The sequence below is a fragment of the Arachis hypogaea genome, chromosome 6 (assembly GCF_003086295.3).
Source record: "Arachis hypogaea cultivar Tifrunner chromosome 6, arahy.Tifrunner.gnm2.J5K5, whole genome shotgun sequence".
NCBI classification, from domain to species: domain Eukaryota; kingdom Viridiplantae; phylum Streptophyta; class Magnoliopsida; order Fabales; family Fabaceae; genus Arachis; species Arachis hypogaea.
Window position 1 is genome coordinate 12748060 of NC_092041.1, and position 71380 is coordinate 12819439.

Sequence of the window (71380 nt, forward strand, 5' to 3'; positions counted from 1 at the left end):
GAGGATTGAAGCGAGCTCATCGGCCCATGCGCCTTTCTTGTCGCCGAGTCGCTTTTTGAGGCCCTGTATGATTACCTTATTTACAGATTCGACCTGCCTATTTGTTTGGGGGTGCTCTACTGAAGAGAACTTCTACTTTATACCCAAGCCACTGAGAAATTCTGCGAACTTCTTGTCGGTGAATTGTGTCCCGTTGTCCGAGATAATGACTTCTGGGATCCCGAACCGAGTTATCAATTGCCTCCACATGAACTTCCTGCAATTGGCTGATGATATACTGGCTAGTGCTTCGACCTCTATCCACTTAGTGTAGTAGTCGATGGCAACTATGAGGTATTTAACTTGTCCTGGGTCCACCGGGAAAGGACTGAGGATGTCGATTCCCCATTGGGCAAAAGGTCGGGATGTCGTGAGTAGGCTTAGCTCGGAAGTTGGTGCTCTGTGAAAGTTGGCGTTCTCTTGACACTTAGTGCACTTCTTTACAAACTCCTGAGAGTCTTTCATCATTGACGACCAGTAGTATCCGGCTCGGATCAGCTTCCTTGCTAGGGCTTTACCCCCGATATGGTGGCCGCAGCATCCTTCATGGACCTCCCTGAGTACGTAATCGGTTTGCTCGGGATGTAGGCACTTCAACAAGGGTTGGCTGAGTCCCCTTTTGAATAGTTGCCCCTGTACGATCGTGTACTTGGCTGCCTCCCTTCTTAATGCTTTAGCTGCTTTCTCGTCGTCAGGGAGTCTGCCGTTTTTGATGAACTCGGTGATTGGGTCTAACCAGGAGGGGTTCACCTCCGTCAAATGGAGGGTAACTGCCAGTTCCTTTAACATGCCTTGGATGAGAGATCGGTTGCCTACTCCTGATTTTTTGCTTGCTAACTTGGATAGGAGGTCCACTCGTGTGTTTCTTTCCCTCGGAACGTGTTGGACCGTGATCTCCTCGAAGTGATCACTCAATTCTCTAACTTTCTCCAGGTACTTTTGCAACAGTGAATCCCTGGCCTGGTAGTTCCCATTTACCTGCGAGGTGACAACCTGTGAGTCGCTGCAAACATCGAGCCTCGTTGCCCCGACTTCACGAGCTAGGGTCAGACCTCCCAAAAGTGCTTCGTACTCCGCTTGGTTGTTTGATACTGGGAACTCAAACTTGATCGACTACTCGTATACGACCCCGGTAGGACTTTCCAAGATGACCCCGGCTCCCCCTGACTTTTGGTTGGAGGCTCCGTCAACATGGAGTCTCCACCGTGTGCCCTTCTCCTCGGTGGGGTCCCCTGTTACCTCTACCAAGAAGTCGGCCATTGCTTGTGCCTTGATTGCGTGCCAAGGTTCATATTGTAGGTCGTACTGGGAGAGTTCAATAGCCCAAGTCATCATTCTTCCTGCTAAATCGGGTTTTTGGAGTACTTGGCAGATTCCTTGGTCCGTTCTCACGACTATCCGGTGGCCCTGGAAGTATTGCTTCAGTCTGCGAGAAGAGGTCAGGAATGCTAGTGCTAGTCTTTCCAGCTTACTGTACCTTGCCTCTGCTCCTTGTAGCGCCCTACTCACAAAGTAGATTGGCTGTTGAGCCTTTCCTTCTTCTCGCACTAAGACTACCGCGAGTGCTCCCTCCGTTATGGCCAAGTATAGGTAAAGTGGTTCTCTGACCTTGGGCTTTCCGAGTACGGGGGGTCCCGCCAGGATCTCCTTGAAGTGTTTGAACACTTCCTCGCATGCGGGAGTCCACTCGAATGCTATCCCTTTTCTCATCAAAATGAAAAAGGGTAGAGCTTTTGCCGCCGATGCCCCGAGGAAGCGAGATAGTGCGGTGAGCCGCCCTGTTAGCCTCTGGACGTCTTTGATACAGCCTGGGCTCTTCATTTGTAGTATTGCCTGACATTTTTCAGGGTTGGCTTCTACCCCCCTTTGGGTGATCATGAAACCCAGGAATTTCCCGGCCTCCATGGCGAAGGCACATTTGAGTGGATTGAGCCTCATGCCATTTTTTCGTAGGGATGCGAATACATTTCCCAAGTCTCCCAGGAGATCATCTGGCCGGGTGTTCTTTGCGAGGATGTCATCCACATAGACCTCCACCGTCTTTCCTATGAGATCGTTGAATATCTTATACATCAATCTCTGATATGTAGCTCCTGCATTTTTCAAGCCAAAAGGCATCACCGTGTAACAATAGATTCCTTTTGGGGTTATGAATGCTGTTTTGTCCTCGTCAGGCCGGTGCATCGGTATCTGATTGTAGCCGGAATAGGCGTCCGTGAAGCTAAGGTACCGGTATCCTGCCGCCGCGTCGACGAGCGCGTCAATGTTAGGAAGGGGGTACCTGTCCTTGGGACACGCCTTGTTAAGATCCGAGTAATCCACGCACATTCTCCATTTCCCATTGTGTTTTTTCACTAGGACTACATTCGACAACCAGGTCGAGTAGTCTAGTTCTCGGATAAAACCTGCTTCTAGGAGGGTGGCCGTTTGCCTGGCCACCTCCTCTGCCCTTTCTTGCGACATCTTCCTTCTCCTTTGAGCCACTGGCCGGGCTTCAGGCTTGACAGCCAGGTGGTGCAACATAAGATGTGGGTCTATGTCTGGCATGTCAACCGGCGTCCAGGCGAACAGATCGCCGTTGGCTCTGATCATCTCTACCAAAGGTTCTTTCAATTCATGTGGGAGGTTTCTGTTAATGAATGTGAACTTTTCCTCTGTGTCCCCAACTCTGAACTTCTCTAGGTCCCCCTCTGGTTCAAGTCTGGGGTTGTCGTCGATCCGGGCATCCAAGTCGGCGAGAAACACTCCTGACGCTTCTTTGGATTTTTTCCTCAGGGAGAGACTGGCATTGTCGCAAGCGACCACCGTTTTCAACTCTCCTTTTATGGACCCTACAGATCCGTTGTCCGTGAAAAACTTCATGATGAGCAGTTTTGTGCTGATCACTGCGCCGACCTCATTGATGGTCTTCCTCCCTAAGATGATATTGTAAGCCGTGGAGTCTTGTAGAACTACGAACTCGGCCATAACCGATCTCCGTCCTTGTTCACCTCCTAGGGAAACCGGTAGAGAAATTATGCCATCTAGCTTGATGAAGTGATCGCCTAGCCCGACGACACCGTGTTGGTGAGTCATTAGGTTGGTGTCACGTAGCCCCAACGCATTGAAAACGTTTCGAAACATAATGTTCGAGTCTGCCCCTGTATCTATAAGAATTCGTTTGACGAGGCCGGTTCCCACCCGGGCCGTAATGACCATGGGAGGATTTTCCAGGATCTCGTCGAACCATTGATCTTCTGGTCCGAAGGAAATGGACGGGGCCCTTTTAGAACTTTGTGAGGGTGAAGAGGAGATCGCCAGGACTTTCGTGTCTTTTTTGTGTGCTGATCTTGATCTTGGGGCTGTGTTCTTCGCGGTCACTATGTTTACTATGGTAAGACCTTGGTCCTCGTCCCTTGGCTCTTGCCGCCGCTTCGCTGTTCGGGACTTGTCTTCCCCGTCTTGGTCACGACCACGTCTCCTTGGTTCCCTGATGAGATGGGAGAATTCAGCCAGTTTTTCATCTCTAATTGCTTGTTCAAGCGCATCTTTTAGGTCGAAACAGTCCTGCGTCTTATGTCCGTAGCCTTTATGGTAATCGCAGTACAGGCTTTTGTTACCGCCAGTCCGGTCCTTCAGTGGACGGGGCTTCGGCAAGATTCCCTTCTCAACTATCTATTGGTAGACTTCCATGATGGGGAGAGTGAGGGGGGTATAGTTGGTGAACTTCCCCACATGGGGAAATGGTCTAGGTCTTCTGCTCGGGCCACCGTCTCTGGCGTGCTCCTTCTGTCGTTCTCTGTTGCCATGTTGCCTGGGCTGAGTGTAGGAGGGTTGCCGCTTGTTGGCAGCCACAACTCGGCTGACTTCCTCATTATTAATGTATTTGCGTGCCACCGTTTGGATCTCTTGCATCGTCCAGACTGGCCTAGTGGTGAGATGCTTTCTGAAATCATCGTTGAGAAGTTCATTGGTCAGGCATAAACTCGCCACCGAATCCGTTAACCCCTCTATTTCCAAGCATTCGTCATTGAAGCGATCTAGGTATTTTCTGGTCGTCTCATCGGCTTTCTGAGTGACACCGAGCAGATTGATCGGGTGTTTTGCCTTCGCGATTCTGGTGGTGAATTGTGCTAAGAAGGCGCGGCTGATGTCCGAGAAACCGGCCACGGAGCCCTGCGGGAGGCTATTGAACTACCGTATCGCAGGGCCTGCCAGGGTGACCAGAAAAGCGCGACACCTTACCTCATCTCCCACTCCCTCTAGGTTCATTCGGGTCTTGTATCCCGTCATACCTCATGTCCGCTGGTTTGTCAAAGTGCTTTGGCAACCGGACCTCGAGGATAGAATGGTGGAATGGGGTGGCGCCCATGATGACGGGTAGTTGCGTTCTCTCGGACCTCTCCTTTCCATTTTCACGGTCTCCTCTCATGACACACGCTCATTTGCCCCGAGCGTAGATGATTGTATCGTTTCGTCTCCTAGGGCGTTCCTGGTCCTCCCGGCTACTTTTCGATTCTGATCCTGAGACGGGAGTAAGTCGGGAGCGATTGCTTCGGTGGGAGGCTCTGCCTCGACTTTCGGGGGATTGGGAGTAGTCATGGTCGGAGGCCTCTTGTTGACGTTCCTGATCCGCTAATTGGCGTTCCAGGTTCTGCACCCTATGGCGCAGCTCTTGCATTATCCTGGCGCTATCGCTACCTGTTCCCCCGAAGGGGCGTCTTTCACGGACTCTTTAATGTGGCTCGGTTCGTCGTGGAGGGGATCTTAACTGCCCTCGGGGGAGGCGACGAAGGCGGCCCCCTCAAGACCTCCCGAGCGGCCTTGGTCTCCTGGACCTGGAACGATCTCCATTCAGTCGCGTGGTTCCCTACAGACGGCGCCAATGTTCGGTAGGTCGGATACCAGACGGTTTGGAGTGATCCTCGTGTGGATGGTTGGGGCGTGATCTAGAATGGGTCGTGAGGACAAGATGGGGAACCGACGTTCCGAGCTCTCGACGAAGAGGGGGGTGTCACCTGCAATAATACTCCGACGCTCAAGTAAGTCGAATGTGCAGGCGAAAAAGAGGGTAAGGCAGTGTGTGACGTACCTTGGGGGAAGAGCAGGTCCTTCCCCATTTATACCGTGTCAGAGGTGGGCCCTTCAAGGACAGGCCCACTTTCCTCGAAGCTTCCTCACAGCTGCAGTGGAGAGTTTTCAAGGACGCGTGTCTGGGTTGCATAGCGAGCGGTACGTGCCCGACTATTCGGGTCAAGTCATCAGAGGGTCAGGTCGACCCGCGAGTGGCCTGAGCCAAGCCGTAACAATAAATATATTTCTAATCATAATTTTACAAAGCTAAAATATACATGGAATTAGGGGTGTACATGGCCCGGCCCGCCCCGAAGACCCGGCCTGGCCCCGAAGACCCGGCCTGGCCCCAAACACTTTAGGGACTAATTTAGTGTGATTTCATCGGGTCTAGGGTCGGGTAAGGGTCTTAAAGATAGACCCGGTCATTATTTCGGGTCGGATCCGGGGCATAGCTCAGGTCATCTGAATTCGGCCCGATGGCCCGGTCATCATACACAATTAATATTTTATATTGGATGATGACTATTCTTATGTGAAATTTAAATATTGTAAACCTTAATATTTTGTGTTATTAGTCATTTATAAGATTATAAGTTAATGTTTTATGTTTAAAATGCATAAGACTTTACACTAATGCATAATATTGTGTTATTTGTATTGATTTAAATATTTAGTGTTAGACAATATTAGTATTGATTATGGTTATGCTTTAATTTTAGAGAAAAGTTGGTTCTTGTTATATTTTTTTAAGTGAATTTTACTATGTGAATTGTGAAATAAAGGTTGGAGATTAGGTGATTTTTATATGCTAAAGACCCGGTTTTCACCCGATTTTTATCCGGTTTTCACCCGACCCAATGTGCGTAGGTTTCATCGGGTCTAGAATTGGATTAGGGTCCAAACATTAAGGCCGGTCTATATTTCGGGCCGAATATGAATTAAGCCAAACCCAACGAGGCCCGCCCCATATACACCCTTACATGGAATTAATTCATGAACGAAAAAAACCATTAGTATGTATAAGTTGAAATTTATTTCTAATTATTTTAAAGGCGTATGATTTTAACAAGTTATATGTCGTGAATTATGAAAAATTCTTTTTTCTTAATTAATAAGAAAAAAGTGTTTAATACTTTCATATATGGCAATAGTTTCTACAAGCAACTATTACTTACTAATCAATTTTCTCCAAAAAATTTTAATGGCTAATCTCAACTCTCAAGTGAGCCGAGTATGTAGTTTGAGAAATTGGAAAAAAAAAATAAAAAAAGGCTTTGGATGTTGACATAAGTGATTATTCTTCATCTTTGAAAATGAATGGGGAGCATTTAATATTCCAAATTGCATTTTTTGTAGTTTGCTTCCAGTGATAAGATACCATAGCCCAGAGTAGTTCGACGCGCAATAATATAAATATATAATCATTATTTAGTACTTCAAATTTTTGAACAACTTATTTAAATTAAATAAAAAACTAATCCAGACATAAATTTAACAAGTTGAAAACGCGGGGTATTTCATTTTATAAATCTGTTAATCATGTAAATCTCTTTGCTTGTTGATTATCTTACTCTTTGGTCTACGGTACTGCAATTTTTTACACTTTCTATGATTGTGACATGTTATCCTTGTGATTAAGTTCAATGCATCCTAATTTTAATCAAATATAAGCTGACCACAACTATAGTATATATCAATTATAATAATAAAATGTTAAAATCATCTACTAATATAAAATATATATTAAAAAATAAGTTAAATAATATAATTATATAATAATTAATTTTAATAATTGATTTTAATATATAAATAAATTTTTTTGTATGTATATATATATATTAATCATATATAATTTTTATTTATTTTATTAAAAATAATAATAAGTTCTCTGAATAGAAAACCAAAAAATAATTAAAAAAAAAAACTCAGATTGAAAGAATACCTTCCTTGAACAGACTAACAAGGGCAAGATTCTCCCTTCATCCAATATTATAAATTAATGATGTTTTAGATTTTGTTTATTGTTTTTGTTTCTTAAAGAGTATCTTTAATTACCTACAAGATTCAATTAATTAATTGCAATAATTTGATTCGTTAATAATGTCAACTAGCCAAAGAGGCATGAGGGTGCATGGATAATGTTCTATGCCACGAGAAGGAGGTGATGTTCGTTTCAAAATAAGGTCAACGATCTTCATATAATTTAATGCTAAATTTCCAATTAGCGATACGTCCATGATGACAGCAAGAATTAATGCCTGAACTCTAAATTAAACTTGTTGATTGACAGCATGCAAAATCTAAAACCTATGTATAGACTGATGAGGCATATTGGTATATATATATATATTAAGAATAATAGATTAGTAAAATCAATCTCAATATTTTTCGGTTTCAAATCAAGTCGGATCTATAATAGGGGATTATAGATTCTATTATGGGTTGGAATGAATATAAATTTTGAGGAATGTTAAGAACCAGCAATATTTGGGATTTATAGTCATCAAATAGTCATCAATAAGATTTTTAATGGTGTGAGATTAATGTGAGATTTCATCCAATGGCTTATTCTTCTTTGATGGTTACATGCTGGCCAGAATTTGATAAAATTGCTGGTCCCCTAAACTTTTCCATAAATTTTTTATTGGAGAAGAGTACTATTCTACTAAGAGTTAGAATTAACTAACCAACTTTATGAAATTTTACAATTTGTCAAATTAACAAGTGAGAAAGAGGACAGAATAGTATGAAAATTTGATAGATCAGAAATTTATTTACTAATTCATTTGTGCAAGCTTTGCAGGTTGAGACTCTCCCAGAAGACATTACGAGTTATAGTTTCACTAGATCTATATGGAGAGGACTAGTACCACCAAGAGTTGAGCTATTCACCTGGTTTGTGTTAGTTAGCAGGGTCAATGCTAAGAAAAGATTGATTAGATTGGACATTATTGATCACAGAGATATGATTTGTGTTTTATGTAAAAAAAAAAACTGAGAATGATTTCCACTTATTCATTGGCTGTGAGTTCACGTAGCAGGTGTGGTAGTGTGCTTGGTTATACGCCTATAATAAATTTTGGTCTTTTTCAGCAACCATTAAGTAACACTTTAAGAGTTGGACAGGAGCTCCGGTAAAAAAAGTCGAACGTAACAGGTAGCTGGTTAATTTTTTTGCTATCATTTGAAATACGTGGTTAAAAAGGAATGCCAGGATTTTCAATAATCAAAAAACATGCGTTGCGGAAGTTATTACCAAGTCGATTAGGAGTTATAAAGAGTGTGTTAGTTTTATTCCGTCTAGTTGTTAATGGCAATACCAGAGATAACTATAATTTTTTGTTTAATGTTTATATTGTAACTCTAAACTTTCTAAATATTCCACCTTATTGTGTTAAACTTTTTATTTCAAAAAAAATTCTCAATATTTCACTATTTCAAAAAATCTATGCTAACATAAACAAGGTATGACAAGGATCGGAATGGATTTTTTTTATTTTTTTCAATTGTTTAATAAAGGGTTGTTTTTATTATTTAATATTATATATATATGTGTCTTATTTAAAGAGTATAAAGTAAAAAATTATACTTACTAAATAATTTTAAAAAAAAATTAAAAAAATCTATTCTTTGACAAAAATTACTCACCGAAAAAAAATTTATAAGTTAATAGACTAATTAGAAAAGATATAAATAGACAATGAGGATATTAAATAATGTGAACAATAGATATATCGGATGTTTAATTCAATAGGTATGTAAATGATTATGTTGATTTTTAATTAGATGATTATTTCTTTTAATTCAGTTTACTCATACAAAATTAACAATGAATAGATGTTCAATTCACTAAGTATACGAATGATTATCCTAATATTAAGAATTATAAGATAATTTAAGAGTGGAATATTTTTTATTTTATTAGGTCAATTCTAAAATTTATTGTTCACATTATTCACAAAAATTATTATTTACTTAACAAAAGAGGGCTAATTAATCTTAAAACCTAGTTAGTGAGAATTCCTCGATAAACACTCTTTCATCACTAATATTAGCAACATCTTAATTACATTGATATTTTATCTTAAGAGTCCATTAATTTGGGCAAACACTTCTTATGGGAAAAGCAACAAGAATAAGAAGGCCAATTCCCATCCCTTATTTCATTAGATGCCTTGTCTTATTTATTTTGAAGCCAAGTTTTGTTTACATTACTTTAAATCATCGCTATAAATGATTTCTCAGGTAGGATATTAGTTTTGATAAATAACTTAATTAATTTTTTTTAAAATAAAATATAAAAATTTATATTAAAATAATTTTTAAATAAGTTATTTTATATTTAAATTTTTATAATAAAAATATTTATTTTAAAATTATTTTAATAAATAAAAATGATAAAATAATTTTTGAAAAATGAGAAAAGTTAAATCTTTTATTTTTTTCAAAAACTCTTAAATAATTTTTTAAAAAGTTAAAAATGTATTTTTAAAATTATATCAAATAATATTAATATAACTTTTTATAAATTAAAAGTCTATAAAAAATAGTTTTTGAAACTTTTTAAACGCCCTTATTCCTTGACTTTGCTTACAAGGGATGGAAATGAAGTAGAAATTAAACTCATTGATTAATCTACTAAGTTTCTCAAAAGCAAGCTAAACATGGAAATTAAAATGCATGGGCGTTTAGGGTTATGGAAATATAATTTGGACGATGAGTATGTTAGTACATTCACGCTAATTAATAATAATGTTTTTTTTTTCCTCTTCCAAATTTGGTGTGGCCTTTTTACTTTAACATGATTCATTAAATAAAAGAGATAGATCCTTAATTAATTTGAGGGAAGGGAGGCAAATATGGGCATTAAAATTTTTGCAATTTTAAGAATATAGAAAGTGTACTACTAAATAATTATGCAATTGAAATGGGCCCTTGGGGCACCCATGCATTTTTCAGTTTCCAAATATAGTAAATGTGAATGTGATCAGCTGGTTTGGCGGTAGCATTTTCCAAAGCTTTCGGCTTCTTTGTCCACCACATCAAATCACTGTTTTTGGCCACACTTTACCCTTTTCAGAAAGATTTTCTCCATCTACAAAAGAAGTGGTATTCATTAAGGTGAGGTTTGTTTTGAAAGACTCGAAAGATTAAGACTATGTATTATATTTAATAATTAAAGATTGAAATTAAAAATTTTAGTTACAAAATATAAAATTTCAGTTTTTTTAATATTTTGAAAAAATAGAAATAGAAGAGATTAAAATTTTTAAAATTGAAAATCGACCTTCTAACGATAGATTCTCATTTTAAATAAAAGTAGTGAATAAAATTTTTTTATGCTCAAATGGACAGAAATTATTTCTAATATGGAACGAAAAATGGTGTTTTAGTTTAATATTGACATTTAAAGTGTTTTACAGTATTTGTGGATATTGTGCAACACGTCCTCCATATGGTGCAACACACTCCCTGTGTTGGCTAAAATACTGCCACGTGTCCAACACGCCCTCCACGTGTTGGCCAGAATGCTACCATGTGTCCAACACATCCTCCACGTGTTGCAACACGTCCTCACGTGTTGACTTCCCACCTAAAAACTCTACTCATCTGTAATTATACCAAATACTCCCATTTTCAACAAAAATACCAATATTTTTTCCATATAAAAAAAATTAACCCTCAAATGGTTATCCTAATTTTGAAAAGAAACTATTCATGCATTGATATTCTAAATGTAAACTAATAAAATTTTTTTAGAAATATATTTTATTAAAAATAGTGTCCTTAATATGTATTTGTAAATTCCAATAGATTGCTACTACCTTAGTATATTAATAATTAGTAGCTTGACCATGCATCCAGAGGTTGCTTGATTCTGAGTTCTGAACCTGTCACACACACTGACATGTTTCTTTCTAGCTCTCTTGTCTCCAGGTCCAGGATATCATACTCATCATTCCTGATTCTCCAACTTATTATTTTTTATTATTTTATTGCAGATAGAGATAAAAACATTAATTAAAAAATGATCAAATTTAGTAATTTACTATCTGCATTCTGCCATAAAGAGAGAAGAAAAAAAAGCAAGTGTTGGAAACCTGAGCAACATGCCAATCTTACTGAGGAGTTGCAGTTATGACAAACCCTAATTTGACTGGCCATTCATTCATCATCCATTTGGAAACATTGCAGACAGATCAGATCATAGAGTAGTAGAATTTAAATATCCATTGACTACTATTGGAAGACTCAGATTGCTTCAAATTTCTTAGTCATATAGTCCATACTATGTATAAATTTTCGTTTTAATTACTGTAAGTGTTAAATAATGTAACAAGTTAATAATATAGAGACATATAATTAAAACTACTACATAGGTTTTTTATTTTTTATGGAGAATTAACAGTACAAAAATGAGAGAAATTATATATATCTACTTATTATATCTGTACATATTATAATGTGATCAGTTTTTTTTTTAATTCTTTATTATTTTTCATATCTTATATATTATCGTAGTTATTAAATTCGACCAAATTAAAGTTAAATACGAATGAATAAGTTTGATTCAATTAGTTAAACTGGGTCCATGTAAGTTTTTAGAAATAATTTCAAAATAATTATAGTAACTAGTGAAGAATTAAGCTTGATACATATTCAGATTATGAAAGTTGTTTATAGTTGATTTTATATTTTGTATGATATAAAATATATATTTCTAAGTCTGATTGATGCTCTCATCCATGTTTATTTGAGGGAAAAACTGAAGAAATATAATGTGCAATGCAAAAGAGAGATTGCAATAGAGTAGAAGAAACAGAATTGGAATGAATATTGGAAAAGAGTTCCGCTACGGAGATCATGGTTTATTTGTACAATGCTATAATGCTATATGAGTTACAAAATGAATATCCCCATTCTTTTTAGGATAACCATCCGAGTACTAGGGATAATAAACATCTTTTCAAAACTTAAACTGATTTGACTTTTCGGTTCTAGAACTCTAATACCATGTCATGATACCACTCATTTCAAAAACTTTAATTAATGAGAAAAGGTAACACTAATAGTTATATCTCTAATATTTCTTAAACCTTCATTGTACACATTGTACAAATATTTCATTGACTCCTCGTACTTTTCCATTGAAAAATGAATGACTTTAATTAAAAGTGATTATGGATATTAAGACTAGCCCTACACACTCAACAATATAATACTGCTTACATAGCAATCAAGAATAACTCCAAAAATTGATTATAACAGAGCTATACAAAGCACTAACAAATTCTAACAAAAATTGATTAAATCTAGATGCTTGCCATGTATTATTTATCAGGTTTGTTAGGGGATTAAGTTGGTATTGTTATGTCTCAAGATCATTTTTTTATGTCCTGGTTCACTTTCCTAATTTAAACTAGTTTGAGTTTCAGGATGTAGAAGTTCCATGGCATTTACTTGCATCTAATTTGTTTGGTTATTGTAAAACTAAGGGCATAATATGGCGACATTATACAAATTTAGTTATATCGATATGAGATAGAATGCTATCAGAATAAATCGTGAGTGTCAATTTAAAAAAATGACAAAAAGAAAAAAAAAACGTAACAGAACTAGAGTACTGATTTCTCGAGAAACCTTCCACCATTGATCAGTGATTCAATCGTTCTTGGCTTCTCTCTCTCTCCTTTGATGGCACGTGGCTCCCTCTATCAAATCAGTAATCTCAAATTCTTGAATAGCTCAGAACCGTTGATCATTAATAATCCGAAGATTTTTTACTTCTCTTCCTCACTCTCTCTCTTTCATAAAATCATAACTATCGATTTTATTTAAGTCTTATATAACAATTTCTAAGTAAACGGTTATTAATTTTATATTTATACACTCAAGCCGAAATCTTTCCATTTTTTCTAATACTTAAGAGAATAAAGCGTGATCTCTCACTTTTAATTCTAATAATTTTTATGTAAACGGTTATTAATCTTATATTTATATACTCAAACCGGAACCTCTCCATTTTTTCTAACACTTGAGAGAATAAAGCGTAATCTCTCACCTTTAATTCTATAAGTGAGACCAAAATTAAATAGGAGAGAGAACAATAAAAGATGAGATCTTCTATTGAATACCATCCAATTTTTTTTCTATTAGAGAGGATCCATTCCCCACTCAAATCCTTATTTTTTCGTATTACACTTATCTAACTTTTATTTTAAAAATAAAAAGCCTTTACTTGCCATAACAATTTTTTTCACATTAATCAAATTGTCCGGTCCAGATTGAAATTAGATAAAATATTAAAAAAAAACTACAAATATTTTTATAATAAAACAAAAATAAAATAAAAATTTTAAAAAATATTAAACTAAATTTTATATATAATTTATATGTAAAAAATTAAAATTTAAGATAACATTGCCCTTTTCCCACTTCACTATGAGCTGAGGCTCCGCCTCTGGTCCGGTCCATATTATCCATATTGGGACGCATAATTGATTTTGCTATTTCATTAAGAATTCATTCACAATTTGTTTTACTAATAAACAAAATGATTTTTTCTACTTTCTCACAACTTTCAAGTTGTGGTTTTAATTAAAAAATAATTTAAATTCTTTCGCTCTTTGCGAAATCCAATTTCAAAATTTTAAAAAATAAACAATTCTTCTAGTTCTATGCGAGATGCTATTTTGATAAATATTGAAAAAAAACAAAAAATACTTCTCGTCCACTGTGAGACCCAAACTACATCACACTACACGGTTCCATTTCAGGGCATAACTCCAAAAACATTTCATATTAAAAAATAATTGGGTTCACTAGAATAATTAATGTAAGAGTTTAATATTTTGTACATCCATCACTTCTTTCTTTTACATTGTGGCTCTTTTATTTCTCTTTCTTTTCTTTTATTGATGAAACTATCAACATATACGTTATTTTTGGACATAACATATACAAGTTTTATTATAAAAAGGGAAATGGGTTTCAATTAAAAGTAAGAGAATCAGAAGCCCACATAACAAGTTAATCTCAGGGCATATTGGGGTTTTAGTCCACAAGGCCTTGTGCTTAAACCAGTCCACCAAAGCCCACCAATAATGTACAAACACCAAGCCCAAAGACAACCATATGAATAACAGACTCAAAAAAAAATGTTTCCTTAAGGATGTATTATTGTATACACCTTTGAGAATAGAATTCTCACAAGAAGTTCACCGAAAAAAAAAATTCTCACAAGAAACTTTTTTTATGTTTCTCAAAAGAATTTCAAATTCTCACATTAATATTCAAACTAAATCAGACAAAGAAATATATGATTTGCAATTCCATCATTACTACAGATTGAAATATCAAAATTGTCCCTAATAAAAAGATGCAGGCTTCAAACTGGTAACCAAGGAGTGAGTAACAACACTGCAAGTTTTGAACAAATGAGTATTCGGCCAGAAGAGACTCACAACAGCCACCAAACAGAACCAAGAACTTCTCAATTTGTCTACTTTAGCTGCACCCCCAATTCTTCTATGCCAATGGCAATGTTACCTTAATCTTTAGCGTTTCCAATCACTATTATTAGATTTCTTGGCTCAACTACTAAAAATGAGGAGCACCAGTATTTAAAGCTGGAGTTCGTCATAGTTCATTCTTTTCTAGTAGATATGACCTTATCAATTTCAGCAAAATAGAATTTAATCTACCTGCTATTTACTTATTTTACTTTTATATCCAATTTGACTCGACACACACTACAACAAAACCTTATCACACTAACTCCTATCCTATCAGTTCAATATGTGATCTGAAAATAGATTTAATTACGCAGCTCCTCCTAATGTATGTGGCATCCATGACTACCATGATATCAAAGCTAGTCAAGTTATCAATTGCACAAACATGCAGGCAAATGGCTTTTTTGTAATGCGATTGCAACTAACGACTTTCAACAATGAGAGAGGAAGTTCTGATATCAATCCACTAACAAAAATATCGCAATAGAACTTCTTAGGAAATCTGTCAATAACATACAGAATCTCATAACAACCAAGGTGTACTATCTGATCGAAATTCATAACAAATTTTGAAATTTTCAAGTAAAAAATGCTTAAGATGCACTCTTCTTGAGCTTAGCAAGCTCTTGCCTAACAGTTGCTGCCCTCTGCACAAATAATTGAAAAAAAAAATAAAAAGGTGTATTAGATTAGCACAAGAAAATGCATGACCATGCAAAATATGTTAATAAACTAGAGTAACCTTTCGGTGATTGCTTATAATATGCACAATTCAACAATATATGGTGATGCTACAAAAATTGGAAACAAGAAACAGGATATGACGGAAATTGAATCCAAAACTAACCTTGATCTTAGCCAACATAATCTTGAACCTGTCGAAGTCATTGAGGGATGCCCTTCTCTTCTGGACAATGAGTTTCCTCCCCCAAGAGCTCTTCTCCCACTTGTTCTTGACATCTGAACAATAATAACAAGATTTGATAAACAAACGTGTAATGCTTTGTTAATATTAATATACTAACAATTCCTTCATGAAGAATAGTACTAACCAGCTTCCTCCATGGCCTTAATGAGTTCCTTCTTCCTGGGGACCCTCTTAATATCAACCTTAAGGTCAGTGAGCGAGAGCCTCTTGAAATTCACTTGGGATCGGACCATATCAGGGGCGTCAACAAGAGCCTAAAAACCAACAGGTAGATAAAAATTATTCTCCAATGCTCTAAAATCAAATCATCAAAATCTAAAACTATGCACATCCGATTTTTTCCCAAGAAATAGGATATTTGTAATATCTGAAATAAAAACCCAGATTTTCAAAATCATCTTAATGGATGCTAAATATGCATAAATGCAAATGCATAAGTATGAAAATGTTAGCACTAATAACATAAAGCTTCAAAAAATTAAATAGAAGTAACCACCACTAGTTGTGTTTGTTTCCTAGGAGACTGAGACTGAGTATTGTGTTTGGTGACCAGAGACTAGAACTAAAATTTCAATCTCAAGACACAGTTTCAGTCTACCTCTGGAAAGTGGAGACACGAGAGATAAAATTTTAAGAACAGAAATTGAAACTTTAATTACATTTTTTCTCAAAAATACTTACTTAACTTTTCATATTCCAAATCTATCTTCAATCTCCATATTTATCTTAAACTAAATATGATACGGAGACATAACTCAGCCTTGTATAATTTAACACTAAACATAATATAAAGACTTAATTTAGTCTCTATCTAGTCTCTGTCTCTCAGTTTCTCTTCCAAACTCAGCCTAATAAACAATTCCCTTATTTCTTCAGGCCAAAGTTAGAAAAGAATACTTTGAACCGATGAATATAATGAAATGTACAACTGAGTAAATCAAACATCTCCAAAAATTAGAAACAGCAGTGATCCAACAATCTTGCCAACAAAGAACATATTCAAACAGAGCCGAGATTAAATTATAAATAGAAAATATATTTTTTTAATCAATTCCATAAGCAAGCATAAATGGCAAATAGGCGCCAACGAATCTGGTGACAAAGAAAAAAGAAACAAATAATTTTAAAAAAGAAACAGGAAACGAAAAACAAAAAAGGGATACCCTATTCTGGTCGATGACATCAACAATGACTACTAGCCTCCCATGCTCTTTGCCGTAGTTGATCTGAGCAACCCTTCCAATCTCAATGAACCTCTTGAACGGCTGCACCACACAGATCAACAAAAGTAAATGTAATCTTTTTTAGTATCAGAAATCCTAATTGCAGGATCACAGAATAGCTTTTCGAAGATTTTGAGAAGTGAAAATATGGTTAGTTAGTTAGTTAGTTAGAGAGCGTACCATTTTCGGAGGTGAAGTTTTCCTGTGACTGCTGCTGCTGCTGAAGCTCCAAAACCGAATGGAGAAATGATGAAGAGCTAGGGTTTTTGTTGAGGCTGCAATTATTACGCAAGCCAGAAGCCCAGTAGGTTGTCTGTTTTTGGGCTTTCGGGATATCTTTAGGCCCAAAGAAATCACAAATTTCATTATAAGCCTAGTAGGTTGATCTGCATAGCCCTTTATTCAAGATAGTTATAGGATATGCAGTGGAGGCCTAGATCAAGTGGCAATCATATTGCCTCTTAAGCAAGCTGCACCAAGTTCGAACTCCAGCTGAGATTGGAATGAGGTTTGATAAAATCTCAAAATGTGAGTGCGTGGATGTATGTATTGTGATATCTAAAATTGGGGGTTGTTCAATCCATTTGACAAAAAAAAAGATAGTTATAGGATATCGACAAAAAAAAAAGATAGTTCTAGAATGCAGCTAGAATGCAGCTGAGAAGAAATTTTTTAGTCTATGTTTGCTAGAAAGGAAAATAAAAGAAAAGAAAATAAGAAAAATTATTTTTTATTATTTGGTTGAGGAGATAAATTAGAGAGAAAAGAAAACTAATGAAAAAAAATTGGTGGGAGCCACTAATTTTTTTTCTCTCTAACATTAGAAAGAAAATGGAGAAAAAACTAATTTATTTCTCTCTACTTTTAATACTACACCTTTATTCTTTTTAATATATTTTATAATATAAGGATACAATTATCTTTTTATAATATTTTTTTATTTTCTTTCCATTCAAATATATTTAAAAATAAAAATTCACTCAATTTTTTATTTCATTTTTTTCTTTTTTTTTCCTTCTAACCAAACATAGTTTTTAGTTTGGGAGCCACTTAGATAAAGATATCAAAAATGTCTTTTTTTTAATATGTTTTTTAAAAATTAAAATTTAAATGCATATAATCAATTAAATTGTATTATTTTTATTAAAATTAAACCGGACAAATCAGTTTAGCAAAAAAATTAATAAATTAAATTTTGAACCGGTATAAATTAATATTTTTTATAAAAAATTACTACAATATCTCTATTATAAAACACAACTAAAATATCCTTATTATATATATTAATTTTAAAAACTTTAAATTCTAATCCTATAACAATAGAGAAGAAAAAGACTAAAATTTAGGATTCTCAAAATTAATATATATAATAAGAGTATTTTAGTTATTTTATATAATAGGGATATTATAGTCATTTTTTATAAAAAATAATATTAAATTAAACAGATTCAAAATTTGAGTCACTATTTTTCGGTCAAATTAATTTGTCTGACATAATTTTGACAAAAATAACATAATTTAAGTGATTATATATGTTAAATTTTAATTATTAAAAAATATCTTTAAAAAAAAAGACGTTTTCTGCAACTCTATAGAAACATTTTTCTTTTAGTTTTGAGTGGGTGTAACACTTTTCTTTTCTTAAGTTTATTTTTTATTGATATAAAGTTGTCTCATTTTTTTTATTTGTACCATAAAAACGATAAAACTATAAACAATCCGGTAAAATTACATTAATAAACAGTGAATAAACTTCCCATCCTATAATTTTTATGTCATTAGTAATTCATTAATAATAATATATAATTCAAAAGGAGAATCATTAGTGGGTCACAAGGTCCCCAACATTTGCTTTATTTATCACTGGTTTTAGAGTCCTACCAAATTTGCCAGCAGGATCAATAAACAAGTACCCAAAATAGTGTAAGGCTGAAATTCCATCGCCCTCCCATTTCAACTCTTCCAACTTTTATTTGGTTAGCTAGCTTCCCAAGTAGCTTGTTGGTTGAAAGCATGTACTTTTAACCCAAGTGAACTTGGTTTGAAGCTGGCACTGAGGAATCAGAACTTTTATTTGGTTAAAAAGGTAAAATAAAAAAATTTTATGGCATGTTTATTTGGAAACACCAATTTCACGGAAATTATTTTTATTATGAAAAAATCATTGGTATTTTGGAAGAATATTGAAAGGTGGGGTGATTTATCAGGTAGTGGAGAACCCAGTCAACACGCAGGGGCGTGCTGACCCTGCTACGGAGCAACGTGTCCGCACCACGCAGGGGCGAGGTGACGCGGCGAGCATGCACGCTTCTGACACCACGCAGGGGCGAGGTGGAGCTGGCGTCGCGGAGTTTCAATGTTTCTGCACTTCGGGGGCGCGTGCTGCACCTGCTGCCATGCAGGAGACAGGTTCCCCGGTAAACAGTAAGCGTGCCCTCTTCATGCTCTATATAAGGAGCCTTCTCCTCCAACTGCAACACATAAAGAGTTAGTGAGAGGGTTTGAGGGCAACATTCTTAAGAAAGGGTGTTAGTGAGAGGGAAGAAGGGATTGCGAACTCATCAAAGGAGAAGGGTGTTGCTGCTAGTGGAAAGGGTGAAAAAATAATAGACAGTAAAAAAAGAAAAATATTATTTTGTATTTATTTTAAAGAATGGTTCGTAATTATAATGCTCCGAAAGAACATATTATAAATTATTTGGATCATCCCATATATGTAAGTTGGTAAATTATATTTTTATTGTGTATTTTATCTTTTATTTTTTGTTATTTAATATGTTAAAAAATAATTTTTTGTCAATTTTAAATTAATTTTCTAATATAAAATACTAAAATAAAATATATATTATACTATATTATACTATACGATATACTAAATTTTTTTTAAAAAAATATATTTCTCTATGATAAAAATATAAAAATAATACTCTAATAAAATAAAAAATATATATACCGTAAATAAATATGTATGTTGAACATATTCAAAAGTTTAATATATAAATGTTAGTAATAAATAAATATTAAAAAAATATATACTTTGTTATTAATAATATTAAAATATTAGAAAAAATATTTTAACTATAGTAATGCACTACCGGCAGGGGCGGGTGGATCGGCACTGCCAGCACAGGCGGGTGGGTCGGCACTTGGGGAAGAGGCAGGTGGGTCGACCGCTGTAGGTCACCCATATGACCTACGGACGGAACGAAATCCACTTGATAGGTATACTCCGTCAAAGTCAGGTCTGGGCATGATGGGTAAGGCACTGAGCTGATGGGTCGTAAGAAGTGAGTATCGGGTTGGGGTTTTTAGATTTCATACTAGGGTTCAATGTAATACGTATTTAATGTTCTGTATGTTGGTCGATGTTATTCGTAGTTAAAAATTTGTATGTTTGCTTCAGTAAGGCAGTAAATGTTAACATTATCATGGTCTTAAGCATCAATGGATAACCTCAAATTTAAAATTACAAACACGAGTAAGACAAAAAAGAAAATCTATTATAAAAATGCAAATTCAAAAATACAAACACAATGAAAATAAAAGTCATTCCCCCCCCCCCACCACTTGATCCAGCACGCTGAGGACATCGACTCCGACTATGTCCTTGAGCACCACAGAGACGGCATATCCGAGGACCACGCATGTCGCGTGAGTCCATTTCGTTCAAGTATCTGGTCAATTTTGGACGACCTTTCGACGTTCGCCTCAAGGCGGGATTAGCGACCAATGTGGGTCCCTCATACGCAGGCCATGTCTCGGCATCACCTAACGGTGAGAACTCGAATCTATATACCTTACGGACCTCTGTCATCTTGTACACGTCATGCACATACATGTGCCAATCGATTCGCTGGTTAGCACAGCAAGCAATAACATGGCGACATGGTATTCGTTCCACCTGAAAGTGCCCACAGTCACACGTACGTCGTGCAAGATCAACGACTAATACCTTTTCGCTAGTCATTTCGCGCACCTCAAATACCTCATTCCGTCTGTCAAAACGGTGCACAACTATATTCCCAGCCTGCTGCATACTTGCCTCTATTCACTGTTGTGCGAATACGGAATAAGTATATCCAGCACGTTTGTGTTCGTGAGACTCAGCACTCTTCCGCATAAAAAGTTCATTTAACCGGTAATACGTTGCTCGGACTAGCGCCAACACAGGTAGATTACGGGCACCCTTCAACACTGAGTTAATGCACTCGACAAGGTTCGTCGTCATATGGCCCCATCGATGTCCCTCGTCGAATGCCAGTACCCAATGTCTAAGTCCAATGGCATCGCACCACCTGGCATATGCCTCGCCTCACTCTTCCAACCTCTTATAGTTGATGTTATACTCCTCCACCGTTCTTGAATACCCAATATTAACCACAAGCTTTTGCAAGTGAGGGACCTTGAATGCTCGTAGGAAGTTGCTGCCGATGTGCCTTATACAAAACATCCACCATGCTCTTGGAGGTTGCCAGTCAGCTCCAGAACGATTTACTGCTGCTCGAATTGACTCATGCCGGTCCGAGATCATACCCACACCATCTTTTCTTACAACATGCGTTCGCAGATTCCTTAGAAAGAAGTGCCACGCATCAGCTGTCTCCCTTTCCACCAAGGCAAAAGCGATAGGCACAATGTTCTGGTTCCCATCCTGTGCAAAAGCTACCAGAAGTGTACCTTTGTACTTTCCATATAGGTGTGTTCCGTCAACCTGAACTAGGGGCTTGCAATGCCTGAATGCCCTAACGCATGGATTGAAACTCCAGAATACGCGATGAAGTATTTTTACCCCTTGCGCCTCTTCATTCCCATTGTAGAGTGGGCGTGTTTCTATCTGGACAACTGACCCAAGAATCTTCTGAACCATAACTGAGAGCCACCACGGCAAGGCTTGGTAACTCTCCTCCCAATCACCGAAAACTTTCGCTATGGACTTCTGCTTTGCCAACCAAGCCTTTCGGTAACTGATGGTATATTTGAACCTTGACTGGACTTCGGTTATTATAGTTTTCACCTTTATTGACAGGTCAGTCTCGACCAATGGCCTTATAGCCTCAGCAACTGTGTCCGAGTCCAACTTGGAATGATCCTGTGAAATCACTCCCGTTGTGCACGTGTGCTTACCGTTGTATCTGCGTATCTCCCAACAACTTTTTTTCCGTATCAAGCTGGCTCGGATAAGCCAGTCGCACCCGCGCTCATACATCTTGCATTTTGCATAGAACGTCTGTGGCTCAGACTCATACACGTCGTAGTCAACTCCTCTAGCGATAGTGTAACTTCTAATTGCTGCCACGACCGACTTTCTAGAACTGTATTCCATTCCAATACGTAACTCTCCGTCCTCGGGATCAGCAACGCCTACAGAAAGTGCCCATCATCGTTTACTAATCAATCCAAAGTATATATTAAAGAAAACATATTATTCGGTCATCACGTACCTATGTTTGAATATTCCGGAAACTCCGGTGCATGCATGGCGTCGAGATCCAATTCACGCATAAAAGGTGGCACGTTCATCGGTTGACTGATCGATGGGTGAACCACTACATCAGCTGCTGTCTCAACTCCCGCATCACCATCCTGCTCTTCGTCGCCGGCTTCATAAGTGGCTTCGAAGTCCTCTTCGCTGTAACTACTCATTCCCTCGTACACTGCAGCTCTATCATCCTCCATCTCTAAGTCATTTTGAATCCCTTCCGCCTCTACGATTTCAAACTCAACATACAGCTCAATCTGTGGCTGTCACATCTGAGTCTGCCGGTGAATTTGAAACATATTATGCATAGTCACTTCGTCAGTGATTGGCATGGTATCAAACTGTATTAAACCACCAAAAACTATAACCGGATTCTGGTACAGAATTCTGCTCACTCTCATTAATGTACCGTTCTCTATGCTTTGACAGAGACCGTTCTGAAGTTCCATAAACGTCATGGTCCATGGAACCACAAACGAAAACGGATTCTGACACACAAACCTCACTCCCTCATGAGTATTACGTATTATCTCACCGTCGCGATATACTACTAACTTTGCAGTATCCTCCATTACACCAGAAACACACTCAAAGAACACTCACACACTTCCTCAGCATGAAAATGAACCCAACCACAACCTTATATATAGAGTAGCATTCACCGCGAACTCTAATCACGTACTGCCACGTGTCAGGATGCCCCTGCGTGCTGACTCAGCACGCCCCCACTTGATGCCCTCGTGTACCAATCAAGCTTGGCCACGTCCCCATGACGCCCCCACGTACGTCAGCATCACGCCCCCACGTGCTTGGTCAGCACGTCCCCACGTATTGCCTGCGTGGACCATTCAAGCTTCTCCACGTCATCATCACGCCTCCACGTGCTAGGTCAGCATGCCCTCACGTAATGCTACGTGTCCCGCTAAGGCTGTGCCACGTCATTGTCCCCATTTGTCGCACGCAACACACCCCTGCGTTTTGAGCTTGCATCCATCATTGGGTGAAACACACCATTGGTCCATTTTTTGTCAAAACAACTCTTTCCTTTCCATATTGAAATTCTTGAGCCCCAATTTCAAGTTTGTTGATTACAGTACTTTTCTTTTTGTCTAGTTCGTTGAGTAGAGTATGTTAAAAGTATATGCCCAAGAAGATAACTTTAATTTTTTTCAGCAAAATAATCAAATTTTAATAATAAAATTTCATATGTAACAATAAATGGGGAAAAGGGTTATTTGAGAAATAAGTCAAATAACTCATGAAGCCGTAAGTTTTGTATCGTAATTCACAGAGTTGCTCATTTATTAAAGAAATACATGTTTTGAAAACTTACAAAGTATGTATATATTTAAGGAAATGCTAATTTAACAATCAGAAGGAATCTTGTATATAATTAATAACTATAAAGAAAACTGAATTATTTCAACAACTAAAAGGGAAAAGATAATGATACAGGCAATTCATGTGGCGTCTCTTTTTCGTTTTTCCTTTTCTTAATTGTTGATTTTGGCTGTTTTCTACTTGTTAAATTAATATTTTTTCCAAACCTCCCCCGGGGAAAAAAATATCCGTTAAATATTAAATCCTAAAAGAATATGGCACTTTAACCAAATTGGTAAATTGGCAAATTGCTAACCTAGACAAATGGACAAATTAAAAGGTATCATTTATAAAAAAATTGGTTTAATATTTATTTTAGTAATATATATATATATATATATATATATATATATATATATATATATATATATATATATATATATATTCCTTGAACTTTCATTTAATAGGGAATATAAATTCATTCATAAAATGACATTAGAACTATATCTTGTGTTATTATTTCACCAATTATATAATTATTAGTGTACTATATAATATAAGACTTTTAGTATTACTCACTTCAATTTTTAATTTAATAATGTATTCCAAATGACATTATAATTAATTAGAAGTTTTGATTCTATTGTGTTATCAATTGCACAGATTATTAACAAATTAAAAATAATTATAATAATAAGAGTTTAATTTTAATATACTGATAGTGTAAAATATTTTACACAATCATATAATTATATATATATTTTTTATAATCGTCTACATAATTAATGTGAAAGATAATTATATTTATTGATATAATATTACACAATTAAATACAGTGTAAAACTACTCTATACTTTGCATCAAAATTAAATTCTAATAATAAATTCGTCTAAAATGCGGCTGTGAAATTCATTTGGTACTAGAATAAAGGTAAATGGGTGAAGATGGTGAGTTATAATTTATTTTTTTATTATTTTTAATATTTAAATGAGTAAAATTAAAATATATAAACATTTTAAAAATATAAAAAGTAAAAAATTTTAAACTTTATTTATCTTAACTAGGAATATGGGTTAGAGTTTATAATATATTTTTTAGAATAATTTGATTCTTTTTAACTAAAATTGATAAGAAAGTGAGTGTTAAGCCAAAAGAAATGAGGTGGCACACGTGTGAGTGTATTCTGACACGCGTGAGGCGGGTCCACCGGCACTCCTCCACCACCCTGTACAGCAACAGAGGTCCACCAGCACACACCTCTCCTTCTCTTCTCAAAAAGCAGAGAGAGAGAGAGAGAGAAACATAAAGAGAACCCTCCCTCACTCTCACTCACCCCTCATCGTATATTTTGCATAGATTCATCAGATCCTTAGCCCCACTCCACCATCCCCCCACCCCAAAGACAAGAGAGAGGGAAACAAAAAATCAATTAAAAAAACTCAGAAAAATTAAAAGCATAGAGAGACTCACCACTCACCACTTCCTTCTTTCCTTCCTTCAATGCCCTCTTTACTTTTCTTGGGTTAGTGTGTACTCTCTCTCTCTCTCTCTCTCTCTCTCTTCTAACCCTTATCTCTTCACATTCCTTCCATTTCAATCTCCGCTTCCAACTTCCGTTTCTTATTCACAAGTTAATCTCTTCTCATCAAGGTAACTTCCCTCATTGCACAAAAACAACCATAAAAATCCCTTCTGCTTCATCTCCTTCTATTTTGCTTATAATTTCTTACATATTCTTTATTATTTTTCTACTTTTAAGTACCCTTTGCTGATTCAAGGTACCCCATTTGTACAAAATTACCTTTTTTTAATTTTTTATTTTTAAAAAAGTAATCTTGGAAAATCTGTTCGGATTGGAAGGTTACATGTACAGTATAATCCATCAACTTGTGATGCTCTTGGTTAAGCTTTTCTGTGTGTGGATTGTGTAGCATACAAATTACTGAACCAAGGGAAGAAAACAAAACTATAAAAGGGTAATACTTGTTTGGGAAAAAAAAAATGAACTTGGGTTAAAGGGTGTTTGTTATAGGAACGGGGAAAGTGATACTTTGAAGCTTTAATCCTTCATCTTATGCCACATTGTGTTGGCAACAACAACACACCAACATTCCAGGCTTCAGATTGTTTATCTCTTTATGCATGTGGAATCTGATTTTTTTTATTATATTATGTTTATTTTATTATTATTTTTCCGGTGATGTGATTTCGTAATTCTACAGCGTAACAAATCGGATCTAGAGGCTTAGAGTAAATGTTCTTTGTTTTTAATTAAGTTCACTTTTTAAGCATCTTCACTCATGAATATCAGAGATCTGTAATTTGCTTATGCATTAATCACCAATTTTTAGTTTCTTCTGTTGTTGAAGCTCGGATTTATCTCGTGTTGTTTGGTTATTTAAATGTTTCCCGAATATTCAGGGGAACCGATTTGGAAGTCTGCAACGGCTATTTGACTGCTGTGGTTTTTCACCTTTTGTTTTTTCAGGCTCCTAATATCCGTTGTATTTAATTCAAAAACAGTGTTCCCTAGGACCTGGAATATTCTTTGAAATTGTTGTGAACCAGCTTCCATTATTGAAGTTGGTGTTTTGGTGGTGATTTGAACTAAGAAGATGCAGAGACCACCACCTGAGGACTTTTTGCTGAAGGAGACCAAGCCCCACCTTGGAGGTGGTAAGGTCTCCGGTGACAAACTTACTAGCACCTATGACCTTGTTGAGCAAATGCAGTACCTTTATGTGAGGGTTTCAAAGGCGAAGGACTTGCCTGCAAAGGATGTCACTGGCAGTTGTGACCCTTATGTTGAAGTTAGGCTGGGAAATTACAAAGGCACCACTCGACACTTCGAGAAGAAGACTAATCCTGAATGGAATCAGGTCTTTGCGTTCTCGAAAGACCGGATTCAGGCTTCGGTGCTTGAGGTTACTGTAAAAGATAAGGATGTTGTGAAGGATGACTTCATTGGTCGTGTCTGGTTTGACCTGAATGAGATCCCCAAGAGGGTTCCTCCAGATAGCCCTCTGGCGCCACAGTGGTATAGGCTGGAGGACAAAAATGGTAACAAGGCGAAGGGAGAGCTAATGCTGGCAGTTTGGATGGGCACTCAAGCTGATGAAGCATTTCCCGAGGCTTGGCATTCGGATGCGGCGACAGTCAGCGGGACTGATGCTCTTGCAAACATTAGATCAAAGGTGTATCTGTCTCCTAAACTTTGGTATTTGAGGGTTAATTTGATAGAGGCACAAGACTTGCAACCAAGCGACAAGGGTAGATACCCTGATGTTTTTGTGAAGGCAATTCTGGGAAATCAAGCATTGAGGACTAGAATCTCCCAGAGTAGGACAATCAATCCAATGTGGAATGAGGATTTGATGTTTGTGGCTGCGGAACCATTTGAGGAGCCACTGATTTTGAGTGTGGAAGACAGAGTTGCCCCTAACAAAGAGGAAGTATTGGGGAGGTGTATAATTCCATTACAGGCGGTGGACAGGAGACTGGATCACAAACCTGTGAACACTAGGTGGGTTAATCTCGAAAAACATGTTGTAATTATGGAAGGGGACAAGAAGAAGGAAATCAAGTTTGCAAGCAGGCTTCATGTGAGGATTTGCCTAGAAGGTGGTTACCATGTTTTGGATGAATCAACTCACTACAGCAGTGATCTCCGCCCAACAGCGAAACAGCTGTGGAAGTCCAGCATTGGAGTTCTTGAATTGGGGATATTGAATGCACAGGGTTTGATGCCAATGAAAACAAAAGATGGTAGGGGGACAACAGATGCATATTGTGTAGCAAAATATGGGCAAAAGTGGGTGCGCACGAGGACCATCATTGATAGCTTTCAACCAAGGTGGAATGAGCAATATACTTGGGAGGTTTTTGATCCCTGCACTGTCATTACAATTGGCGTCTTTGATAACTGTCATTTGCATGGTGGTGATAAGGGTGGAGGAGGGGCTAGAGATTCAAGGATCGGAAAGGTGAGGATTCGTCTTTCCACCCTTGAGACTGATCGTGTCTACACACATTCCTATCCTCTTCTAGTTCTTCATCCAAATGGGGTGAAGAAAATGGGTGAAATTCACCTGGCTGTTAGGTTTACTTGCTCTTCATTGCTTAACATGATGCACATGTACTCACTACCCTTATTGCCTAAAATGCATTACATTCACCCGTTAACTGTCAGCCAGCTCGACAGTTTGAGGCACCAAGCAACTCAGATTGTATCAATGAGGCTGAGTCGTGCTGAGCCACCCTTGAGAAAGGAGATAGTGGAGTACATGCTGGATGTGGGATCCCACATGTGGAGTATGAGAAGGAGCAAGGCCAACTTTTTCAGGATCATGGGGGTTTTGAGTGGACTGATTGCTGTTGGAAAATGGTTTGATCAGATTTGCAACTGGAAAAACCCGATCACGACGGTTCTGATCCATATCTTGTTTATCATATTGGTCATGTACCCTGAGCTTATCTTACCCACCATATTCCTTTACCTCTTCTTGATTGGAGTTTGGTACTATAGATGGAGGCCAAGGCACCCTCCTCATATGGACACCCGGCTCTCTCATGCTGATTCGGCACACCCTGATGAACTAGATGAAGAATTCGACACATTTCCAACCACCAAGCCTTCTGACATCGTGAGGATGCGATATGATCGACTCAGAAGTATTGCTGGGAGGATACAGACCGTGGTTGGCGACCTAGCGACTCAGGGGGAAAGGCTGCAGTCTTTGCTCAGCTGGAGAGATCCCAGAGCAACGGCGCTTTTTGTGATTTTCTGTCTGGTTGCAGCCATTGTACTCTATGTCACCCCGTTCCAAGTTGTGGCCCTCCTGACAGGAATTTATGTGTTGAGACATCCGAGGTTCCGTCACAAGCTTCCATCGGTGCCACTGAATTTCTTCAGGAGGCTGCCGGCAAGAACTGACTGCATGCTCTAAGTCAAGAGAAGTGCGGATATCAAATGGAGTTTGCTTTGCTTCCATTGTTAAGAACCAGATTTTGGTTTCTGGTTTGATGTTTATGTGGCCCTTGTTTCAAAGGCAAGAGTAGATTTTGTGGATTTGCTGTTCCATTGTGTCATAGGATGTCTTATTTGAACTTTGATGGATTAATGTGTAATTTTGTAGTAGGCTTTGAGGTGAAATTAACTTATGCTTAGTCAAGCTTTCATGTTTAGTTAGATGATGTAGTAATTATTTTCAATTTTCAATGATGATGGAGGTGATTTTCTTCAATGGAAATTGAACCGACTTTTGAAAAACAGGTGAGCAATTTTTATATTTTTCTGCTGGGACAACCGAACCAGCTCAGTTTTTTCATCCTTGTTTTGATTACATGCCTTTTATTCTGCATTTACAATTTTTTTTTAAATTGAATTTAATTTTAATGTATTGCAAATTTAAAATAGTTTTATACGTGTATCTAATTATATAAGAAAAATTAAAATTACAGTTGTAATTATATGACTGTATAAATCATTTTATACTGTGAGATTATTAAAATTAAACTCTTTTGAATTTGATCCTTTGAATTTTCATAACAATATCATAAATGCATGTGGGGGTATCAATATTTCCGGACTGTATGACATTAAAATTACAGAAACTGCCTCTGCATTGTACCTTTCACTATGCTGCTGCAGAGTGCTGCTCACACCTTATCTCATTGTGGATTATGTCCGGTAACAATAATTCTTGCAGGGAGTATTGAATAGTTGACTAAAATTATTGATTAATATAAATTAAAATTGTTGGCCTAAGCAACAATTGGGTTTTCGTTCAATCACCAAACTTTTTATATGCATAAGTTATTCATAAGTTATAACCCGGTTAAACGGTTGAATTTAAATAAGTTAAAGTCATTTAAAATAGTTTATCCTCCTAAATTTTCTTCTAATTATTTTAGCACTAATGTATGTGAATGTGTTTTTTTTGTTTTCTAATTACGAAGTTCTACAATGTTCAGCCTTAGTTATTTTGGGGACCAAATAGTAAATATCTCTGCCGGCAAATTTGGTAGAACCCTCTTTAGAGAGAGTATAAACTAACTGATAGATAAAGCTTAGATTGGGACCTTGTGTCCCACTAATAATGTTTCTCTGAATTATTAGTGACAAAACAATTGGATGGATTGGGAAGAGAAGTTTAGTTTGGTTTAATTTTGCTATATTTTTTTTTCCAATCTATAAAAGTTTAGTTGGATTCGACATAGTAATCTACTAATCTTTTAAAGAAGCGTGAAGTATTATTTTTGTCTCCAATGTTTTGGGCAAATCTTATCTGTATCCTTAACGTTTAAATTGTTCTATTTGTATATCTAACGTTTGTAAAAGTGATTCAATGTTATCCTGACATCAATTATATATCATGAGCGCTTTAGTTTGAATTTTAAAAATCTCTTATTGAAATTAGAATACAAATGTCTATGATAGAATCGATGATATACTTCAAAAAATAGCTCATCAAAAGTTGAAACTAATTCTTACAACATTTACATAATTCACTTTTCTAGAGACATAATTGAATCTAAACACAAATAGTGGATATAATATTAAAATCGAACACATCCAAGTGAGACCTAATTGAGAATAAATACATCCAAGCGAGAATAATTGAAAAATATAATCTGATTTGTTAGTATAACTGATAGTAGAATAACATTGAATCACTTTTATAAATGTTAGGGATATAAATAGGACAATTTAAACGTTAGGGACACAAATATGACTTACCACATACGTTGGGACAAAACGATACTTTACTCTTTAAAAAAAAAAACCATCTCAAACTAAAGAAATGTTTATAAAAGAATTTCAACCATAATCAATTTTTTTCAATTAATATTAGTTAATTTTTTGTTATTTTAAATTCTAAATTTTATATCCTAAATTCTAAATTCTCTAAAAATAAATGTGAAAAAGATAATTTTACAATAAAAAGAAAATGAATGTTGGCTAAGTTGGTATCCTATATTTTTTTATTGTTTTTTAATGTTTATAAAGATCCTAGTTAAAACAAAAAAAAAAGACTTAAATCTCACTATTATAAGATATATTCCAAACTTCCATTAGATGTTTCCATAATGTTGGAACGTAATTTACGTAAAGATTGTTCTCTATTTAATAGTAATGCATTGCAGAAAGATGTGGCTGCAAAGCAGAAAGAGTAAGAGAATGAACCAAGTGTTATGATGAGTTACACATCAATTTAGAATTGAGCACAAAATAATCTGAAAGCTAAGTTTGGTAGAGGATGGAAATTCCCCCAGTAACCAACAATAGGACAGGGTAGTTTGCAAGACATGCCATCAAAACCTTTGACTTCAAGTGCATACATGTTCTACATTTTTATAAATATATCTATCTTCATAACTGATTTTTCATATATCCTTAGCTTTTTGCATAATTGGCAAAACCATTAAATTAAATAATGAGTCTCCAAACCAATTTCTTATCTATTTTGGTTCTCTTGGCTGCAGTTTTTGCATCTTTGCATCTCATAAATCCAAATGAACAGTTCCTCAACATTTTCAAAGACTTCACTATAACGCCCTTCTCATCATCATCATCATATTCATATGCATGTTTGCAACTAACTTATATATGCATCTTCTTCAGAGGCCATCATCATAATCATCATCATAACAAGAAACACCCTGATGATGATGATAGTGGAAATGCTGGTTCCATTTGTGATGATTTTCCACCAGGGATTCCACCTCCAAGCACCAACACCACTTCTTATCTCTGTGTTGATCAAAAAGGTTGCTGCAATTTCACAACAGTACAAGCAGCCGTCAATGCAGTTCCAGATTTAAGCCAAAAAAGAACCATAATTTGGATTAACAAGGGCATATACTAGTAAGTTTGAACCTTTTTCTTTTGTGGTTTCATATAAAAGTGTCTCAAGAAAATAGCCTCATCATGATCATGTTCATCTGATTTCATCTTTGTCAGTGAGAAAGTAATGGTCCCAAGAACCAAAGCCAACATAACATTTCAAGGACAAGGTTACACTTCAACCGCAATTGCATGGAATGACACGGCAAAGTCAGCAAATGGCACATTCTATAGTGGTTCCGTACAAGTTTTTGCATCCAACTTCATTGCCAAGAACATAAGCTTCATGGTAGGTGAAGAAATTTAGATGTTATCACTTATGATAGCTCAATGAAAATAGAAACCTTATGTTACAATTAATCATAACACTAACGTAAATTCAACTTTGTTATATATATATATATATATATATATATACTCTTTGAAACAGAACTTGGCACCAATGCCAAGTCCTGGGGTTGAAGGAGCACAAGCAGTAGCAATCAGAATATCAGGAGATCAAGCTGAATTCAAGGGTTGTGGATTCTTTGGAGCACAAGACACCCTTCATGATGATAAGGGTCGCCATTACTTCAGGGATTGCTATATCCAAGGCTCAATTGATTTCATATTTGGCGATGGAAGGTCCTTTTACGAGGTATTCTCTTAACATATCGAATGTGATTGAATGACTGTATAATCGATTAGCACAAACTTAGTAGTAGTACAACTTAGCCATAAATTGGTGTGTACAGAATTGTGAAATAGTTTCTATAGCGAATCCAGTGCCACAAGGATACAGGAGCATAAATGGTGCAGTGACAGCTCATGGAAGAGTATCCATGGATGATAACACAGGATTTGTGTTTGTGAACAGCACAATAGGAGGGAGTGGGAGAATATGGTTAGGAAGGGCATGGAGACCATACTCACGTGTTGTTTTTGTGTCAACAACAATGTCAGATATCATTGCCCCTGAAGGTTGGAACGATTTCAATGACCCTTCAAGGGATCAGTAAGTAATAATAGTCACTATAGAATGAATTAAAACTACTAAACCGGTGTGATTATTTTAAATAAATGGATGCATGAATGCACGCAGGACCATATTCTATGGAGAGTACAATTGCTCTGGTCCCGGAGCTAGCATGGCAATGAGGGCACCATATGTGCAGAGATTAAACGATACACAAGCTCTTCCATTCCTCAACATAACTTTTATTGACGGTGACCAATGGTTGGAAAATTACACACAATTAATAACCTAATTACCTACTCTCATCTTCCCATTATTATTACTTTTTTTTTTTTTTGTCATTCATTCATACCATGTCAATATAATAAGAACCCAATTTGCTTAAACAACCCATTCATTTGCTTATTATATCATCATATGTATAATGATAAACTCCCAAGAGTTGATTTTACAAGTTCAGTTACGTCGTTGCATACAATTTTATATCAACTTTGAAGTAGCTATATATATACGCTCTTCTCTTTACACGTGCACTGTTCTTGTCTTTATGCTGGGTGACTCACAAAAATAAATAACGTACTTGTCTATAAATCTATGATGAAGCATTCAAAATTTCAAATTGAACTAGAACATAACTCTTTATCTACTGTAGTGCCAAGTAAATAAATAAAAGAGAAAATTTCTCTCTCTTTTTTCCTGTAAGATGCTAAAATGATATTTGTTCTCTTTTATTTTATAAATGTATATTTTCCTCCTTTTTAACTTTTAAAAAATCTTTTTTTTAATCTATTTTAAATTTTTTGTGTTAACTAATATTAACTTTATCTATTTTTAAAAAATAAATAATTTTTTTAAAAAAATATCCATTAACAAAAATTTTATTTTTTATCATTAAATTTTACTTACCAAAATATCTTTTATTAAATTATTTTTTATTGATTAAATTGTATTTTTACCAAAATACTTTTAAAAGATTTAATAATTAAATTATATTTTTCTAAGATACCTACCTTTCAATAATTTTTTAATTATTAAATTGTGATTTTACTAAAATTTTTGTTAACAATTACTTTTATATTTTACTATTAATTTTTCGATATCAATATATATTATTTTAACATTAAATAAAAAATCTTACCACTGTATGTATAATAATTAATATATATTGATATTTGTTTTACTCAAATTTTTGTTAGTGTTTAAAAGAAAATGTAGGTGTCTCAACGTCGCAATTGTAACGTCAAATAAAATTAAAAGGAATAAAAGTAATAAATAAACATATAAATGCAAGGTGCCGGTGGCGAAGTAAATTGCAGAAATTGAAACAAACAGAAATTAGAAAGGAAGATGAAAGGAGAAATATGAACGTAAAAGAGAAGAAGACGTAAAAGTAGAGAAATTTTATTAATAAAAATTGGGAAAAAAACAAAGTACAAGTGTTTGAATTCAGAGAAATTACTTAAGATTCCTAATTTTACTCTGTGGAACTGAGAGCGTTTTGGGTTTCTAAGTGTTTTCCAAGAAAAACTGAACTGCTTACAATGTGTTCCTAAAACTTTATTTATAGACTAACCTAATGTCAGCTGACAGTTACCATTTGTACATCACTTGCAAAAAATTTGAATTTCCCGTAACTGTTCCCGCATTTCTTGTGAATTTCAAAAATCAAATAGATAGCCAACTGTCAAATGATCTAATTTAATTTAAAATAGAGTGAAAAATTTTGTTGTTTATAATAATAAAATAAATATATACAAACGTGTGTTTTATTATTTTTATTTATTTATTTATTTATTTATTTTATATATATGTATATGTCTTTTTTTATATATTATTATATACATATATTTTTATATTGTTTTATTATATATATATATATATATATATATATATATTCTCTTAAAATGTATATAAATAATAACAATACGTGTTGATAAAAATGAAATCTTGAGACATCACTTAGAAAGCACACAGGAGTACTATACTCTTTTTCTTTTCTTTGTTATTTTATTTATTTATTTTTATTTTGGCTAAGCAAAAAGTAAAATAGCTCAGTACTCTTATCTTCTTGTAATACTTGTGAGAGAGAGAATACGTTAGTGTTTAAAGTTTGAACATCAAAAAATTTCTTCTTCAACAATGTGCCTCTCACTCTCCCAAATTTCATCTACTACGATGGACTTTCTCTATTCACAAGGATTTGATTATACCTAATTTTTCTAATATTTCTGGTAAGATTTGACTGCTAGCTCCATCTTTATCTTTCTTTTTTTCATTGTTGATTGAGAAGAACACTAATCCCAAAAATGGCATGCAAAATATCTCTTGTGTTATTCATGATTATGAGTACTAGAGAAGACATTCTCCTTTTTTTCTTTTATATTCTTTGATTTAAATTATGATTTGCCTGTTAAACCCTACTCTTCAAGTCTACTATGTTGTTGTCTTTTTTCTATTTTTAAATACGAAAGAAGAGGTAGAAAAAAAAGAAAAAAAAATATTTTTGTCCATTTTGCTCCCAAAAAATATGATAAAAGGGATAGTTCATTTTCTTGGCACAAACATGTCGAAAGTTCATTTTTTTTGGTAATATATTATTATATCTACAAATATAACCTGATGTTTCCTAATTGAAAATTGTGTGCTGTCCCATAACCTATTCACAATGCGTTGAGGATAAGGTCTTGAGTTTTTTTTTTTTATTTGCTTTCTCCTAGTTCAACTGAAGGAGATGCTTTACCAGACTTCTTTCTAACAGTAAGTGAGCTTGTTTTGGCCCCTTCACTAATATGATCTATTTTAATTTAACTAGATTTTTTCACTGTCAGTAGAAATAATTGCTATCTTGTGACCATATTAATTAGGAATAATTTAGCTTTTGCATCACTTTTGTTATTGGAATTTTTAATTAAGAATGTAATTCTAGGATCCCTGGCAATGCTCTAAAACAACATTACACAAATGCAGTAAAAACAAAGAGATTTGCTTAGATTATATACACATTCTCCTAACTTTCAGCAATGATCAATCTAGTAGATAATGAATTTTTCATGTTTCATTTATGGATTTTTTTTCTTTACAGCTTGTTTGTTAATCGTTGACAATCTCAGCACCCAATACTTGAATTTTTCATGCATTGTTATGGCAACCTCAAGTCACCATCTGTCAACAAGTCTTCCTTCTTTATCTAAAGTGGCCATTTGTAATAAGACTGTTGTCAAAAATGGCAAGAATTTTGCTCCTAAACCAGAGGCCTCAAAATCAAAGATATGGGAATCTCAGGTGCTACTCCCTTTAACCATTGACGGTGTAGATTCAGCTTTTATTGGTCCTATTGTCTCTCTTAAAGTAGCAAACGAGATAAAAAATATTTTTTCTGGTCACCCTCAAAGAAAATCTGTTGCTTTTCAAGACTTCATTCCCATTGGATACTTCGACTCCAACAATAGGTTATTCAGAAATTCTTCAAAGACCAACATTGAAGGTTACCATGCTTGGTTAGGTAGGGTTGAAACTGAGAAAATGACCCTCTGCAAAGAGATTGGGATATATGACCTAATTCAGCTTAGTAAAAACTCTTACACTGTTAATTCAGTGTAAATGGGAGGTGCATTATATTTTTGGGATGAGACTTCTCATACTTTTCACACCCCATACGATATGATTACTCCTACTCTTTTGGATGTAGCTGCAATAACTGGCCTACCTCTCTTAGGAGAGAAAATTTTAATTACTACCCAGTCAAACCACAGGGGTTGAGTATGCCATGGATATCTCTTCCACCACCTATCAAAGCTTCATTCTTAATAACAAAGGTCAAGATGAAGAACTTGTTTTTGATAATGAGCACATAGCCTTCCTTCTCTATTGGTTGAGCGGCGTTGTTTTCTGTGCCCGAAGCATTCAAGTTGAAGTCACTTATCTCCCATTGGCCATTATGTTAGCTGAAGGTAAGAGGCTGTGTTTAGCCAAATTATTCCTGCCTCGATTATATCTCACTCTAGATTGGATCACAGCCCTTATGAGGGAGAAAAAAAGAATCACTAATGTTGACGGTCCCATTTGGTTTTTTCAATTGTGACTGTCCGCTATTTTTTAATCTGAGCTACAGTCACGTTCGACCCGAAAAGGTCCTACAGATTCTATGATTGCTGGACACCGTCTGCTTAACTTAGTCTTTCCTGACAAGTTAATGGCCTCACATGATAAGATGAAACACTTCTTCCGTGCTTTCTATCACTTGCCAGAGAAAGACCGTAACATCAATCTGACTCCCTTTGCTAATTGTCAAACTGGTCTGAAATGGTTGACGCAATCTCTTACTCCAGCTAAGGTTACACAAAAGGAAAGCATCACTATTTGGTCACAGTTCTTGACTCCTCAATTATTTTTTGCTGGATTCCCAGGTGAAGATGACCTAAGAACAGCGGTCTATATGCCAAATGCCGTTTCAAGACAATTTGGATTAGCTCAGGCCATTCCATCTCCTTACCATCTTCAAGAGCCACAATCTTTGCATGTCAAAGCTACTTCACTAGAAGATCTGTTGCACATTCAGAAAGATAATACTGCACGGAGAAATAAATTCCACCTATTCTTTTTTAAGCCTTGTCCGTTGACCACATATTCATTCTTTTCTTGGTGGAAGGCCCATTACTCCTCCATTAAAGTTGCTTTCGGTACTTGTTGTCAAAGCATGACCACTATTTTTGTAATACAACAAGTGAGAAGAGCACCAATCGTCAAAAAAGGTAATTACAACTAAATCATTTGCTCATTTTTATTTAAAAAATTATAGTCCTCTCTGTGTTGATGTTATTAATGTTGTTTTCTTTATACATAATGCTTTCTAAGAATATCACAATGGCACCTGTTTTAATTACTTTATTACTAATATTATTATTATTATTATTATTATTATTATTATTATTATTATTATTATTACAAAGAAAACAACTACCCCACTTGCTGCCAATTCTCTTTTGAGAAAGTCTTCTAGTAGGCTTGTAGAAAAAAAAATTAATTTTAATTACTCAAGCTGCAAAGTAAAAAGAAGACTTGAACTAATTGAAGTGTCAACATCTTCAAATAGTGATGATAAGGATGACACATCAAATACATCAAATGACAATCTTGATGGACTGGTAATCTCTCAACACAATGAAGAGGAGAACGAGAACACCTCGGCTAGTGATAAATCAGTGAGTTAGTTCTCTTTCGGAAGATGATGTCGATGCTCATAGCCCCAGTAGTCAACTTGCTTCTCGGGTATTTTTATATATTTTCACATCCTCCATATTAAAATAGCATTATCTTAAAGAACTTACATGATGATGATATCTCTCATGCTGATTTTTTTCGTTAATTGTCTTTGTCCTCATTTCACTTCTTGTTTTAGGTCACTATGTCTCCTACCATCTCTTTGATTGTGCCTAGTACTGAAAATATGATGGTTGCCACATCTGATAAGCCTATACCTAAAACCCATGCCAATAAGGTATGACATGTCATTTAGCCTGATTATTAGTATCTCTTCCTTATATCTTCTTTATTTATCTTAACACTTGCTTTTGTATTTTTTGTTTAGCTTCAAAATTCTGAAATCCCCCAAGTGAGCGGTCAGAAAAACAAATGCCAATCACTTTTATTCATGCTCAGACCCCTAATGTGGTGAATGATTTATTGGCTGATTTAGAAAGTCTAAATGAGACATTTGCATGTAGCATAGAAATACAGAAGGCCGTAGTTGAATCTTGTTCCACCATTCAAAGTCACCTTTCAGCAGAGCAGCCCCATACTACACCTCCCACGACCAATATTGTCGACAATTCCATCCTGCTTCTATTGGGCCAACAACTCAGTGTCATTCTATCCAAACCTATTTTGACACTTGCTACCGATTTGCAGTTTAAGGCTCAGCTTTCTAATATTCTTCAAATTTTTTCAACTACACCACATCCTGAGACTATTGATCCTTTGTTAGCTCACTTACAGAAGGTTTATGAGGACCTTTATGCCAAATTTCTGGATTCTCAAGCAGCTATCTCATCATATCAATAATTAACCGAAACTCTTTCTAAGTTGAAACAAGACACTTCTTCTTTTGAGACTGCCAAAGCTACCCTGGCTGCCCATATTACAAAAGCAAAAGATCAGGCTGATGAGTTATCTAAAGAAATTTGAGACTTGGAACAACAGCTGATTGTCAAGAGATGAGTAAAAAATAGGTTGGATGCTGCTTTGATAAAGAATGAGGCTAAATTTGGCAAAGCAAGTAGCATGCTTGATAGTAGCAATGCAGCCTTACAGTCACTTGAAGAGAAGATGCTCTCCTCACAGGAAGCTGCCAAAGAAGCCAGGATCTTCCAAACCGCTCTCCAAACTGAAGTTACTCGCTTGAAGGAGATTTTTGAAATTTAGTCTTGTATTTTTTATGTGAACCTTTGTGATTTTAATATGTCTCTGCAATCTTCACTTCTTGAACTTTTAGAGTTTTGTTTATTACTTGCTTTTGTATGCACTCTATCCTTGTTTTGGAGACTGGACACTTGTTAATTTTTAGGAAGTTATTACATTACTTCACACTAAGCCAATTATTAATATCACAGTGACCTCTTTTGTATTTCATTTGTGATGACCTCCATATATGTTCATGTCAGGTTGCACTGGTGCATGCCAACTTGTGTGCATTCGCCTCAAGTGCTGTCAAATTAAAACAAATGCGCCTTTATTGACATGCTTCTAGCTTCATACAAGTTTATTCACTAAACTTTGAGTTCTATATGTTGGCATGTACTATTCTGCACTCACAAAATGATAAGTTATTTTTTGTATTGATTCTTATTTTAAATTGATGCTTTGGACATATATTTGTCTCATAATCTTAATGCTTTACACTGTCAATGGAACCTGCAACTCAGAGACATCACAAGGACATGTTAGCTTTTACAAACTGACTTGCAACTATTAGTTGGCTATATATATATATTCTTTGACACTTCAACTGGGTATTCTCGTGTCCTTAAACATGTGAAATGTTTATCTCATGTATGCCTGGCCTATATATTTTTAGATATTTGCCATTTATGGAAGGAATTCTTCTTCCTGATCCGACTTCAATAATCTTATAGACATTTTCAGAATAAATCTTGTTAACTACATAAGGTCTTTCCCAAGTTGGGGACTATTTACCGTAAGTTTTTTACTTTTTGTCTATAGGCAAAATTATTTTCCACACTAAATCTCCTACTGCGAATGTCTTTGCTTTAACACGACAGTTGTATGATTTTGACATAATCTCTTTTTGTCGAATCACCCACTCTAAAGCTCTCAACCTTTCGTCATCTAGTTCATTGAGCTAATCATACAAAGAATTCCAATAATCTACTACTGGTATCTCATCTTGTCTACCCACCCTTATACTTTGCAGATTAATATCAATAGGTAATACCGCATCATGACCGTAAACTAGCTTATACGGAGTGTTTTCAATAGAACCTCTTGGAGAATTTTGGTAAGCCCAAAGAACTTGACTGAGAGTTTAGTGCCAATTTCTTGGCTGCCTTCCAATGTGTTTTTAGTTTAATGCAATCAAAATTTTATTCGCTGCCTCCACTTGTCCATTGACTTGGGCATAATACGGTGTAGAAGAAAGCATTTTTATATTCCTAGACTTGGCATATTCCATGATCTTTTTTCCAATAAACATGGTTTCTTGATCAGTGGTAATAGACTGATGAGAAATTTTAAACCTATGCACAATATGCTCCTCAATAAAATCAATTATTTCATTGTGAGTCACCTTCCTTAAAGGGATAGCCTCTACCCATTTAGAAAAACAATCAACACCAACCAAAATGAACTTATGACCTTTAGAAGAATGTGGGTGAATCTGTCTGATCAGATCTAAAGACCACCTCTAAATAGCCATGGCTTAATTATAACATGCAATTCTGACGCTGGAATATGTTGAAGGCTTCCATGTTTCTAGAATTCTTCATAGGATCTAGCATAATTTATACAATCTCTTTGGATAGTTGGTCAATACAATCTTCTCCTATTTATCACCCATTTCATTTTTCCTCCGATTGATGGGCACCACAAATTCCCTCGTGTACTTCAGCAAGAGCCAAATACGCTTCTTTTTCTCCTAAACATGTCAAGAAGTTTCCATCAATAGATTTCTTAAAGAAGACATTATTCATTAGAACATAACTTTGAGTCCTATATTTAAGTTTTCTATCGACACTAAGACTTGGATTTTCTAAATATTCCAAAATTGGTACTCTCCAATCTTTTGGGTCTAATTTTTCTAATGACAACACTTCTCTTTCTCTTAAAGGCATAAATATGTCCTTTATCCTTACCAATTTTTCTAGTGCTGAGGGCTTGATCTTATATTTTAAAGTAATTTGAGCTACTTCATTCCCTTCTTGATTTAACTCCCTTGGAACATGCCTTAAAATGACATTGTCAAACTTGCTCAACAACTCTGTAGCCACATTGAAATACTTTCTTAAATTTTCACTAACACACCTATACTCAAGTGATACTTGACGGACTACAAGTTGTGAATTTCCAAAATTTTTTACATTTTTAACTCCTCTTTCTAATAATAATTTCAGTCCCATTATTAACGCTTCATACTCTGCCTCATTGTTGGAACATGAATAATTCAATTTAAAGAGGAATTTACTTGGCTCACCACTTGGAGAAATAATTAAAATTCCTATACCAACACCACCCTTATGGCATGAACCATCAAAATATAATTTCCAAGGCACCAAACCAACGAAACCCATTAAACTCTCATCAATGTCAATACAAGGATGGTCAACCAAGAAATCAGCTAGAACCTGACCTTTAACGGCTCTTGCAGGAACAAAATGTAAAGAAAATTCCGTTAAGACCAACATCCATTTTCCTAGTCTACCATGCAATATTGGAGAAGACAACATATATTTAAGAACATCAAACTTAGAAATTATATAAACATTCCTAGGAATCAAATAGTACTTAAGTTTTAAACAAGAAAAATATAAAGCTAAACAAAGTTTCTCAATTGAAGAATAACGGCTCTCAACATCATTTAGCACACGACTTAGGTAATAAATCACTCTTTTGTTGCCATTCTCATCTTCTGGAGCCAACATTCCACCAATTGTTATTTCAGAAGCTGACACATAAAATTTTAGAGGTGCTCTGTGCCTTGGAGGTGTCATAATAGGAGGATTAGTCAAATACTGCTTGATGTTGTCAAAAGCTTCTTGATGCTCTGTTTTCCATTGGAACTCTTCCTCTTTTTTCAACTTGATCAGAGGCGCAAAAACCTTAGTTTTTTCTGACAGATTGGAAATGAACCTTCTGAGGTAATTGACCTTCCCTAAAAATACTTGCAGTTTCTTTTTGTTTGCTGGGGGAGGAGCCTCTAAGATAGCTTTTGCCTTATTTTTGTCAATTTCAATCCCTTTTTTCTGCACCAAGAAACTAGGAAAATTTCCTGCACTCATACCAAAAGCACATTTTAAGGGATTCATTTTCAATTTATGCTTTCTCATTCTTTCAAATGCTTTTTTTAAATATTCTAGATGCTCTTTTTTAGCATTTGATTTGACAACCACATTATCAACATAAATTTCCATAAAATTTTCAATAAAGTCATGAAAAATTTTATTCATCGTCCTTTGATAAGTTGCACCAGCATTTTTTAGCCCAAATGGCATCACAACCCATTCAAAAGTTCCTAAAGCACCTGGACACCTAAATGCAGTTTTTGACACATCTTCCTCAGCTATGTATATTTGATTATAACTTGAATATCCATCCATAAAACTTAATATTTCATGACCAGCAGTAGAATCTATCAACATATCAGCTATAGACATTGAATATTTATCTTTTGGTGTTGTAGAATTTAAATCTTTAAAATCAATGCAAACCCTTAATTTTCCATTCTTTTTCATGACAGGAACAATATTAGAAATCCAGTTGACATACCTTGCTGTTCTTATAAACTTAGCCTTAAGAAGCCTTTCAACCTCTTCTTTAATCTTCTGCACGACTTCAGGAGTAAATCTCCTTGGTGGCTGCTTGACAGGTTTGACATTGGTTTTCAATGGCAGTTGATGTTCTACTAATTCACGATTCAAGACTGGCATCTCTGCATAATCCCATGCAAAACAGTAGCAATATTCCTTCAAAATTTTCACCATTTCTTGTTTGAAATCATCAGGCAGCATCTTCCTCACATATGTTGGTCTAGGATAATCACCGTTACCAATATCTACTTCTTCCAAAGAATCTTGCACCACAACTTTTTTTACAGTGTCAGTGTTATTTTTTTCAAAACTTAAAGGACCATCATCATATATACAATCATAAGGTACATTGTCAATGCACCCTTCTCTGTCTGTCATATAGGCTGACAGCCGAGCCAGTTGGCTCGTCAAGCTCATCATCTAAGTTTCTCCTGAGGCCATATCCTCCCCGGCCTTAGGGACCAAAATAAAACCATTCATATCTATTTTGCATATCTCAATATTTTCAGGATTAAATGCATTGGTGTCAACTGTCAGCGGCTTGACTCCAGGATTATACATCCTGAACTCCACATGCATCTTATCATAGTACCATGTACTATTATCAGCAGGAACTTCTTCCACTCCTCCATATTCGTTCCAGAAAATCAACTTTTGATGTAAAGTGGATGGAATAGCACTCATTCCATGAATCCAATCACATCCCAAAAGCAAGTTAAAACCAGCCTTTGAAGGAACCATAATAAGTAGAGTTGGCCTATTGACAGAACCAACCTCAATTGACAGCAGAACCACACCTCTAACAGAAGAAGTCCTTCCATTAAAATCTGTTACCCCAATGCTACTTTTAATCAGATCTTTTTCAGTCTTTCCAAGCCTTCTCATCATTTTCTCAGGCATGAGATTAACAACAGCTCCCCCGTCAACCAAAATCTTATTGACTATCCTTCCATCAATACGAGCCTTGATATGTAGTGGACGCAAGTGTTCCTTATCATTTTCAATAGGCTTCTCAAACAATCCTCCACCATACATATTGTCATCTAGCAATAAGCATTCGCTTCCAGAAAAGACATCATAACAATCATCTTCTAATGACTCTACTTCCTGGACTTGACTATACTCCTCAGGCAGTATTGACACCACAGCTATAGGTTACTTAACACCAAATATTGCTTCTAAGCTGTCATCAAATCAATGTTAAAATTATCAGTAATTAAATCTTCATCCTTTTCTCCCTTATTTTCAACCATTACCTTCTTTCCAACAAGATTCTTCTTTATATTTTTATTGAATTTAGGGTGATTAGAAAAATTGCCTGTTTCTGTAGGCTTGGCCATGGTTGGCAAAGGAGGAAAATCTACCCTGTGTCCCTTGTATGGATCCAAAGGAACATACTCAGGTATATTTTCTTTTTGCTCAAAAATTATAAAAGGAGAATATTTTGGAATATTTTGATAATTTGGCCAAGGAGAATAATTAGGAACCTGTTGCATGTTAGGATTATAACAAGAATAAATTAACTTTAAGGGAACATGCATATTTTTTGGAATATATATACTACCTTCGTCTTGTGCATGATTCATGTTCCATAATTGAGACTCGTAGTACCTGGGCTTAAAAAGTTTAGACTTCACCCATTTGTTTTTTCCTCTTGCAAAAGCAGTAGGTTGATTCTGCACATTTCTCACATTTTGGACCCATTTATTGTTTGAAATTTTGGTGTGAGGAACTCTTGTCTTTTGAGAAAATCCATCAGATTTTCCATCAATCATGACTACAGTCTTCATCTTCTGGTTGACGAGTTGTACCCCAGTGTTGTTGACACACTTGTTCAAAGGAGTTTGACCGCCCAACTTTTGTTTTCCCTCGCTATCTTCTGCTTTAGCTCGTTACTTTCTTTTTCTTTGTCAGTAATCTTCTTTCTCAACTCAGCCTTTTCTTTCTCTTCAACTTTGTACTTTTCAAACTCTTTTGCAGCTTCCTTGTCAAAAACAGCATTGCACTTTGGGCATATAGCAATGGTGCTACCAGATTCTTTAATTCTCAATAAAAAATCTAACAAATCCTCACTAGGACGAGGATAAACTGGCTTTTTGTCTTGCTCAAAAATTCTTAGGTCTTTATTTTCATCTTGAGCACTAGTCACCGTAGCATCAATTCCTATCATGTTGACTGATAAATTAAATGGCTCAACATAATTTGAATCAGCAGCAAACGGTTCAGCATCCACCTTCATAGCAGTTTTATCCTCAAACTTCAACCTTCCCTCCTCAATGGCTTTTTGTATCAAATCCCTAAAACGGACGCAATTATTAGTGGTGTGTGAGAATACCTAATGAAGACATTTTTTTTCTTCTGGTAAAATAAGCTGCTTATCTTTTAATAAAATTTAAAATATTTGATCTGCCTTGAAAATATCAAAAGAATAAGTCTTATTTTCAGTTTTGGAATATGAAGAAACTTTTTTTTTCTTTAACAGGCTTCAAAGATTTGCATACATAAGGAGGACCCTCACGCAATTCAGCAATATAAACATCTTTCTCATCTGAATCATTACTATCGGAAAAACAATCAACATATGCAACCTTTTTAGAACCTTTTTTGAAATTTTCTTTTTCTTTTTTAATCTGTTTTATTTGTCTTACTCTTTCAGCTAACTGGGAAAGATCTAAAGTATGTTGATTGATAAGTTTCTTCCTAACTTCAAATTCTAACACATTAGTAGCCATTTTGACAACTTCAGTTTCCGAAATCGGAGTAAAACACTTATTTCTCATGTTTCTAAACCGTGCCAAATAAGTGTCAATGGATTCTCCTTCTGTACATTTGACAGAGAATAAATTCGTAAGACTAATTTTTAATTTATCTCGGAAAAATTGATCATGAAAATTTCTTTTTAACTGTGTCCAAGAATGAATAGAATTTGGTCTCAAGTTGAAAAATCATGTAAATGCATTTTTTATTAAAGAAGAAAAGTATCTCATCTTAAGATATTCATTAGAAGCTGATTCCCCAATTTCAACAATATATCGAGCAATATGCTCTACTGTAGACTCATTTTCTTTTCCAGAAAAATTTGTAAGAGATTTTAGAATTTTCCAACCCCTTGGGAGCTCTACTTGTTGGACACATTCAGGAAAAGCAGACACAAAATATGGCCTATTTAAGCAACCAACATTAAACCCCAAATAGTTTAAAACTTGTTCAACATTTCTTGCTAGATTATAATGCTCCCTAAGTTATTTTGCCTAAGTCTTTCTAACATATCATCAGCATTTTGACCATGTCTAGGCATATGAACATCATAATTAGGAATTGCTCCACCGTTCTGATTGACATTATCAAATCTTAAACCCAAGTTGTCACTTTCTTCTAAATTTACCACAGTAGAAATCCTATTGACTTGCCTATTTAATTGTTCAATTTTAGTGTTTGTGTTTTCTAAAAGAGGATTTAAAATTGTCACCATTTGATGAGTTAACATGTTTACTAGATCATAGTAGTTTTGATCCATCTGTTGCCTAATATTTGCTAAAGATCCCACGGTTTGACTAGGTTGATTAACAAGCATCGCTCTTGACATGTCAGGAAATACAGATCTGAAATTTTATATCCTAGTGACAGTGGATGTAGTAGAATTAGATGCACTGTTATTTCCTGTATTAATAGTATGTGAAAAATTTTATTGTGATATGTGTGAACCTGACACCCCAGAAACAGGTACATTTGACATGCCATATAGATTTTGATAAATAGGATTTTGAAAAGTTGAGTAGAGAGGCACAGACAATCCTTGTGTTACCATGGGGGAGGGGGGACATACTCCGGTGGCAAGCCATATGGCGGCCACCCCATAGTATTTATGTGATTTGAATTTAACCTTGTATGGGCATGGCCAATGCCATCATGCCTCACTGACAGCAAGGTAGGCTCTGCGTTTGAAATCACAGGAGAATTTCCGGATTCATTTCCTCTAATCTCATCACTGGAAGTAGAAGAAGATGCTGCAAAAGTATTTGACATGTCAACTGACGCTGATTTCTTTGGCTCTGGACGCACGAACTTACCACTGTGCAACCACATGCAACTTCAAAAACTCCTGGTTTTTCTTTTGACAATTACAATCTATTGACAAGGTCCCACCGGGCATGCTAATTTATTTTACTCAAATTTTTGTTAATGTTTAAAAGAAAATGTGGGTGTCTCAATGTCGCAATTGTAACGTCAAATAAAATTAAAAGGAATAAAAGTAATAAATAAACATATAAATACAAGGTGCCGGTGGCGAAGTAGATTGCAGAAATTGAAACAAACACGAAATTAGAAGGAAGATGAAAGGAGAAACATGAACGTAAAAGAGAAGAAGACGTAAAAGTAGAGAAATTTTATTAATAAAAACTTTCACAGGAATTATTTAAGATTTCCAATTTTACTCTGTGATGCCAAGTGGTTGAGAACGTTTTGGGTTTCTAAGTATTTTTCAAGAAGAGCTGAACTGCCTACAATGTGTTCCTAAAGCTTTATTTATAGACTAACATAATGTAAGCTGACAGTTACCATTTGTACACCACTTACGAAAAATTTGAATTTCACGTAATTGTTCCCGCACCTCTTGTGAATTTCAAAAATCAAATAAATAGCCAACTGTCAAATAATCTAATTTAATTTAAAATAGATATAAATATTATATATGGAGATATTACGATGTAACTAATTATTTCTTTTTATAATTTTCTTATAAAAATTATATTTCGTCTAATAATATTAAAAAATAATCTTACTAATTTTTTATTTAATGTTAAAATAATATATATAGATATCAAACAATTAATAATAAAATATAAAAAATTGTTAACGAAAATTTTGCTAAAATTATAATTTAATAATTAAATAGTTTAGAAAAAAATAATATAATTATTAAATTTTTTTAAAAATATAATTTAATCAATAAAAGAATAATTTATTAAAAGGTATTTTGATAAGCAAAATTTAATGATAAAAAATAAATTTTTTGCTAATAGATATTTTTTTAAAAAAATAATTTATTTTTTTTAAAAATAAATAAATTTAATATTAATTAACACAAAAAGTTAAAATAGATTAAAGAGAAAATTTTTTAAAAATTAAAAAAAAAAAATGTACATTTATAAAATAAAAAAAGAGAGTGTTATTTTAGCTTTTCAAAAAAGAAAAGAATGAAATTTTTTCCAATTAAAATTTTCATAGTTGACTTTAACTTTAATGCAATTGATACTTTATTTGCATGATGCTAGTAAACGATTCATTGCATCTTTAGTTATGAAAATGTTAATTTAATTAAATAACAAGTCATTTTTTTTCACAGCTAAAAACTATTTGCTGCGTGTATAAGTGTATAAGGTAAAATTTAAATCTTTCGTATTTATTTAAGTGAACTAATAAACTAATTATTAGACCAATTTAAATTGATTATCCAAATTAATTCTTAAAATTTTTAAAAGCTTATACTTTAGTCTCTTAAATTTTAAAATATATAACCATTCTCAAAAAATTAAAAAATATTAAAATAGTATCCGAAAAATTTTTAAAATTCTAAAACATTAATTTCAATTAAACAAGCCATTTGAGGTCTTGAGAAAGACTATATTATCTAACAAAAATAAATATTAAAAATTATTTTGCATATTTTAAAACTTATCTATTAAAATATTCAATATTAAAAATATTTGAAATTAATTTGAGTAATTACTTTTAAATAATATATATCATGCACTAGTTACTGAATTTTGTTATGGAAAGTGATATGTTTATCTCATTATGTGTAATATATATTGAGAATAAACCACTCATTCAACACTTGAATTATTAGATCGTTGATAAAAATAATTTTTATTTTTATTAACAATAAAAATATTTTTAAAATAAGATAAAAATATTTAATATTAAATATACATTTAAAAAAATTGAAACTAGAGTTGGATGCATTTTTGTTAAGCATCATTACAAAAATAAGATAGATTTATCTTTAAAATATAGTAATTTTACGGTGAGTAGATTTTTTTACGATTTTTTTATCGATAACCAATAATAATTTAAAAAAATTATAAAAATCGAGTTTTTATCCATTTTTCATATGTAATTTCTAAATATTTATCTAAATATTTTTTACAAAATATTAGATAAAATATATAAGCAGTTTGCCAAATAAAAAATTATTTGTCACTTATAAAAAATAATATTATTTTAATTATTTTTATCGTATTTTATAATATTTTGAGAATATTTTGGTAGTTATTAAAAGTGAGAATTATTTTTTTCAGTGCTTCTAAAATCGAGTACGATTTCGGTAGTTTTTCTTGTATATTATTTGGTAGAGTTATTTCATGTAATATTTAGCAGTTACAATTTTTTTTAAATAAATAAATGTGTATTGTTTTAAAAGAAAATAATGATATGAGCATATTATTGTGGTTCTACTAGTAGTCCAAGTCAATAATAATGCACGCTGCTTGGTCGGAGCTTGACTAGTAGCTTTTGATAGAGACATTAGATTACGAAACACACAACGTTTTCCAATTATTTTCATTTTTGAGCTTGTATTTCGGCTTTCATGTGCTTGCTAAAAAATTATTACTCAAATCTCACTTCGATTCAAGTTAGAAAATTATGCAAAAACAGGTTTGTGTTGTTCTAGATAATTGAATCAATTGATATTGATTTAATTGATTCGTGCAACAAGCATACATTGTTATAAAATACGAAGAAAAATTCTGGATCTCTAAATTAAGAATTTCAAAATAAGATATATAAGTTTTGGAGGAAGAGATACAAGTATACTAAAACCTTTAGAAGAGATTTGATTGAACTTTATTACTAATTAAGTTTGGTAATTTAATTAACATTTCTATAATTATGTTATATGCATATATGTATACTAAAAGTCAATTACATTTTAATACATGTTGAATTAAATATAAAAAATAAATTAATTAGTTTTTAGTATAGATAAAGTATTTTTTAATACTATTAAAAATTCCTGCTCATCCCACTCAATCACTCGTCGGTCTCAAAGTTCGTACCTCAAATAAAAAATTCCGTGCCACAACAGATGCCAGAGCAGAAAAATACGATTCGATTAATTATTTAAATCAATTCTTAAATATTCATTATATTTTTAATTGACATTTAAAAGAGAAAAATCATAAATTTTTCTCATAACTTTTTTGACGATGCATCTTTATATATAATCTTATAAATGACTATTTTTCATTTCTATACATTGTTATTGCAATAAATAATTTGTTTCCGTAACTATAGCACTAATGTAATAAAAAAGTAATTTGATAGAAAAAAATATAGATTAAAAAACAATATGATGGATTTTGATTTTGATTTTTATGTATTATTGGTTTAAAAAACAATTCAAAAAATATTTTTGTATCTATATTTTTTTTTAGTTTTGATACAGGGTCTGCATATTTCCAGCATTATCTTTTCAAAAAATCTCTAAAGGAATAAAAATTTAATATTTAGAAGTCCTTTTAAAAGACGAACCAAATTATTACATAACTTTACAAATTTCAAACAAATATAGTAGTTTGATGAATGTCTAAAGAAATAAACAAAATAACAATAGAACTCAACCAAAATTTTGAAACTAAATTTTTATGTATTTTTTTGGTGACAAATTTTTATGTATTTAATCTATTTGCAATAGCTACTAACATTAATTTTTTTATAGAACTATCTAACTATACATTAGTGTATAAATAAAATTATTTGAATTAATTGTTCACTGTTTTATTTTCTATTAATATAATACAAATATTTCGTTAGAATTTAGATAATAGTAAATTACTAATATACATAATAATTAAGCTTGGAAAATAAAATTCATCACATTTCCAAGGCTAAAGAAACATGTCAAGCTAAGTTTACTAAAAAAAAAAATCTTTAGTGTAAATTTTATATCCGCTATGTTAATAATTATATTTTACATATAAAAAGTAGAGATTTATTATAGAGAAAAATAATCGTGCATCATTTTTAAAATATATTTACTCTGCTATAAACAATTGTTGCTACTCAATTATATATTTGTATTTATAATTTTTTTTAAAATAATTAGAAGTTTAATTTTTTAATGTTTTTAAAAATAATATAAATTTGAAATTTATTCACTTAAATATTAAGAGAATAATTAAATGATAGATTAAAACTTCTAATCATTGCTCAATTTAAATTCGTAACTTGTATTATAATTGTCACTAATGGGTAATTACTAATTACATATAATGTTTTGAAAAGAATTAAAGAACTCCTGTTCCTGATTCTTCTCTGATCTCAACTAGTTTAAATCTAACGTGGGCAAAACCAATTGGCCCAACATTAAGACCAAACGAATAAGAAAACGCCACGTAACCACATTCCCATACGGTGCACCCGCACCAGAACCCGCCCGCATCTCTCTCTCTCTCTCTCTCTTTCCCTCACCCTAGTGTTCCTGATTCAAAGATCTGCAAACACTCTCTTTCTCTCTCTCTCTCTCTCTCTCTCTCTCTCTCTCTCTCTCGTTCTTTGTTTCTTTCTTTCATTTCTTTCCTTCGTTTTTTTCTTTTTACATTTGGCATTGGTTCTCTTTCTGTGGCGATGACGGAACCGATCGAGCCAAGCACATCGTCGTCAATGAGCACGGTGTTTCTTCACCCTCGGCGCGAGCCCTTCGAGCACGGCCTCTTACCGATCCCGAAGCTCATCTTCTCCGACCCCGCGCAAACCCTAATTTCGCTGAAGCAGAAGCTTCTTGAGCTCTCCTCCGGCGGCAAAGTCGATCCGGCGGCGATCTCCGAGTCTCTTCAGATCTCGCTGGACCACGCCAGGCTCGTCCTTGACACGCTTTCCTCCGTCCTCCCATCTTCGGAGACCGAGCCACCCACCGCCGAAGTCTCCGCCGTCGACTTGCATGATCTGTTGCTGTTCCTGTACATTCAATCCTACAAGAGGCTCCTGCCGCGCACGCACAAGGACTCCGTCGCCGTTGCTGACGTCTGGCCTTCCACCTCCGCCTTCGATGGCTACTTGTCCGCTCTCTCGCCGCTTCAGGTTCAATTATCCCTTCCCGGACGCAATCTATTTTTGGTCCATTGTGATTAGTTTTGTGTTAATCGTGGTCTTAATTTCTTTAGTTATTTGGATTTATTTGTTGTGCTTGGTTTCTAATTTCATGGATTACAGCGTTTGTTTAGGTCGCTCTAGTAATTTTCTTGGTTTTTTGTGGCTCCTGTTCTGTTATTTTCTGTTTCTCTCGGTTAACCTGGTAGCAATTTTCGATTCTAGTGATTCTGTTGATGCTGAGGAGAAGTTTTGATTTTCTGTTTTTTGGTGTGTTTATACAGCTTGTCCGGAGCAACAGCCGGCGGTTTATGCCGTCACAGGCTGACGAGGAGGCGCATCAATTGTCATACCTGCAGAAGCACTTGGCTAACATTCTGTCTCTCCTAGCTGAGCCCGTGGAGGGGGAAGGGGAAGAATCTCTGGTTTGTTATTTGATTTACTGCATGATATCCTTGGTTTGCTGATTTTTAACTTAAATAGATATCTTATATATTCAAGGAATACCATGTATGTAGTGACACTATATATCCGTCTTTAGGATTCCTTCTTGTAAATGATTCAAGTATCATGCAAACTGGGATGAAATCTTTAATGTTTGTTAAAGTATTTATTTAAATTATCCTTTTTTCATTTCATGTTTTTATGCCTCTTTTTTCAGTTTTTATTTTTGATACATCTTTTGCTTCAAAAGCAGTAGCTTCTATGAAATAATCTGTCTTTTTTTTTTATTCTATTCCAATCTTGATGCTTTGTGCATATGCCAAAGACATCAGTTACTTAAGATTTCTGGAGTAGATAGGAAACCGTTTGTGTCCTCTTCTGTTCTAGTATGATTACAACTTTTAATTCTGATTGGGTTGCAGTTAAGTAACAGACCCTCCTCCGAGTACTGAATATTCAGCCAAAGTTTTTGCATGAAATCCTTATTTATTTTTACAACTCATTCCCAATTTATCGATGAACTGTCTTGAAGAATGAGGCCTGGTGTTCTAATCTTCTGAAGAGAGGTTTGGTCTGCTGGTTGTGGATGTGTGAAGTGACACTATTAATCAATGAAAATATGAAATAAAGTCTGTGGATTTATACCGTCAGATGCTAGATTGAGCTAGTGCGTATTGAGACGACCTCTATTTTGAATTTGACAATTATGTCAAACATCTCCTTTATGTTGATTATCTAACTTCTGTGTTAATGCTGTTCCATGCTTCTAGACACTCAATACCTCATTCTTAGTTTGACTTTGACATGCATTGGGTGAAGCATATACTTGGGTTTCTTCTGTATCAATAATAATGGTAATATGGTATGCTGTCTGTTCACAGTAGTCTTCACTTCCTTTTAATTGCTGAGACATCACAATTCCAAAATGCTACCACCTTATCAGAGGCATGATAATTTATTATTGGCCCTTGGGGCAGAGGATTCTCACTTTTTATTTTTATTTTTAACTCTCGGTGAATTCATCGTTATAGCATAATCATGTAATTTGTTGATTGAAGGAATGTTTAGAAAAATTTTCATGTCATCTTTTATGTTTTCCAGGTTTTCTTTAGTTTTAGTCTCATTCTTATCCTTCTTATTTGACCTCATTTTATTTTAGGTTTTATCCATGGATAGATTTGAACACCTTGGGTTTCTAGTTCAGTTTGGTGATAAGGGATCTGAAGGAAATTCTTTGAGTCAACATTCTCCTTTCTTTGCAAACTCAGATCCTGACATGCCAGCTGTTCCTGCTCCTGCTGCACAAGTTCATGATTGGCTTCTGCAGAATATAACATCTGCATTGGAACACATTTCTGAACGGACTTCTTCCAAGGAAAATGGCCCAGCTAGTGCCTCTGACCAGGATGTTGCTATGACTGATGCATGCAATGCCCCAGTAAAGGTCTCAACAAGTACTAGAGCTCCAAGTTTCATTGAAGGGGTTTCTAAATCTTCATATGTGAAGCATGCATCTGACATTAAAGGTTCCTCTGTTAAGGTTTGTTTTCTCACGCATTTGACTAATGATCCTAACATTGCGTGAAGTCTTCCCGTTAAATTAATATTTGATATTGGACTTGGACTTCTAGCATTTGTCTTCCTTAAGCATAATCTCTGTTCCATGCAAGTTGTATAACTAGATTTAGATTTAGCTTCATGATTTGGATGTTATTCAAAGTGCTTGTGGACATTTTATCACTTGAGATTATTGTGGAAGTAGTTATGTTAACATAAGTTTTGTTTGGTTATTGCAGGTTGTAAATTGCCATGAGTCAGCCATCTACATTTTAGCACCTTTGCGATATGCCACTGTGTATGGATGCTCAGATTCTACAATAGTTCTGGGAGCAGTTGGGAAGGTAACACCTGAAAAGTAACAAGGGGTTTTGTGTTCAGCTTTTGAGTGCCTTGATGAATCTGGTACTAATAGAAGGAAAACTTGTTATTATTATTATTATTTCATTCCGTAATGTGGAAAATGATATTATGCTTGCTTTTGTTCTGTGAGACACCCCTTCCAGGTGTATGGGAAGTGCAAGGGATGATTATTGTTGATTGATTTACATTCGCACTTATGCATGTAACAGTAATCTGCTAATATTTGTTGTTTGGAATTACATCGTTAGTTGACAAATTTTTTATCTAAATTAATTTTCTATCCATCATATGCAACAGCGTTTGACCACCAGGAAGCAACTTATTGATCTTCTTCCTACCATTGCATGTGTGCTAGATTGGCCTGAGCTTCATTTCTAATAAATAGACTCATCTGCATTTTCTTTTTCTGACAGGCTGTAAGGGTAGAGCATTGTGAACGAGCTCATGTGATTGTTGCAGCAAAACGTATTTGTATTGCTAATTGCCGTGAATGTGTCTTCTTTTTGGGGGTGAATCAGCAACCTCTTATTCTTGGTGATAACCATAAGTTGCAGGTGATTCCTTCATTTATCATTTGTTTGATTAAGCTGCTAACCATGTGGTGAACTGCCTTTTCATGTTGCTTTTTACATGATAAAGTAAATATTGAGTTTTAGTATATTACTGAAATGTTACTTAAAGATGCTGAAAAGAGACCATGATATCTTTGCGAATATTGGTCAACTATTTATGACTTTGCCAGTACTATTAAGTGATATGACAGTGATGCATGATGAATAACTAAAATAGTTCGATTGTGTTAACAGCAGTGCTTAAAACTTGTTTTAGGTTTGTACTTGTAGGCATATGATGTGCATAAGCCTTTCTATTATCTAACAATACTTTTTTAACCATTTCTTGGTATTACATAGTTATGCTTATTAAATTCTAAAACTCAAGCAACTTATTATATGAGAAGTGTGGTTAATGTAAACAGAGAAAAAGATTAAAAAAAGAAGGTAGTTTCTTGTTGGAATGGTTATCAGTTATCACACATAAAATGTTGGCAGTTTAGATATCACTTAAAAGAGAGTGAATTTATTTTAAAAATCTTATGACAGTTATTTATCACTTTTTATTTGTGATGGATATCTCTGCATCTCTGTTCCGTTTTACCAAAGGTCTACTTTTTGTTCACTTTTCTGCTTCATCTAGCAGTACTAGCTGCTGATGTTGTATGCATATTTTCTTTAACTCTGCACTTTTGTCAAGTGGATTCATTGGTGGAAAACTTTCTTTTCCATAATATGCATAGGTGGCTCCCTATAACACATTTTACCCACAATTGGAGGAGCATATGAACGAAGTTGGAATTCTGCCTACAGTGAACCAATGGGATAATCCTATAGCACTGGGCATGGTGGATCCTCATGATTCACTATCTCACCCTGCAGGTGTTGCTGATGTTCAAGCAGAGTCCGCATCACGGGTGGATCCTGATCAGTTCACAAATTTTGTGGTATGACTGTTGTTTTTTGATAATGACCAGCAGGAAAACCAACTATTTTTGTTTTATTTAAGCTATTAGCATGAAGTATTTCAGCATGTGAACTGTTTGACATGTATCATATCTGTTTCTTCCATAAAGCTTTTTAGGTAGAGAATGGTTGACGCTCAAATTTCTTTTTTCTTAGTTGGTAATACCATTTTTATGTTGACATACTTGATTTGCAGATTCCAAACTTGTCTGAAGAGTCAACTGGATCTACAAAAGCCAACCCATTTACATTACCAGATGCTTATATGGCATCTCAGCAAAGAAATGTATATCTCTAGTGTTAATTGATTAATATATTAGTGATTGGATTTCCATATATTTCGTGTTCAAGCTTTAAAGAGCCAAATTCACGTGAATTATGTCTCAACTAATTGTTGAACTTGATAAAATCTTATTATCTTCTATACAGCAAAAAAATTTAGGGGAGATAAGGGAACTCTTGCGTGAAGCACCTTTAGAAGATAATCGTAAACGGGAATTGTCATCAGCTCTCCATGTGTACTTCAAGGACTGGTTATATGGTAACTGTCAACCCCCTCCCCCCTCTTTTTTCTCTCTTCTTCAGTGCCTTTTTTTAGTTTTATTCAAGCAACCGTCTTTTTTTTTTTGTTGTTAATAGTTACTTATAAGATTGATTTCAGATTTTGCGTACTGATGTGAAATGTGGGATTTAGTGGCTCTTTTAGAGCTGGTTGTTCTAAATATTGTCCAAGAGGAAGTTAAAACAATAAATGCTAATGATTTGTCCCTTTTTGTATTTGAAGCTTCTGGCAATATTCGTCAGCTTTACTGTCTTCAAGGCGATTAATCTCTGTTAGATGATGCAGTGTCAGCAGTTAATGATAGTACAGGACCAAGATTTCTGGTTTCCTTTTTGAACCCCCTCTTCAATTCCTCTTGCCAATTCTATTGGCACCATAGGTAGCTGAGATCAGACGACGTGAATTAGAATGCCGTCCTATTTATGCGGTGACATCACCGGTGCACGAAATGGAATGAAAAATACAATTGCTAATCTGATTGTAATTTTTTCTTTGTTTGTGAAAATAATTACTGTAATATTTTGTTAGCCTAAATTAATGGCCTTTGTGAAAATTTCCACCTTCCGAGTTCTAGTGTACTGCATGTTTTCAACATTTAAGAGTTTTTCCAATCTGTTGGGTGGTACCCTTGCTATTTCGATTTGGTGTTTACGATTTCGAAGTAACCAGCGAGGATGGTTTGTAGGTAGCTTCAGGGAAATAAACGACTCAATTTTGGTTCGATGTTAATTGCTAGTCTCTGTATTCATGAACTTTACACCTCAAATTATTTTTTGTCCTGGGTACAACGACGGAGTGCTGAACATTTGGCACCATAAAGTATTTTCCCTACAAATATTGTCTCCGTAGAAGGATTAGCACCATGGTTGATGGTTGATGTGAGTTACGACGTTTAATTGTGGAGATATTTTCTCATCTTGAATTTTACTCTAAAAATATTTTATCTGTCAATTATGAATTTCGATAAAGTAAAAAACAGAAATATATGATCAATAAAATTAAATGGCATACAAGTGTGGTAGAGGAAGAAAGGAATTTACACTAAAGGAAAAATAAAAATTTTCCCAAATTGTTTTCACTTAATGATCCCAGCAAAGTAGTTCAATCAGCCATTGGTTACCAATTGATGAACACATTTTTCTTCAAGATGCTCTCGTTCTCATAGCAAAACCTCATAATATACTAAGATAGTATCCACATAGCTATGACGCAGACTATCTTCAGTACAAGACATAGAACACTAGACAAAACGCTGTGACAAAAAAAAAAGGAGGCTATCTTGTACAGCAAAATAATATAGATGAAGGCAATCTATGCAAGGAACACCACAGTGAGTATACTACAAAGGACACACAATTTGGTTTATGCCTTACTGAGTTTCACACTTCACATCTCATGATTCTAAATTCCTTCACTCTAGTTTCACATTGGTCAGTTATGCTACATTGCTGCTGCATAAAGAAATGGGTAACCAAAATTGGTAAATAATGTGTTCTAATGTAAATTTTAGGCTTAGCCTGCAGGGACCAGTTGGAATATCTTCTCTGCTTGGTCAGGAAAGAAGGTAATGAACAAATATGCACCTGTGAATTTCATAACACAGTAAATTCAATACAAGTATCACAAAATTGTGACAAAAAGACAATTTTTATTCAAACAATAAAACTTACAAACAAGAATTGTTCCCAATACAGTTGAGATTTTCCCTTGGATTGTCACCAAACCAGCTTTGCCGGCATCTTGCAAGTCCTTGGATCCCACAGAATCAAATGTACCTACAGGATGGGAATATTTCACCACTTAACGAAATAATTTAATTTTATTTAACAACAAATTTAGTTTTAAAAGTCAGTGAATTGCTAAACCTGGTTTTACAGTTTGAAGGCCAGACGTTATGCATGCTACATTTGAGAAACCGGCCTGCTCTAGTTTATTTGCAGCTGCAGCAGACCTTTACAACAAAGTAGAATGAAAATTTCAAATGCTTATATTAGCATTAGCATAATAAAACTCAATGCAGGTACACCAAAAAATCAAACTATGCAAATTTATACATGTATAATGCTTCTTTTGCCAAGGCTTCTAAAAGTGTCAAGAAGTTGACTACATAATTTATACAAGTAAACTCTTAATTCACATACTTAGTTCAAGTGGGTGAACATTTGTTCTCTTTAAGCAAAGTCTTGGGTTCATAACAAAAATGGATTATCAGCACAAGACAACATCATCGGGTTTACATTCATCTAATCTCACATTTAGACTGCACTGATGATCATACTTTGAACCATATGTTTGTAATTTCTTTAGCCAATAAAAAATGAAGAATTGAAATCCCATAGGATGCCATAAACAAACCTCAGTCCTTCCTGACATACAACCAGAAGTTTAGTTTCGGGCGAAAACTGACTCTTGACCGATTGTACAAAATCAGGATTCGGCTTGGTGAATGGTAAACCAAAGAACAACCCAGAGAAATTATTGTGCAGAGTCCTTTTTACAATTGTACCTACAGAAAGACCATATCATGAAGTAAGAAAGGCAAAAGAAAAAAAATGCATGAATAAATTAATCTGAAAGGATGAACTCCTTAGTCCTTACCAGGATCATTGTCTTGATTTTCAACAAAGAGAGGCACATGATAGCAGGATTTTATGTGAGCTCTCTCAAACTGTGTTTTGTCGCGTACATCTAGAACAGTATATCCATCAACTGTTACAAGCTCCTTTGCTTGTTCAGCATTAACAAACTTCACTTCTGCTTTTATTGTAAGACTGCTCCTCCAGCGTAGTTTCCCTGGCACGGCCCTTGCATTGTGAGTTTTTAATACCAACCAAGATGTCCCCAAATTGCTGAAAACACAATCTTAATCCCTCACAATCATGTATGCATAGATGTTCAAACATTAAGTGAACTTTTCCTTCACTGTTTTCATCAATATGGTTTAGTATGGAGGCTAGTTCAAATTTTTAAATACTTATAAGTGAGAAACCACGACAATTGTAAAGAAGAAATCAAGAAAATGCCAAGACATTAAGAACATAATTTGAACATTAAAAGGGCATGCATCAATCTGAGAAGACTGTATGGCATCAGAAGAATCACCAAGGATAACTCTAGTAAAAGAAAATACTATTTCAGCATTTCTTCATAAATATGATTGAAAACCAAAATAAGCAAAACCCTCCTAATAGACTACAGTTTAATAATAAGCAGTTTAAGGGTTTAGTCAATAATATAAACTCAATGGAAGACTACTTATCCATGTACTGTGATGCTGTTCTAGCTTTCCAAATCAAAACATCATACTGAACAATTTTGAAGCCTTTGTTTACAAACCCAGTGATCAACAATGCAGGAAAAAGGTGAAAATTCTTGCAGCGTTGAACCATAGTCAATTCATTTCATAAAATATTGAACATGCAAGAGTTTATGTCATTCGAAGTAAGAAAAAATAAATAAATAAATAAATAATTGAATGGTCTAGGCATAAAATAACTAAGTTCAAGGGGCATTACATGAACTTGAGTGTTACATTGCAGAACCCAACTTCTCCATGGAGTAATCAAGAAAACATAAAACACAAGTCATTTTTAGCACTTGTTCTCCATAGCAACCAAAACCGTTATCATAAAATTGAAGTTATGAAGTTGATAATTCATCACTAACCTTTAACCATCACCATGTTAAGGGAAAAAAAGGTAAAATAAAATAAAGAAGATTTAGTTACCTGGAGGAGGAAAGACAGGAGGCATAGAAAGAAGGCCCTGCCATGGTGCCGAGAATTGTTATCCCTCTCTCTCTCTCTTTCTTTCTCAGCTATGGAAGCTTAACGTGAACACACCCTACCCAATGGTTTAGTTTAGTGGGCCATGAAATTTGGTATCAGCAATGAATATATGCCACGTGGCAAGTATAAAATCTAATCTCAAGTCTCGAAGCTTGAAACTGCAATAACCGTTAATCAAATACAACAGAACAGACGGAATCTCATTTTTAAGGTGCTTGCTTGTCTCCGGTTAAAGGTAACAGCTGTATGTAAATAACATCTGCAGTATTTACGGTTGCTTCTCGTACTTGACAAACTAAATAGGATAGTCAAACTCACTTGGTTAGTTGGTTTTGAATGTTGTGAAATAAATAAAAGATATATTAAATATAAAATAAAAATGTATTAATATAAGATTTTAGTATTAAAATAATTAGTTTAATAATGATTTGTATATATATATAATAATATTATATGTTGTAATGTGTATATATATATAAAGATAGAAAATAGTATAAAAAGTAAAGAGAGAGAGAATTGCATAAATATATATATAAAGATAGAAAGAAATATTAAAAGTAAGAAGAGAGAAAATTGTATTTGTTTATAGTAAGAGAAAGAAGAGAATATTATTATATTGTTATGTGTGTAATCTATTTGCCTCGTCCATGCTTTTATAGGCAAATGAATTCAACCTTTCAAACTATATTAATTGTGCTGTCATGAGAATTTGTTTCTTTCACAATAGGAAATCAGATCCACCATCAATGAGCATCCATCCTTATCCTTGTTCTAACACTTCCCCTTGGATGCTCATTTAGGAATATGTCTCATTAAAACCTTACTAAAGAAAAACCCAATGGGAAAAAAAAAACCTTTAGTGAAGGAAAAAGAGTACAATATCCTTTGTGACGAGAACTACCTCATTAAAAACCTTGTCAAGAAAAATCCAATGGGAAAAAAACCTGACCAAGGAAAAAAGAGTACAGTCTCCCCCTCATACCGACATCATTTAATGTCTCGAAATCGGTGCATCCCAATCTCATGTACCAATCTCTCAAAAGAGGATTTTGGGAGTGACTTTATAAATAAATCTGCCAGATTGTCACTTGAGCGGATCTGTTGGACATCAATTGTCCCTTGATTTTGAAGATCATGAGTGAAGAAGAATTTGGGAGAAATATGCTTTGTTCTATCACCTTTGATGTATCCACCTTTAAGTTGAGCAATGCATGCTGTATTATCTTCAAACAGGACAGTTGGAGCTATCTTATGATCAATCAGTCCACATGATGACAGAATATATTGAATCAAACTCCTCAGCCAAAAACACTCACGACTAGCTTCATGAATCGCCAGTATTTCAGCATGATTAGAGGAGGTTGCTGCTATCGTCTGTTTTGTGGACCTCCATGATATAGCTGTACCACCATATGTGAATAGATATCCTGTTTGAGATCTCCCTTTATGTGGATCAGACAAGTATCCAGCATCTGCATAGCCAACTCATTGTGACTTGGATCCATAGGGATAAAACAATCCCATATCAACCGTTTCATGAAGATATCGAAAGATTTGCTTGATTCCACTCCAATGTCTTCTGGTTGGAGAGGAACTATATCTTGCTAGTAAATTCATCGCGAATGATATGTCAGGTCGCGTATTATTAGCAAGATACATTAGCGCTCCAATGGCACTAAGATATGGTACTTCAGGACCAAGGATATCTTCATTCTCTTCTTTAGGGCGGAATTGATCCTTTTCCACATCCAAAGATCTTACGATCATTGGAGTACTTAATGGATGTGACTTATCCATATAAAATCTTTTCAAGATCTTTTATGTGTATGTTGTTTGATGAATAAAGATCCCACTTTTTATATGCTCGATCTGCAGGCCGAGACAAAACTTAGTATTTCCAAGAACTTTCATCTCAAACTCTTCTTTTAGAGTTTTTATAATTGTTGGAATCTCTTCAGGAGTCCCAATGATATTTAAATCATCAACGTACACAGCAATTATAATGAACCCAGATGTAGTTTTCTTTATGAAAACACATAGGCAGATATCATCATTCTTGAATCTGTTTTTGGCCAGATACTCAGTAAGACGATTATACCACATTCGTCCAGATTGCTTTAAACCATATAAAGATCTTTGCAATTTGATTGAGTATAACCCTTGCGAATATTCATTGGATGGTTTAGATATCTTTAGTCCTTCAGGGACTTTTATATAGATATCCCGATCTAATGAGCCGTATAAATAGGCTGTTACCACATCCATTAAATGCATATGCAGTTTATGATATGCAGCTAAACTGACCAAATAACGCAATGTTATCGCATCCACTACAGGGGAATACGTTTCTTCATAATCTATACCGGGCCTTTGTGAAAAACCTTGTGCCACAAGTCGGACTTTATAGCGAACAACTTCATTTTTCTCATTTCGTTTTCTCACAAATACCCACTTATATCCAACAGGTTTTACATCTTCAGGTGTACGGACTACAGGTCCAAAGACTTCACGTTTTGCAAGTGAGTCTAATTCAGCCTTCATGGCTTCTTTCCATTTTGGCCAATCATTCCTTTGTCGACATTCTTCGAATGATCTTGGCTCAAGATCCTTACTTTCATGCATGATATTTAATGCCACATTATATGCAAATATTTCATTGACAATTGTCTTATTTTGGTCCCATTTCTCTCCTGTAAAGACATAATTTATTGAGATATCGTCATTTTCACAATTTTCAGGTACCTGAACGTCTTCTGACGTTATATCAGAATTTTGGACAACTGCAGGTGTCTCTACTATGTCTTTTTCAACAGGAATATTATTTACCTCTTTTCTCTTTCGAGGATTTTTATCTTTGGAACTGACAGGCCTGCCACGCTTCTGGCGTGAATTTGCTTCAGTGGCTACTTGTCCTACTGGGACATCAATTCGAATTGGAACATTTTCTGCTGGTATATAACATTTGGTTATCCTCTTTGTATCGGAAAATGCATCAGGCAATTCATTTGCTATTCTTTGCAAATGTATAATCTTTTGAACTTCCAGTTCACATTGTCCTGATCAAGGATCTAAATGCATCAACGATGATGCATTCCAGTTAAGTTCCTTTTCAGGAAGCTTATTCTCTCCCCCTAATGTTGGAAATTTTGATTCATCAAAATGATAATCTGCAAACCGTGCTTTAAATACATCTCCAATTTGTATCTCAAGATACCTCACTATAAAGGGAGAATCATATCCAACATATATTCCCAATTTTCTTTGGGGTCCCATTTTGGTGCGATTAGGTGGTGCAATGGGAACATATATCACACACCCAAATATTCTTAAATGGGAAACAATTGACTGCTGGCCAAAAGCTAGTTGCATAGGAGATAACTGATGGTAACTCGTTGGCCTCAAACAAATAAGTGCTGCGGCATGTAAAATAGCATGCCCCCAAACCGAGGTTGGGAGATTTGTTCTCATAAGCAAGGGTCTAGCAATTAATTGGAGGCGTTTAATAAGTGATTCTGCTAACCCATTTTGTGTGTGAACATAAGCTACTGGATGTTCAACACTTATTCCATTAGCCATACAATAAGCATCAAAGGCTTGGGAAGTAAATTCACCAGCATTATCAAGACGAATTGCTTTGATTGGATTTTCTGGAAATTGTGCTTTTAATCGAATAATTTGAGCCAGTAATCTCACAAACGCCAGGTTGCGAGAAGATAATAAGCACACATGTGACCATCTCGAAGATGCGTCTATTAGGACCATAAAGTATCTAAAAGATCCACATGGTGGATGAATAGGTCCACATATATCACCTTGAATCCTTTTTAGGAATTCAGAGGACTCAAATCCAACCTTTACTAGTGATGGCCTTAAAATTAACTTTTCCTGAGAACATGCAGCACAACAAAATTCACTAGTTTTAAGAATCTTCTGGTTCTTTAGTGAATGTCCATGAGAGTTTTCAATAATTCTCCTTATAATGGTTGTTTTCGGATGACCCAATCGGTCGTGCCAAGTTATGAACTCATTTGAGTTAGTAAACTTCTGGTTTACAATGACATGTGATTCAATTGCACTAATCTTGGTATAATACAACCCAGATGAAAGTGAGGGTAATTTTTCTAATATAACTTTCTTATTTGAATCATGAGTTGTGATACATAAATACTCATGATTTTCCTCATTCATCGTCTCAACATGATATCCATTTCGGCGAATATCTTTGAAACTCAACAAGTTCCTCAGAGACTTGGTAGATAATAGTGCATTATTTATTATAAATTTTGTTCCTCCAGGAAACAAAATTATAGCTCTTCTGGAGCCTTCTATCACATTGCCTGAGCCAATAATAGTATTAACATATTCCTCTTTTGGCACAAGATGGGTAAAATATATATCACTTTTGAGAATAGTGTGCGAACTTGCACTATCCGCAAGGCATACATCTTCATTACATATCCTTGCCATTCTCTTCAAAAACAAATAATAATAAAATGAGTAGTATGCACAGTTAAATTGAATACTTGATTAGAATTATTTTTCTAAGAAACACTGTACATAAAATAATGTCATATACTAAAATTTTATTTTAAAATTTGACACATTTAATAATTTCAAAATTCATAAACATTAATATTTCATTATTTATGTACATCACATTTGAAACTTAAATACATAGAAAATAAAAATTAACAATAAGTTCTTTACATTATTTATTTACATAGATACTTCACAATCCCACATATTAAACTATTCTATCATTGATCAGATGACCAATATTTCCTTTAGGATCCTCAAAGAAATTAGATACATCATAATGAGTGGTGGAGTTCTCAGCATCATTTGAAACAAAATTTGTTTCCTTTCCTTTGTTGTCCTTTTTCAAAGATGTCTGGTAAAGATCGACTAGGTGCCTTGGGGTACGACAGGTACGTGACCAATGGCCCTTTCCACCACAACGGAAACACTTATCCCCTGTTGATTTATTCTACCCGATATTCCTTTCTTTATCCCGCTTCTGGTGAGATCCTCTCTTTTGAACATAATTCTTTTTCCTTCCATAATTTTTCTTATTATTAAAACCTTGCCATTTACCTCTTCTGGGGTAATTTGTCACATTTACTTCAGGAAATGGGGCAGCGCCAGTTGGGCGCGCTTTATGATTTTTCAATAACAACTCATTGTTGCGTTCAGCAACAAGAAGGTAAGAAATTAACTCAGAATATTTTTTAAACCCTTTGTCTCGATACTGCTGCTGCAGGAGCACATTCGAGGCATGGAAGGTTAAGAAAGTTTTCTCTAACATATCATGATCAGTTATTTTTTTCCACACAATTTCATTTATAGATTTAAAATCTTGTAAACGCAAATACGTCCATTCATATCGGGCTTGAGGAAGTATCACCGTTTTTTTATGATTATACCTTTCTTCAAGGTCTTTCCAAAGATCTGCAGGATCTTTTAATGTAAGATATTCATTTTTCAATCCTTCGTCAAGATGACGACGAAGAAAAATCATGGCTTTAGCTTTATCCTTCTGGGATGCATTATTTTCAGCCTTAATGGTATCTCCAAGATCCATTGAATCAAGATAGATTTTAGCATCTAGTATCCATGATAAATAATTGTTTCCAGATATATCAAGAGCATTGAATTCAAGATGAGAGAGCTTCGACATAATGAAAATTTGTTACCTGAGTCTTCCTAAAAATTTAATCAGAGTCTCGTGCTGATAACGTGTTGTGAAATAAATAAAAGATATATTAAATATAAAATAAAGATCTATTAATATAAGACTCTAGCATTAAAATAATTAGCTCAATAATGATTTATATATATATATATATATATATATATATATATATATATATATATAAAGATAGAAAATAGTATAAAAAGTAAAGAGAGAGAGAATTGCATAAATATATATATAAAGATAGAAAGAAGTATTAAAAGTAAGAAGAGAGAAAATTGCATTTGTTTATAGTAAGAGAAAGAAAGAATATTATTATATTGCTGTGTGTGTAATCTATTTGCCTCGTCCATACTTTTATAGGCAAATGAATTCAACCTTTCAAACCATATTAATTGTGCTGTCATGAGAATTTATTTCTTTCACCATAGGAAATCAGATCCACCATCAATGAGCATCCATCCTTATCCTTGTTGTAACATTGAAAACTATTTTTTATTTATCTAAATTTTGACTATTCTTATAAAATTTACTAGTTTGAACTTGAAAGGGAATAAATCCAATTATCGATGTCTAAGATATGAAATATACCACGTTATATATTTAGTTATATATTTAGATGAATAGTGCAAGATTGAGATAAAATTAATCGAAATCATCCTTCAAAAATATTCTATTTGGTCACATTCGTCCTTCCATCATCTCTATCACTGAGTTGGTAAACGTTCGCTGATTTGTGCCATTAATTACCAACGTGACAGATGCCAAATTGTATCATGTTGTGGCTGACAAGATAATCTTATTTTAGCAGTCAAATTAGTCCTTGAGTGGATAAACCCTAATCCCAAATTCAATGATAAATACGACGCTATGAACATTTTTGGTGGCGATAGACTTCAGTAGGAGCTATAATCCTTGATTTACCGCCTGGATGGAGATAGGAAATGGGGGTTGTGGTGGTGGTGGTGGTTTGTCGCATCCGTCGCACGACAATCATGGTTCTAGCGTTTCGATGCTAAGGAAAAGGTTGAATACTCATGACGGATCATGTTTCTGTGGGTTGAAGACTGTGATTAAAAAATCTGGGACAGCAAAGAACTCGAATAGATTGTTCCATACATGTCCAAAGTACCGGGTGAGTGATGTTGAAAGAAGTTAACTGTTTTCATCTTGTTCTGTGTTGTTGGATGTTCTTTGATTTTTTTGTTTACTCCTTTTTGAGATTGCAGAAGAGCAGTCACTATAATTATTTTAAGTGGGTTGATGATGATGACTATCAAGCAGTGGATGTATGTGGTACAAAGAAAGATGCAGGAACTGATATGGAGGTTGAAAGTGATTATGATGAATGGAGGGTGAAGGTGGCATGGAAATTGGGCAGCTTGAAAATTAAAGTTAGAGCTTTGAAACTGCTAATGATTTTTATGTTTGGGGTAGTTGTGATATTCTATTGTTTGATATGTGTTTCTAAATAAACCCAGTTATGTTATGTGAACATGTAATGGTGTGTTGAATTGCATTGCTTGAATGAGAATAGTTATTTGAAGTTGGAAATAATTCTCTGTCCATTGTTATAAATTTATCAAATTTGGCAAACAATTTTCTGTCTCTGTTGATATGAATTATGTTAATCCATAACCAAAATAAGAAACAAACGAAGTAATCTTAGTAATTACTTGTCATTGAAGACTAAATATTGTCTTAAGAAAGAAATACCACAACAAAGTTATAAGATTTTCATGTCACCACAACACATTGTCTTTAGACTTAAATACCATACAAAAAAAAAGAAATAGAATGTTGTCCCATACAAAAAAAGAGTCAACCACAACACATTCCTAACAAATCAAACTTTTTCATTGTTCTTTTTTGGAGCCTTAAAGCCTGGAGTAGGCACAAAAGTCATGAAGTTGTCCAGCCTCTTAGCAGTTCCAGAACTTGTCCCTTTAATAGTCTCAGCAGAAACAGCCACAGATGTAGTTGCAGTAGGCTTAGGGGAGGAACTTAACCTTGTCTTTCTTTTAATCACTTGTAACTTAGGTGGCCTAGCTACCAATTGATCCTGTATAATCCAGTACCAAATGAATTTGTTAGATGATTATATGAAGTTAAATTTTTTTAGGAATGAAGAGTGATGATACTACCTGTTGTGTATCTTGGGTTGGTGGAATGCTTTCGGATTGGCTGATGTCAATCTCTAATGGAGTCTGGATGGGTGATATAAGTGAAGGCAAAGGTGCTTCTACTTCTGTAGCAATATCAGCATCAGTAAGGACTGCATTTAGTTCAGGTTCAGCACCTTTTGTAGCAGGGGCAACAACTGCTAGTTACAGTTACATCTGCGTGGCATGTTACTCAACATCTACAGCTTTTTTCTTTGCACAACCTCTTTTGTTCTGTCCAACCTCACCACAGTACATGCACCGGATTGGGTTGTGTTTTCTCTTCATCTTTGTCTTTGACCCAGTTGGTTGTTCTTCCTTGTCCCTTCTCCTTTTCTTTGTCGGTCTTCCAAGTTTAGGCTTGATTGGGGGTGGGACTGGTGCTGGATGTGTAGTTTTTTCTCATAGATCCTACCCCTTAACTGGATTGACGTTGAAACAATAAGTTTGCCTATACGCTTCCATCTTCAACCAGTCATGACAATATTTTTCAGCTCTCTTGTCATTCTTATCTTGTATGGCTAATATTGCATGCATACACGGCATTCCTTTCAAACCAAATAAAAATATTCATTAAAATTGTTATCATGAATGAAGACATTGTCAACTAATTGAGAGAACAAATAAAAGTTGTTACCTGTGAGTTGCCAAAACCTACAAGTGCATGTGTGCTTGCCCAAGTCAACCACCATATTGGTTGGCTAGCCATGCACTTCGTACAATTTTTCTTTTTGATCACCAAACCACTGAGGAGCCCAATGGCGAGACAATGTTGTCATTGCTTCCAATCTACTTTGCTGAACAGGAGGGAGAATTCCTTCATAGTTTTGCAACTTCTTCCTGTTATCAACCATACTCTTCATGATGATTATTCTAACTTCTTCAGCTAGGGTCAGGATGGGCTTGCTCCTTTCGTACTTGATCTTTGTATTGAATGACTCACATGCGTTGTTGCATATGTTATCCACTTTCGGAACCTCACTGAAATGCGCCTTCATCTATGTCTCTTTCGGCAATTTGTCAAGATACTCCCAAGCTTTCTCGTTGATCAACTTAACTCTCTTCATGTTTCTATCAAATTCAGTGGTTGTCCTTGACCGAGCACATTCCCACACAAGGCCTTTTAACTCGCAACTACCCCACTACTTTGACAAATTACACCACAAATAACACATGCAGAAGCGATGGTAAAATCTTGGAAACACTTCCTGCACGGCATAGATTAAACCTTGCACCAAAGGCCAAACCCGAAAAGATATTAAATCAAATTAGTCCTTATATAATATTCATTAAATCAAATTAGTCCTTGAAACATGTTATCGTGAATCAATTACATTCTTACCTTCTGCATGTCAGAATTGAAGCATCATTTGTTCTCTCTGTAGTATCCAAGATAATTGTGAAGGAGCTCTAGAAACCATTGCCAATTATCCTTGTTTTTCACACTAACACTCGCATAAACAATCACGAAGATATGATTGTTAGCATATTGTCCGCAAGCAATAAGTATTTGTCCTCCATGTAATGTTTTAAGAAACGCTCCATCTAATCCAATTAAAAGTCTACAACCCATCTTAAACCCTCTCTTGCAAGCATCAAGATAGATATAGAACCGATCAAACAGAGGAGGACTGTCGGGCATGGGGATGACACCAACTTGTACTCTGGATCCTGGATTGCTAGTTGGTAGTTCATTTGCATAATCCCACACCAACCCATACTGTGCTATCTCATCACCCTCCACAACTTTTCTAGCTGCTTTTAGAGCCCTAGTGATGCATGTGCTATTGAGGTACACATTATATTTTTTTACAAACTAATCATACACCTCTCGATGCTTCATAGTCGGGTGCTTTCTAAGTTTAGGTACTAGTTTACTAAGTGTCCAGGTTTGGGTGACAGCTCTACTTTTCTTCCTTCTAGGGCAGGTATAATTATCAACTAGAGTTTTAATTTGCCATGACAAGTCTTATTTGTTACATGCACAATATACTACCCATGGACAATCCTCTAACTTACAAACAACTCTAACCCTAACTCTATCATTCTTTGTAAATAAAATATTTCTACCCCACTGGATTGTATAATCCCTAGTAGCTTGCATAAATTCAGCTTTTGACTTAAATATCATACTAACCTCAAATTTCCGGTTTCCAAACTTAGTCTTTTCATTAAATTGAGGATAAATAGTTGGTGACTCCTCATCAGAGTCTAACTCTTTACTAGAATCCTCTGAGTACCATGAGTCAACATCTGAGGCACCATCAAGATCACATCATCTCCTTCTGCATCTACCAAATTAAAACATGAATGACATTAAACACTGGCCGAATCAATTAATAAATCAACACCACCAAGGAAACCCTAAACATACCAGATTTAGATCTTTCTTCATCTTCAAAACCCTCAAAGCTTGAGTCATCAGTGTCTATTTCTTTATCCCCTAATATAAACTTAGGAGGCTTATGCTTCTCCCTAGCTTCAGATTTCTTGTTCTTTCTTGGTGCACTTTTTTCGCTGTCACTATCACTGTCACTGCTATAAAAATTGTCTCCTACATTTTTGGGAGGCTTGTAAAACTCATCTTCGGCACTCTCATATGAGTCATGAGAGTCATAATCTTCTTCCTGAATGGGACTTTCTTTTACACATCTTCCAGATCTGGTCAGTCTGCATCCATTGGTATTTTCTTTGTTCTTATTACTTTCTGAGTTCTTGGTTGGTTGAGATGATATTTTGGAATGAGGTGGGGTTGTCTTCCCCTGAAAGGTGATTTTGGTTGGCTGAGAGTGGGGTTTTGTAGATTGTAAGGGAGTCTTTATAGGTTGAGAGGTAGTTTTAGTGGGCTTATATGCTGGTTTGGTGGGCTGAAAATTAGGCTTATTGGGCTTACTGGGCTGTGAAGCTACCTTAGTGGGCTGAGAATTGGGTTTACTGGGCTGTGAGGCTGCTTTAGTGGGTTGAGAGGTTGGTTTTTTAGGCTAAGGGTGCATTGTAGTGGGACTCTTGATAGGTTGGGAATGGTGCTTCTTGGCCTGGGAACTGGACTTCTTCTTCTTGCTACTTCCTGATTCCAGAAGAACTACATCTTTCCTCATGTTGTCCACTACACAAGGCTGTGAGATGCAATTTTCAAAGTATATGTTGATCAAATGTCGGTTCCTCCTACAATCCATGCACATTGCAAGCAAGTCGGCATCTGTCTCCAACTTCTTCAATCCGGATGAGATGGGAACTCCAGGAATTTTCCACCAACAGTTTCCAGCTTCAATATATCCCAACTCCTTATAGTAACCCCTTACAAAAAATACATCAAGTGTGTCTCCTTCAACACCTATCAATACCACTGTATTATCAGGTTCATATACCATCTCTCCATCCTCACACGTTTTAAACAACCCGTCATGGTGAATCACAAACGTCATGGAAGGACCCTCCATCTACAATAACAAATACGAAAACACCATTAATAAACAGAGCAGCAACAACTACTCTCTATGTGTCACTAGCTACTAAACCCAGTTTGTACCAATCAACCATCAACCCAAAATAAACATGCAACAGAACCATCATTAAATTCAAACATCCCTTACTAAAACCATCATAGAGCCAGATAAAGCAATGCAGTCTTAGACACCAAAATGATAAAAGAACATTTACATAAACCCTTTCTCACCCCAAATCCTACCTTAAATAAGACGAACACTAAGACCACGACAGTAAGAATACATCACACCACAGTATAACTCAAAATCTTGAAAAAAAGTTTCATCCTTACCTCTCACCGTCTTAATGCCTTCTTCCAC

General features: G+C 34.9%; 7 protein-coding genes across 9 annotated transcripts; 3 read left to right on the forward strand and 4 right to left on the reverse strand.

Moving 5' to 3' along the window:
* Nucleotides 1–15059: 15059 nt before the first annotated feature.
* LOC112696093 (large ribosomal subunit protein eL14) lies at nt 15060–17337 on the reverse strand. The gene is made up of 5 exons (XM_025748692.3): nt 16941–17337; nt 16701–16802; nt 15662–15791; nt 15457–15569; nt 15060–15256 (listed from the first exon to the last, which is right to left on the reverse strand). The coding sequence occupies exons 1-5, from the start codon at nt 17124–17126 to the stop codon at nt 15203–15205; spliced, it is 585 nt and encodes a 194-aa protein (XP_025604477.1). The 5' UTR covers nt 17127–17337; the 3' UTR covers nt 15060–15202.
* Nucleotides 17338–20226: 2889 nt separating this feature from the next.
* Nucleotides 20227–20988, reverse strand: LOC140173605 (uncharacterized). The gene is made up of 2 exons (XM_072198091.1): nt 20827–20988; nt 20227–20661 (listed from the first exon to the last, which is right to left on the reverse strand). The coding sequence occupies exons 1-2, from the start codon at nt 20986–20988 to the stop codon at nt 20227–20229; spliced, it is 597 nt and encodes a 198-aa protein (XP_072054192.1).
* Nucleotides 20989–21072: 84 nt separating this feature from the next.
* Nucleotides 21073–22436, reverse strand: LOC112805328 (uncharacterized). Its single transcript, XM_025847721.1, has 2 exons — nt 22202–22436; nt 21073–22121 (listed from the first exon to the last, which is right to left on the reverse strand). Exons 1-2 carry the CDS (start codon nt 22434–22436, stop codon nt 21073–21075), a joined length of 1284 nt encoding a protein of 427 aa, XP_025703506.1.
* A 2371-nt stretch (nt 22437–24807) lies between these two features.
* LOC112696094 (FT-interacting protein 3) lies at nt 24808–28828 on the forward strand. 2 transcript variants are annotated; one of them, XM_025748693.3, is made up of 2 exons: nt 24808–25209; nt 26048–28828. In XM_025748693.3, the coding sequence occupies exon 2, from the start codon at nt 26175–26177 to the stop codon at nt 28503–28505; it is 2331 nt and encodes a 776-aa protein (XP_025604478.1). In that variant the 5' UTR covers nt 24808–25209; nt 26048–26174; the 3' UTR covers nt 28506–28828. The 2 variants fall into 2 exon arrangements, with proteins under 2 accessions (XP_025604478.1, XP_025604479.1); XM_025748694.3 differs by having other exon boundaries at nt 24809–25081.
* A 2123-nt stretch (nt 28829–30951) lies between these two features.
* Nucleotides 30952–32838, forward strand: LOC112696095 (probable pectinesterase 8). Its single transcript, XM_025748696.3, has 5 exons — nt 30952–31426; nt 31523–31694; nt 31836–32042; nt 32140–32399; nt 32487–32838. The coding sequence occupies exons 1-5, from the start codon at nt 30996–30998 to the stop codon at nt 32650–32652; spliced, it is 1236 nt and encodes a 411-aa protein (XP_025604481.1). The 5' UTR covers nt 30952–30995; the 3' UTR covers nt 32653–32838.
* A 17885-nt stretch (nt 32839–50723) lies between these two features.
* Nucleotides 50724–56486, forward strand: LOC112696096 (uncharacterized). Its single transcript, XM_025748697.3, has 9 exons — nt 50724–51481; nt 51775–51915; nt 53094–53474; nt 53731–53835; nt 54268–54408; nt 55149–55352; nt 55568–55657; nt 55801–55912; nt 56156–56486. Exons 1-9 carry the CDS (start codon nt 51029–51031, stop codon nt 56197–56199), a joined length of 1671 nt encoding a protein of 556 aa, XP_025604482.1. The 5' UTR covers nt 50724–51028; the 3' UTR covers nt 56200–56486.
* A 482-nt stretch (nt 56487–56968) lies between these two features.
* LOC112696097 (rhodanese-like domain-containing protein 9, chloroplastic) lies at nt 56969–60044 on the reverse strand. 2 transcript variants are annotated; one of them, XM_025748699.3, is made up of 6 exons: nt 59661–60044; nt 58532–58782; nt 58289–58439; nt 57799–57884; nt 57604–57708; nt 56969–57516 (listed from the first exon to the last, which is right to left on the reverse strand). In XM_025748699.3, the coding sequence occupies exons 1-6, from the start codon at nt 59702–59704 to the stop codon at nt 57446–57448; spliced, it is 708 nt and encodes a 235-aa protein (XP_025604484.1). In that variant the 5' UTR covers nt 59705–60044; the 3' UTR covers nt 56969–57445. The 2 variants fall into 2 exon arrangements, with proteins under 2 accessions (XP_025604484.1, XP_025604485.1); XM_025748700.3 differs by having other exon boundaries at nt 58532–58726; nt 59661–59944.
* Nucleotides 60045–71380: the final 11336 nt, after the last annotated feature.

Bases quoted from the DNA above. Each gene is read 5' to 3' on its own strand.
- LOC112696096 (XM_025748697.3), top strand. From the start codon at position 51,029: ATGACGGAACCGATCGAGCCAAGCACATCGTCGTCAATGAGCACGGTG. The intron at 51,482-51,774 runs GTTCAATTATCC...GTGTTTATACAG, and splicing joins CCGCTCTCTCGCCGCTTCAG to CTTGTCCGGAGCAACAGCCG. The intron at 54,409-55,148 runs GTGATTCCTTCA...TAATATGCATAG, and splicing joins GTGATAACCATAAGTTGCAG to GTGGCTCCCTATAACACATT.
- LOC112805328 (XM_025847721.1), bottom strand. From the start codon at position 22,436: ATGGAGGATGATAGAGCTGCAGTGTACGAGGGAATGAGTAGTTACAGC. The intron at 22,122-22,201 runs GTACGTGATGAC...CACTTTCTGTAG, and splicing joins TCCGGAATATTCAAACATAG to GCGTTGCTGATCCCGAGGAC.
- LOC112696095 (XM_025748696.3), top strand. From the start codon at position 30,996: ATGAGTCTCCAAACCAATTTCTTATCTATTTTGGTTCTCTTGGCTGCA. The intron at 31,427-31,522 runs GTAAGTTTGAAC...CATCTTTGTCAG, and splicing joins ATTAACAAGGGCATATACTA to TGAGAAAGTAATGGTCCCAA. The intron at 31,695-31,835 runs GTAGGTGAAGAA...TCTTTGAAACAG, and splicing joins CCAAGAACATAAGCTTCATG to AACTTGGCACCAATGCCAAG.
- LOC112696097 (XM_025748699.3), bottom strand. From the start codon at position 59,704: ATGGCAGGGCCTTCTTTCTATGCCTCCTGTCTTTCCTCCTCCAG. The intron at 58,783-59,660 runs GTAACTAAATCT...TTGTGTTTTCAG, and splicing joins TCCTGTCTTTCCTCCTCCAG to CAATTTGGGGACATCTTGGT. The intron at 57,885-58,288 runs GTTTGTTTATGG...TTTGTTGTAAAG, and splicing joins GTATGTCAGGAAGGACTGAG to GTCTGCTGCAGCTGCAAATA.
- LOC112696094 (XM_025748693.3), top strand. From the start codon at position 26,175: ATGCAGAGACCACCACCTGAGGACTTTTTGCTGAAGGAGACCAAGCCC.
- LOC140173605 (XM_072198091.1), bottom strand. From the start codon at position 20,988: ATGACGACGAACCTTGTCGAGTGCATTAACTCAGTGTTGAAGGGTGCC. The intron at 20,662-20,826 runs GTATTCGCACAA...GGGCACTTTCAG, and splicing joins GTGCTGGATATACTTATTCC to GTGGAACGAATACCATGTCG.
- LOC112696093 (XM_025748692.3), bottom strand. From the start codon at position 17,126: ATGAAATTTGTGATTTCTTTGGGCCTAAAGATATCCCGAAAGCCCAAA. The intron at 15,792-16,700 runs GTATCCCTTTTT...GTTGGTTTTTAG, and splicing joins ATGTCATCGACCAGAATAGG to GCTCTTGTTGACGCCCCTGA. The intron at 15,257-15,456 runs GTTAGTTTTGGA...TTATTTGTGCAG, and splicing joins TTATGTTGGCTAAGATCAAG to AGGGCAGCAACTGTTAGGCA.